Consider the following 57511-nt stretch of genomic DNA (forward strand, 5'->3'; position numbering starts at 1 on the left):
GTTGGCGGCGAGCACTGAGGACGATCTGGGGGGCGAAATGGCAGTGCAAAACCATGCAAACCTTAAATTCCCCAGCACGCTCATTTCCTCCGAGTTGAGTTCCTGGATGCATTTCCCCCCAGTGAGCCTCATTGCACATTCTCTGTGCAAGATAAGGGGGGATGAGGAACAAGTCCAAATGGTTGCACCTTACTGGCCCAACTAGACTTGGTTCACAGAGCTCACACTAATGGCGTCGGCCCCTCCCTGGTGATTGTCCCTGAGGAAGGGCCTTCTTTCTCAGGTGCAGGGCACAATCTGACACCCACGCCCAGACCTCTAGAATGTCCACGTCTGGTCCCTGGATGGGAACGAGGAGAAACTTAGGGGACTATCACCAGCAGTGATAGATACCATCTCTCAGGCTAGACCTGAGAGCTCTGCGTCCTGAAGTGGCGCATTTTCACTGAATGTTGTTCCTCTGGAGGTGAGGACCCATGAAGATGTGGCCTCGGGTCAGTGCTTTCCTTCCTACAGCAGGGCCTCGAGAGGCACTTGTCTGCCTACATTTTGAAAGTGTGCATTGCTGCAATAGCAGCTTACCATGACACTGTGGATGGCAGGTCTTTAGGAAAGCACAACCCGATAGTTAGGCTCCTAAGAGGCGCCCGGAGGTTGAATCCCCAGAGACCACATCTCATCCCCTCTTGGGATCCTTCTCTGGTCCTGCAGGCCCTGCAGAAAGATCTGATTGAGCCCTTGCAATCAGTGGAGATTAGCGCCCTCTTTATGAAGATGGCCCTCCTGATAAAGAGGGTGGGGGACCTACAAGCCCTCTCAGTTAGTGATTTGTGCCTGGAAATCGGGCCGTCCTACTCTCACTGAGACCCGGCCTGGATATGTGCCCAAAGTTCCCACTACTTCCTTTAGGGACCAAGTGGTAAACCTGAAAGCGTTTCTTCCTGATTATGGTAACCCAGCCTTGTCCTTGTTGTATCGCGCTTTGCGCATATATCTGGACCAAACACAGAGTTTCAGATAATCTGAACAGCTCTTTGTCTGCTTTGGAGGACAGCAGAAGGGGAAGGCTGTCTCCTAACAGAGAATGGCCCAATGGATTGTGGAAGTCATTCTTCAGGTGTATCAGGCCCAAGGTGTGCCGTGCCAGATGCGAGTGAGAGCTCACTCCACTCGCAGTGTCGCTTCCACTTCAGGCTTGGCACACGATGCATCGCTTACAGACAAATGCAGAGCTGCGGGCTGGGCTACACCCAACACCTTTGTGAGATTCTATAATCTCTGAATGGAGACAATTTTGTCTTGAGGTTTTTGTTGATACCAGGTAAGTCTCAACAAACTGACTGGGAGTAGTGCTTGTATTAGCGCCTTTCCCCTCTCCGAGGTGATAATGTGCGCTCTTCTAGCACCCTTGCGAAAGTTGAATTCGGCGGAGGTAGGTCTCTGGTTATCTCACTGACTGGCCATTGGGCTCTGGGAAGTTGAGAGTCTGCAATCAATGCAATCGACTGCCAAGTTTGGTGTGATGTTCTGCCATTTCTGTCAAAGCTGAAGACTGGCTCTTTATTTTCTGAGGAACTGGGTCCAGAAGGCTGTGTCTGTATCAACACCTCTCCATGCTATGAAGCATCTGAGGGCCAACAAAATGGAATCAGAGAATCCAGTAGGTTTGTTTTAACTCTGCAAAGACTCTCTCGGGTCCTGCATGCATCAGGCGGGTATCAAAGTCTTGAATTAAGAGCTTTTTAATGGGGTGTTCTGATGCCAATACAATAGGGTGAATTGCATCCTCTGGTAGGATTGTAGCTTTGCGTAATCTACCACCCACTTGAATCAGATTAAGATCAGGATTCCTCATGGGATCAAGGGTACTTAAGCAACTGTTCAAATTCACTGGTTTATTGGCTTTAAGGGCATACACTTCAACAGGACAACTTTCAGCCTGTGCACGTCTGACAGCCGTCTCAGTCTCTATTTGTTCTGTGGCAGACATAGGCCCCATGAAGAGACCGATAAATGGTCATGACAGAGCCATATGCTACAGAGCCATATGCCTGTTTTGAAGCATGGTAGAAGACATGCATGTCGATTATAGAAGAGATGTCATTGATTGCTGTTACGTAACACCTAGGCAGTGTCATCCTCAGCAGGTCTGGAAGCTCTCCTTCCTATGCTTGTCATTCTGAGATGAGATTAGGTGGTATAGGCTCATCACAGCCTTGAACTCTCTTCCATAGTTTCTGCACCATAATTCTGGCCCTTGTGGTGAAAGGGATAATGTATCCGAGTGGGTCATACTGGCTTGCCAGAATGCGAAATACATTTTTCAATGAGGTTTCCCAAATTGTTGACACAGGCCTGTGCTTATAGCCTAATGTGTCCTGGGAACAGTACCACACTAGGTCGGGTAGATACACAATCACATTGGGAACGTTGCCAGCCCACTGTCAAAGACACCAGTCGCCAACAATGGTCTCATTTTGTCAATTCAATTATTTGCCTGATGCTGAGACTAAAGAGACCGCAAGCAATTGTCCACATAGAAAGACTGCTGGATGGACTCAACTACATCTTCATTGCCCTCACTGTTAACTCTGACATGTCTCTGGAGGGCATATGTAGTGCAGCATGGATTAAAGGTGGTCCCAAATGGTAACACTCGCCATTACAGTTTTTTTGGATTGCTTACACACTAAAATTAAAAGTAGTACACTATTAGCAAAACCTTACACTCAAGAAGCAAAACATCAGCCCATATTTGCACAACTATAAGCACATTGTCAACCTCACACTTGTTGCAAAACTCTACACACAGTGATTTGCAAAACACTAAACACACTTAACATACATTACACACAAAAATCTATCATGAAGTCACTTCCTTGCAATACCAAAGCGCTGACTGTCAAATTACCGCACCGTCCAACCAATTGGTTTAACACAGTCATCAGGTGTGCAAACACTTGTTTGCTTAATTGTAGACACACCAATCAGGTGTATAAGCACTATAAAAAGCAGCAGGTGAGTTCATCTGTCTTCAAGCACAATGGAAAGAGTCAGAGAAAGAGTAAGACAAGGAGGAGAATGAGGAGAACAAGGAGGAGGAAGAGGAATCGACAGAGGAAGAGATGGAGGCCATGCTGGAGGTAGAGGAAGAGGAAGACAAGAAGGTGCTCAAAGAGGACCGAATCTGACAAATGAGATCCGCGCAACACTGGTTGACCACGTTGTCAACCACGGCCTGACGCTGAGGGAGGCTGGACTGCGAGTACAGCCAAATCTAAGCCGATACACAGTGGCAAGTGTGATAAGAACATTTCGATTGGAAAATAGGTACTAAATCTACACTGAACTACACAACTTTGCCTGACACTGTTCTTCAGAGAGTTTTTTGAATGGATGGAGAGGAGATCCAGCATGAGTTCATTTACGTAGATGAGGCTGGGTTCAACCTGACGAGAACACGGAGGAGGGGAAGAAACATCATTGGCCACAGGGCTATAGTCAATGTCCCAGGGCAACGTGGGTGTAATATAACACTGTGCAGCCATTACACAGAATGGGGTCATCCACCACCATGCCCATATGGGCCCTTACAACACAGCACTCATACTTACATTCTTGGACCAATTGCACAACGTTAACAGCAGCAAATCAAATCGATCATATGCAGAGTTCATATGCAATACATTGTTGTCTGGGACAATGTGTCTTTCCACCGCACTGCTCTGGTTCAGAACTGGTTTCAGCAACATCCACATTTCACCATCCTATATCTTCCACCATCCTCTCCATTCCTCAACCCTATAAAAGAGTTTTTCTCGGCATGGCGGTGGAAGGTATATGATCTCCGTCTCCAGGCTGAGGTACCCCTCATCCAAGCCATGGAGGAGGCCTGTGACCAGATGGAGGTAGCAGCAATGCAAGGATGGATTCGTCATTCAAGATGTGTCTTTCCAAGGTGTCTTGCTAATGACAACATTGCAACATTGCTTGCGATGAAATTCTCTGGCCAGATCCAGCTAGGCGAAGAGACAATGTCTAGTTTATTTTATTTTTTTACAGTAAACTTACAGTACAATACGTAAAGTGACATTTTGTTACAGTATTATGAATCTCCATGTCAACATTTTGGGCGTGTTGAGAAATAAATTAGTTTCTTCAGTCTGCAACATTGGTCTTGTGTAGTGTTTGGTGAATTTACATTATATTTGTACTTTGTTGATGGTAGCCTACTCTAATCATAGGGAATTGTTTTAGGTTTATCACAGCAGAGTGTAACTCGTGCAAACAGAGTATAGTAATGTGAAACGTGTGTGTTTCATATGGTAACAAACTGTGGTTTTTAAACAGAAGTGTATAGTTTTTACAAGTGTGTTTAATTATGCAAAGGATCTGTAGTGTTTTGCTAATTGGGTGTGTGGTTCTGCTAATTGTGTGTAGTGTTTTGAAAACACGGGCCCTGTTTTGAAAATCGTGCTTAAACAATCCCAAAAGACTGTAATAGATGTCGGGGTTGCTATCTCTTTCCAAGTTTCTCCAGAGAAAGTTTAGCAATGGCTGGTCTTCAGGTAGCAGTCTGATCTGCTGAAACATGGCTCGTATGTCTCCACTTATGGCAAAGGCATAGTCCTGAGTAGGACTACCAACAGTGGTGGACTCTAGAACATTGGATATTGTTGCACCCATTAGATTAAAAAAGGTCAGAGAGAAAAGTAAAGCACCATGGTACAACAATACTACGCATGTTCTAAAGAGAGAAACCCGTAAATTAGAGCGTAAATGGAAACAAACTAATTTAGAGGTCTTTAGAATCGCGTGGAAAGACAGTATGTCATGTTATAAAAAGGCCCTAAAAGCGGCAAGGGCTGAGCATCTCCGCAAACTAATAGAAAACAACCAAAATAATCCAAGATTTTTATTTACCACTGTGGCTAGACTAATAAATAAACAAACGTCACCTGACCAAAATATCCCGTTACAGTTTAGCAGTAATGATTTCATGAACTTCTTCACTGAGAAAATAGAAAGCATCAGAACCACAATTGTAAACATTCAATCTTCAATCGCGCCTTATAAATCAGCCTCAATTATCACCCCGCAAGAACAATTACAGTGCTTTACAACTATAGAACAAAAAGAGTTAAATAAACTTATCACTTCATCTAAAACAACAACATGCTTATTAGATCCTATACCAACTAAACTACTGAAAGAAGTGTTACCTGTAGTGGAAGAGCCTCTACTCAATATCATTAACTCGTCTCTATCTTTAGGTCACGTTCCAAAAACATTTAAACTGGCAGTTATAAAACCACTCATTAAGAAACCACAATTAGACCCACATAATCTAGCAAATTATAGACCCATTTCAAATCTTCCATTTATGTCTAAAATATTAGAAAAAGTTGTGTCCACTCAACTGAGCTCTTTTTTGCAAGAAAATGACATCTATGAAAAGTTTCAGTCTGGATTCAGGCTGCACCATAGCACTGAAACTGTGCTCGTTAAAATCACTAATGATTTACTTTTAGCTTCGGACCAAGGCTGTATCTCAATACTAGTTTTACTTGATCTTAGTGCTGCGTTCGATACTATAGATCACACAATACTCTTAGATCGACTACAAAATTATAATGGCGTTCAAGGACAAGCATTAGGCTGGTTTAGATCATACTTATCTGACCGCTACCATTTTGTCTATTTAAATGGAAGAAAATCGATCATATCTTCAGTAAACTATGGAGTGCCGCAGGGATCTGTGCTAGGCCCTCTATTATTCTCAATATATATGCTGCCACTTGGAAATATTATAAGGAAACATGGAATTAGTTTCCATTGTTATGCTGATGACACTCAATTATATAAAATTGACAGAGTGTGTTAAAGATATAAAAGATTGGATGACGCGTAATTTTCTTCTATTAAATCCAGATAAGACGGAGGTACTACTCATCGGTTCAAAAAAACGCCCACAAAACCTCTCACAATACAACTTTAACATAGTAGGATGTCCTGCTACTTTATCCTCTACAGTAAAAGACCTGGGTGTCATACTAGACTCCGACCTGTCTTTTAAAAATCATATTTCATATGTTACAAAAACGGCATTTTTCCACCTTAGAAACATTGCTAAGCTACGTAATATGCTATCAGTTTCTGATGCAGAAAAGTTAGTTCATGCATTCATGACCTCGAGACTAGATTACCTTATTGCTCTATTAGCTGGTTGTCCTGCATCCTCAATAAACAAGCTACAGTTAGTCCAAAATGCAGCCGCTAGAGTTCTTACCAGATCAAGAAAATATGATCATATAACACCGATCTTATCATCACTACATTGGTTACCTATAAAGTTCCGTATTAATTATAAGGTATTGTTACTGACTTATAAAGCCCTAAACGGCTTAGCTCCAGTCTATTTAACGGATCTTCTATCGCCCTATAATCCATCGCGCTCTTTAAGATCGCTAAATTCGAGGCTTTTGGTTATACCTAGGATATCTAAGTCCACCAAAAGAGGGAGAGCATTCTCACATTTAGCTCCAAAACTCTGGAATAGCCTTTCTGATACTGTTCGTTGCTCAGACTCGCTCTCCCAGTTCAAAACTAGATTAAAGACGCATCTCTTTAACCAGGCATTCATATAAATGTTTTAATCTTACAGTTAAATCCGGCCTCTAGTTCATAACCGCCAGAGGAGAACTGGCCCCCGACTGAGCCTGGGTTCTCCCAAGGTTTTTTTTCTTTCTCCATTGGGTCACCTGATGGAGTTTTAGGTCACCATTGGGTCACCTGGTGGAGTTTTTCGTTTCCTTGCCACTGTTGCCTTTGGCTTGCTCAGTTGGGGATATTCAATTTAATGAATCAATCAATATTACTATTGATTAGCATTACCAAACATGGACGTTTTATTATTATTTTAATTTAATACTGTGAAGCTGCTTTGATACAATCTGTATTGTGAAAAGCGCTATACAAATATTCTTGACTTGACTTGACTTGACTTAAGGTGGGACCAGGCAGTAGATTATCGTTTAGGCTCATTTTCTTGTAAGTGAAAGAGCAATTAAAGACCATTAAAAACCACAATGGTGAGGAAAGTACAATGAACCACTGGAATTGGTTGCTTCTAGGTTGGTTATCTTTACAGCATAGACGGATTCCTCCAGTTTCTGTATTTATTTGTTAAATACACTTTTGCGAGCTCAAGATTATTCATCAGGCGACGCTCTGTATCTCTTAAAAGATCCCTGACAGCATTGGGTGATGCCTGCAATTTAGCCTCATATCGCCTATGAAGTAGTAGGGAAGCAAAGTAATTGGCAATGTCACTTTGTAAAGAAAGACTTAAGCACCTGTGCACATACGCTCTTTCCCTGATGAGAAGACTGCCAGCTTTGGTTTGGGAATGCCATAGGAGGACGCAATGGCCATTTCCATCAGTCTAGGTGCCACATGATTGACAGGATAACAATACTGTGGTTGTGGTCCAGGCCAAGGAGGTGGAGGCAGAGGTAGTGGTTGATAATCATCTGCGCATCATCTGCTGGTGAAGGGTGACCATGAGGTGGATAATCAAGTACATAATCCTCCAAGTAAGTGGGCACCTGCCGGGTACGACTTGGACATGGATCTAGCACATTGTTCTCCCTCGTATTCATTTCTGGATGTAGCCATTGCGGAGCTGATGTCCTGATCTTGCTCGAAAGACCAACTTGTGGGATATTCTGCACGCATTTGGATGGTTGGAACTCAACTGAATCATCCAGAAATTAGTACAACATGATTATCAACCACTACCTCTGGTCTAACCAGACCTCCTTGGCCTGGACCACAACCACAGTATTGTTATTTTTTTATTTGCAACTTTTTTGGCCGCCTATCTTGGCCAGGACTCCCTGGGAGAAGAGTTATTCTAACTCAATGGGACTTTTTCCTGGTTAAATAAAGGTTAAAAAAAAAAAAAAAAAAAAAAAAAACACTGGCCTAATTCCTCGTTAGAACGAACTGAAGCTACTCCAGAGTGAATGTGGCCGATCAAAAAGTTTATTAGGCCATAACATTGCAAGGCATAGACAGGTTTGCGTGGATATTCACATAAATGCAGTTTGGAGTTATTAATGCACAGCAATACCACACAAGGAAAAAACAGACTTACAGCAATAAACAAGGCCAGGAAACTCCATATAACTCTGCTACTGGACGCTGCCGAAATGAAATTGTCTGCACATTCACCAGACAAGTCTGTACAAGTTTGACTTGCGCATGCGTGTGGCAGGGAATTTTGTACAACACCAGTAATGTTATTTTTTTCTAAGGCATGTTTATAAAAGCTCCTTAAATCCCCTAATTGAACTAAGCCCTAATCATGGCTTAATCTAAGCCCTGTCTGTGAAACAAGATATTGTTTATGACAATATTCCTTACAAACTTTCAATCCATATATATCTATCTATATACCTATATATATATTCTGTCAATAAACTGCCTACTACTGCACATGCCTGCACATGTGGTGGACCATAGTAGAGAGTAGTTGAGAGGTGCAGAACACTGATGATCTGGACTTGTTCTTGTAGCTGCCTGCTGGCTGGCACATGGAGCTGGACTGGAGGGAATCCCAAGAAAGACTGCTCTATCCCCTTGGGGAATTCTGAATAGAGTGGAATTCATCCATTCATTTCAGGCGAAGGGCCCCAGGCAACATTATGTTGCTTTGGTTTATCCCAGAATCATTGGTTATTGCCTCCACCTTATGGTAGCTTCCAAGCAACCCCTCCTCCTTGTGCTCTGCTGACAGTGGCTCCGCATCGCTCAAAACAAAGACATGAAAATGACACACACATCAGTAATCTTGGCCACTGTATCCTGGTGTAATTGTGCTCTAGTTTTCCTGACTGTGGAAAGAGAGAGGCAACTGATCCCCCAGGAGGCAATGAATGGAACTCAACAATGCAGGAATGCAAGCCAGTGTGTGTGTGTGTGTGTGTGTGTGTGTGTGTGTGTGCACCAGACAGTGTGTGTTTTTGTTGGTGTGCATATGTCTGTGTTTGAGTGAACAACAGAAGCGAGATTTGGAAGCCGATTTCCAGTTCCTATAGCAACCATGATGTAAGCGGAGAGGGGCAACTGCGCCCCATTTCTCTCTATCTCTCCCCCTCACTCTCCCTTTCTCTCCCTCTCCCCCTCGAAAAACAGACAGCCCTGCACATAGGAAGCCTGGGTGTAGAAGATAGGGAAGTCATCCTCATTCTTACTGGAATATAAGGATTTTTTTCTTGAATTTATTTTCTTTTTATGTTAGAGAAGATTTGCATGCTGTTCAGTAACATGTACGTTTCAATCTTGGGAGAGAAAGGTCTGCTTGACATGTCTGCCAAGAAAATTATTCAGTGCCAGAGGCTGTGTCAATTGGTGTATGGCTGTTCTCAGATGAAGTTCCTGTAGAGAGCGCCTTTGTGAACTTTATTGGTTTTGGATTTTTTGAAAAGGATAAAACTGTAAGTCATTTTAAAACTTTGTCATATGTGAAAAATGCCATGTTTAAATACCGCATTTATAATAAAATATCTAAATTGTTCTTTGTGGTTACATGTTATATATATTTTTTTTAATCTTTTCTTTTTTTACTTTTTATATTTTATTATTATTTTTTGTTAGAATTAACTATTCAATATTATTATTTTGTGCAACTTCTAACACCTGGAACAAACTGAAATAAAATTAGTTTTTAATTTAAATTGTTCACTCATTCCAACTTTGCTGGACTGCAGCTTATGCATCATGCTAACTCTAAAATAAGTCACTGACATCTCATGTTGTCACCATGTGCTTCAAAAATAAGAGATTATTAGTAATTTTATTAAATGTTTCATCTTATGCTCTGTATTCTTTTTTTAAGGGTAAGTCCCAGTCACCTCTAATGAGGTCTGCCCTTTCACTGTGCTTAGAGACCCCAGAAGCAGCGGCATGGAGAACCGGCGCTGCCAGCTCCCTCAACAGCCCAATGCCCAGGCCCAAGAGGCCTCGACTGGACCCCAGTCCTCCATGCCTCAGTCCCCTTTACTGTCAGGAGCCTCCTCCCTCATCTCACTTACCCAGACAGAGGAGTTCTTTGACCTGATAGCCAGTTCCCAGAGCCGCAGGCTGGATGACCAGAGAGCCAGTATAGGGGACCGACTGGGCATCAGGATAGCACAGAACAATGTGGAACACTTGTGTGAGGCATGTAGTTCACGCGAACCTAGTGACGAGTTTTTCAACATGCTCATAAAGTATCAGGTAACGATAGTAATTGAAATTCAATATAAAATGCAAGATGTACAAATGTGGTTTACACTTACATTCCTCAGAATTCCTCTGTTTGCATGTTGTGAACTTTATCACCTCTCCCCTCCTCCAGTCCTCCAGAATCAATGATCAGAGGTGCTCTTTGCCCCCAGCACCAGACCCAGATGAAGATTTCTTCAGCCTAATTCAGAGAGTGCAATCAAAACGCATGGATGAACAACGGGTTTCTTTTCACTCTGATGAAAAGGATGAAACAGACTTAAATCATAAGTCCAAAACCTCTGAGGGCTCAAGCTAGAGGCTGGCATTTCTGATGTGACTTCCACAAAATTCTTCAGCAAACTCTGACTCTCTGGCTGCACATTTTGTGAGATCTTCCACGGATGGGGTAGTTGGGAGTAATATAGATTTATTTTAATCAGTAGGATGTTTAAATTTTTCATATTTTTGCAGTCAATTTACCCTAAGGTCACGGTGAGTCAAAATGTGGCCTCAGGGTGTGATTCAAAGGGAATGGAAACACTCACCTGTTTGTATGTTCCAATAATTGTTCTTTCACAAAAAATGTTTGTGTAAAAAAAAAAGAAGTTTTCAAGTAAAACAACACCATGGAAAATTATTAACACACTGATGCTTTCCAAGGATAATATTACTAACTGCTGTCACACAACACAATATAGATTGGTGTGACAAACAACGCCAGCGCATAATCCTCAAGCAGGTGTGTGTTCATTTAAATCAAGTGGAAAGTGAGTTTCAGCATACACTGAATATGAATTTACTGATTCCCAACAGATGGGAGCAATTGTATTGAAGTTAAATGGCTCATGTATCAGTTCATTTGTTGGTCTAATTCTGCTGATAAGTAATATAACTAATACTAATACTAATAGATTTCCTTTAGAATATTTAAGAAATGCTAAATCCATATTTAATATTAAAAAGTGCATTGTCTGTGAAAAGTGGATAGACTCATTTCAAGGTGCACTGTTTAACATGGATTTTTGTTTCATTGGAATAAAAGTGATGTTTCAGTATGATTTCAGTATGTCTTTAATTTTTTTATGGTTATTTTTACTGCAAAATCATAATTAATTAAGGATCTCCTTCAAACAGTGTAAACATTCCAAAATCTTACCATTCCAAAATCTTGGTGTTTACGAAATTAAGGAATTGTTGATAATCTGCGCCACTAGTGGCACCAAAAGCAAACACATTCTGTTTATTTGAGCAGACATAAGATCGGTCTAATCTGTCAGTTTGAGGTGGGTTTATTTTAATTTGAAGCTTGTTTAAAAACTGTAATTTTTGTACGGAGCCCTGCACATGTAAATAAAAATCATTTGGCCACATTTTATTAATTTAATCCCCTTAAATTGTTATTTTTAAGGTGATAGTTCATCCAAAAATAAATAATCTGTCATCATTTACACACCCTAAACCTGTATGAGTTTCTTTGTTCTGTTAAACACAAAAGAAGATATTTTGAACAATGTTGGTAACCGTTGCTGGCCCCCATTGACTTCCATAGAAAAAAATATATAGGCCTATTATGGAAGTCAATGGGGGCCAGAAACTGTTTGGTTCCCAAAATTCTTAAAAATATCTTGTGTTCAACAGAAGAAAGAAACTGATAAAGGTTTAGAACAACTTGAGGGTAAAGAGCCCCTAAAGGGACATGGTGAAGAAAAATTTATAATTTGGCAATGCTTTCGCGTTTTCTCGTTAAACGAACACAAAGTCTCTCAGTGGAACGCAAACATTTTGCGAGCGAACACAAAGTTTCTCGCGAGAGAATGCAAAAACTTCGACTTATTTTCACTCCCATCTCATTTTTTTTCCACCACCATGTCTTTTTGAAAAATGGATTTTGGCGTGACATTTCTTGCGTGTGCATGAGAGCGTGAGATTGGTGCTGAAAGCGTGAGTGTCACGCCAGATGCGTGAGCGTTGGCAACCCTGTAATTAATATGATTAGCCTTTTGCTTGACTACGTTATCAAACAGCTAATAATGTGTTGCTATGTTATGCAAACCATGTTCCCGTTTGCCATGTCAGAGCCAGACAGCTGCCTTCTAAAAATCTGTATCCTTACAAACGCTTTGAACAACTTAGAACGTCAGTGAAGAACGGCATAGTTCACCATAACATCATAATACATAATTTCTGTCAGGATCACTATCGTCAAATACAATTGACAATTAGCATAGTTTGGATTGGCGGTATGGTTTTGAACATTTAATTTTTACAGAGAGTCTGGCCTCTCTCCATTGACAAGCGTTAACTTCCTTAAAGGTGGGTAGGGGAGAGCCGGGACGGTTGAAACACTTTTCAGATAAACGTCATTTTCTACGATAAGGTTACAGATAGATTTTTTGTGTGTGTGTGATCAACAACGCACATATGTGTTCTCTTAGTATCATGTGTTATTCGGTACAAATATAGAATGATTTAAGTACAAATTGACTTTGATCGGTAGTTGTGCTTTGTTTCAATCGTCCCGCCTGAGCGGGACGGTTGCAACACAGGGGTGGGACGGATGAAACATAACAGTTTATACGGCAACTATTCATCTAATGCTTGTTTTTATGAACAATACCTGACAAGTAACTTATGTACATATTGTTACAAACATATTTTGTAATTTATTTTAATTTAAAGGTTCATTTTAACCATTTTTGTTCTATCACCCATTAAACATAGGCGATAAGCCTATGCGCATTTTGTGTAATCTTTCTAATAGGCTATTTTGACGAAGACAGACAAATCCGTTTACAATTAATTATCTTACATTTCTTCCTTGAGTCATATCGAGTGTTTACTAGTTGAATAGCCTTAACAGCGGTTTTCCTATGACCAGGTTTAACTGGCAGGAGGCGCTGTTTCATCCGTCCCGACAGCGCATCCCGACAGTTAAACCTGTTTTCCCCTTAAACTAAAAAACTTTGATATTGCACACTTAAGGGTGTGTTGCAGGACTAATACACCTGCCGTATTATCATTACAATGGCACATGAAACAATAAATACAACTTGTCAGTCAAAAAAAAGTACCGCACGAAATAATTCACTTACTGCACTCAAAAACAGCTTTCCGGCTTTAAATCCAAAACGGCATGACGTAAAGAAGAAATGTTTTCGCGGGTCTGGTAGGCATTTAGTGTTGTACGTGCTGACGAAATTTGACGTACATGACGTGAGTGGTTTTCAAGGAAACCTCAATGTTTCATCCGTCCCGCGTTTCAATCGTCCCGGCTCTCCCCTACTCTGTTGAAGTTTAAAACTATTGGATCTGCCCAGAGCCACTCTGGATCTGCCATAACCAATCGCTAACGTTTGGTCGTGACGTATGACGACTCAAACTAACGCACAACCTCAACGTCATAGTTCTCAGCCACTCCCTCGTTCACTGATTGGACCGTTAAAAAAATGACTGGAGAAAACCCAAGAATATACCACAATCCCAGACGTAGTACTGAAGGAAAATGAAAATTGAGCGGAAGTACGTAGGAGGGCGGAGCCAGGCTAGCAATAACCCCCCTTAGGGTAAACAGAACAGAACCAACATGAATGTATTGCAGATATCATTGATTCAAGATTTTAAAACATGATTCGAGAATTTTTTCTGATTCAAGGGAAATCAGAATGCCAATATCCTGACTGGATGAGAGGAGGAGCTGGGGATAAAGGAGGGTAATTAGCTCCTGAGAAACGCGATAGCTGCTGATAATACTGAAGAGCTTAAGCTTGTTTGAGATGCGCCTTGCCTCGCCAGAAATGTATGCGAGAATAGCAATACAATAGCGGCTACAGTGAGGGGAGGAGTGAAAAAAGTGCAGCCAAGCCGGACAGTTCTCTCTTCTCGTAGTGGATCACCAACGAGATCAAAGGCGGATATCGCGGGATTAACGCTTGTGCACGGTGTTGCTAATAAACTGGATGTAATTTAAATTCTGTTGCTCTTATAAGAAAATAAATACAATGAACAATACACACAAAGTTCTTGTTATTTGATTACATTCCAAAGACGTGTTTATCAATAATTTTTACTTTAATTACATATGTTTTATAAATATGTTTTAATAAATATGACAAAAATCAAATAACCCATAGGCTATAGAGATCACACTGTCAGAGAGTTTGGGAATACACATAATTTATACACATAAAAAACACGAAATCAAAGTTTTAAATTCAAACATTTTGAAAGAGAACAATACATCACGGTTGTTTAAACCAATGAGCATTAAGCTGTGTCGTCAGCAAGTCGTTTCCCATCGTGCTGTTTTAGAGCAGTCGGTGGAGAGCAAGGGAGTAATCCATCCGCCAGAAACTGAAGCTTCCCCGGGCACCGCCATTGGTTCTCTTACGAGAGATACTCTCGTACTGCGTAGTAAACTACGCTTTGGGGAAAATCCTTTTCCACGAGAATACTGAAGCCAAAAATTATCCTTAATTTTGTATAAATGTAAAACGCGTTGCCGCAGCATACAGACACAGGCGAGGCAGCTCGCGCGCCGATTGGCTGCTGTGCGGGCAACTGCTATCGAGCGCCTATCGAGCGAGACCTAGAGTGACGTCACAGCCGTCAAAGCTCGCCGGTGCGCCCGCGAGCTACGTCACCGGCTTCTTCTTCGTCGATCCCCGACGGACAGCGGCCGCAGCTTGCCGCCGATTCCGTCGCCGACGCGGATGAGGTCGACGCGATGCTGCGAGATGGGGATTCCTGCTCTATCCTGGCGTCAGGCAGTGAGGATTGGGCGAGCTCTGAGGATCTCGCGCCTCCTGTCCGTGCTTCGACGGGAAAGAGAGCTAGCATCGAGGCGGAGCTAGTTCGCGTGCTCACTCAAGCCACGGCGAGCCTTGGCCTTGACTGGGTTTCGCCTGAGCAGCCCGCCCACAACCGACTGGATGGCTACTTCTTGCCCAGGGAACGGTCTTCACCTGCATCCAAGCCCGCGCCCTTCCTTCCTGACCTTCACGAAGAGGTCGATAGGGCTTGGAGCTCCCCGTTTTCCACAAGGACAAGGTCTTCTGTTTCCCTGGCATTCTCCGCTGTCGACGACGCCAAAAACAGAGGTTACCTCTCCCTGCCGCCGGTCGAGGAGCCGATCGCAGCGCACTTATGCCCGCCCTCCGCTGGACGGCGTGCTAAGATGAAAGCTCATCTTTGATGAGCTTTGAGAAAGCTTTGATGAGATCATCTTTCTCACTGAAAGCAGCGCATTTGCCAGGGCGACTTAATGTTGGACCAGACAGACAGTCCAGGAACCACGTTCCGACAGGAGAATGGTCTTTGCACCCACAGACAGTACGGCTGCTGTGGAAGAAGTTCGGCAGAGCGGATGTGGACCTGTTTGCGTCTCAGGAAAACGCTCACTGTCCAGAATTTTTCGCTTGGCCTCATTCCAGGAGCCCGCGTTCACCGCTGTAGTGCCGCAAGAAGCGCCGCGCTCAACGGATCCCGGAACCATCCCCCAGCCGTCAAAGCTCGCCGGTGCGCCCGCGAGCTACGTCACCGACTTCTTCTTCGTCGATCCCCGACGGACAGCGGCCGCAGCTTGCCGCCGCTTCTGTCGCCGACGCGGATGAGGTCGACGCGATGCTGCGAGATGGGGATTCCTGCTCTATCCTGGCGTCATTCAGTGAGGATTGGGCGAGCTCTTAGGATCTCGCGCCTCCTGTCCGTGCTTCGACGGGAAAGAGAGCTAGCATCGAGGCGGAGCTAGTTCGCGTGCTCACTCAAGCCACGGGGAGTCTTGGCCTTGACTGGGTTTCGCCTGAGCAGCCCGCCCACAACTGACTGGACGGCTACTTCTTGCCCGGGGAACGGTCTTCACCTGCATCCAAGCCCGCGCCCTTCCTTCCTGAGCTTCATGAAGAGGTCGCTAGGGCTTGGAGCTCCCCATTTTCTACAAGGACAAGGTCTTCTGTTTCCCTGGCGTTCTCCGCTGTCGACGACGCCAAAAACAGAGGTTACCTCTCCCTGCCGCCGGTCGAGGAGCCGATCGCAGCGCACTTATGCCCGCCCTCCGCTGGACGGCGTGCTAAGATGAAAGCTTATCTTTGATGAGCTTTGAGAAAGCTTTGATGAGATCATCTTTCTCACTGAAAGCAGCGCACGTGCCAGGGCGACTGAATGTTGGACCAGACAGACAGTCCAGGAACCACGTTCCGACAGGAGAATGGTCTTTGCACCCACAGACAGTACGGCTGCTGTGGAAGAAGTTCGGCAGAGCGGATGTGGACCTGTTTGCGTCTCAGGAAAACGCTCACTGTCCAGAATTTTTCGCTTGGCCTCATTCCAGGAGCCCGCGTTCACCGCTGTAGTGCCGCGCCGTAAGAAGCGCCGCACTCAACGGATCCCGGAACCATCCCCCAGCCGCCAAAGCTCGCCGGTGCGCCCGCAAGCTACGTCACCGGCTTCTTCTTCGTCGATCCCCGACGGACAGCTGCCGCAGCTTGCCGCCGCTTCTGTCGCCGACGCGGATGAGGTCGACGCGATGCTGCGAGATGGGGATTCCTGCTCTATCCTGGCGTCATTCAGTGAGGATTGGGCGAGCTCTTAGGATCTCGCGCCTCCTGTCCGTGCTTCGACGGGAAAGAGAGCTAGCATCGAGGCGGAGCTAGTTCGCGTGCTCACTCAAGCCACGGGGAGTCTTGGCCTTGACTGGGTTTCGCCTGAGCAGCCCGCCCACAACTGACTGGACGGCTACTTCTTGCCCGGGGAACGGTCTTCACCTGCATCCAAGCCCGCGCCCTTCCTTCCTGAGCTTCATGAAGAGGTCGCTAGGGCTTGGAGCTCCCCATTTTCTACAAGGACAAGGTCTTCTGTTTCCCTGGCGTTCTCCGCTGTCGACGACGCCAAAAACAGAGGTTACCTCTCCCTGCCGCCGGTCGAGGAGCCGATCGCAGCGCACTTATGCCCGCCCTCCGCTGGACGGCGTGCTAAGATGAAAGCTCATCTTTGATGAGCTTTGAGAAAGCTTTGATGAGATCATCTTTCTCACTGAAAGCAGCGCACGTGCCAGGGCGACTGAATGTTGGACCAGACAGACAGTCCAGGAACCACGTTCCGACAGGAGAATGGTCTTTGCACCCACAGACAGTACGGCTGCTGTGGAAGAAGTTCGGCAGAGCGGATGTGGACCTGTTTGCGTCTCAGGAAAACGCTCACTGTCCAGAATTTTTCGCTTGGCCTCATTCCAGGAGCCCGCGTTCACCGCTGTAGTGCCGCGCCGTAAGAAGCGCCGCACTCAACGGATCCCGGAACCATCCCCCAGCCGCCAAAGCTCGCCGTTGCGCCCGCAAGCTACGTCACCGGCTTCTTCTTCGTCGATCCCCGACGGACAGCTGCCGCAGCTTGCCGCCGCTTCTGTCGCCGACACGGATGAGGTCGACGCGATGCTGCGAGATGGGGATTCCTGCTCTATCCTGGCGTCAGGCAGTGAGGATTGGGCGAGCTCTGAGGATCTCGCGCCTCCTGTCCGTGCTTCGACGGGAAAGAGAGCTAACATCGAGGCGGAGCTAGTTCGCGTGCTCACTCAAGCCACGGCGAGCCTTGGCCTTGACTGGGTTTCGCCTGAGCAGCCCGCCCACAACCGACTGGATGGCTTCTTCTTGCCCAGGGAACGGTCTTCACCTGCATCCAAGCCCGCGCCCTTCCTTCCTGAGCTTCACGAAGAGGTTGCTAGGGCTTGGAGCACCCCGTTTTCTACAAGGACAAGGTCTTCTGTTTCCCTGGCGTTCTCCGCTGTCGACGACGCCAAAAACAGAGGTTACCTCTCCCTGCCGCCGGTCGAGGAGCCGATCGCAGCGCACTTATGCCCGCCCTCCGCTGGACGGCGTACTAGATGGCATGGCCCGCGGCCGAAGATCGCGTTGAAGCCAGAGGCCCCGAAATCATTCTAGCACTCCTAGGAAAACGACGGTGTTTAAGTCCCGCTGCGGCCGGACTTTCACCGAAGTTTGCCGCTCGTCCAGTCCCAAGAGAAGTGACTGGCCCAGTGTATTTAGCAGTCAACAAGCCTGTTCCAGTACCCGCTTGCCTGCACACAAAAGCCGTTTTCACCGAAGCAGCTGTATCGCGAGCCGATCAAAGCGCGCTTCTCACTCAGTCCCTAGCAACCCGTGCACACGCATGGGCGAAGCTTCCCAGGGTCTCAAAAGGGGTGCTAAACATCATAAAAGAAGGCTATTCGTTGCAGTTTCGCCGACGCCCTCGCCGCCACAGGGCGTGCGTCGAGACCTCGGTAGAATCGAAAGTAGCACATCTACTTCGAGCCGAAATTCAGAAACTATTGAGCAAAGGGGCTATAGAACCTTTATCTCAAGCTCAGAGCGAAGGGGGGCTTTACAGCAGATATTTCCTGGTACCCAAAAAAGACGGGGGTCTAAGACCCATACTAGATCTGAGGCAACTGAACAAAGCGCTTATGAAACGCCAGTTCAAGATGCTCACGACCAGAAAAATCCTTGCGCATGTTCGCCAAGAAGACATGGTTTGTGTCAATAGATCTAAAGGACACGAATTTTCAAATACAGATTGCGTCACGTCACAGGCGATTTTTGGGTCAGGCATACCAGTACACAGTCTTACCGTTCTGCTTGTCTCTGGCACCCCGTACATTTACGAAGTGCATGGACGCAGCGCTCGTTCCCCTCAAACTCCGGGGCGTTCGAGTGCTGAACTATTTGGACGACTGGCTCATTCTAGCCCAATCTCATTCAGAGATCATGGCGCACAGAGCTATGTTACTGGATCACCTCGAGAATCTCGGTCTCACAGTGAACTGGGAAAAGAGTTCACTATTCCCTAGACAGATTATTTCTTTTCTGTGTATAGAACTGAACTCGCTGTCAATGACAGCACAGCTGTCGCCGCAGCGCGCACTACATATTCAGCACACTGTCAGCTCTTAGTCAGGTGCTGTAGTCCCTTTCAAGAGCTTTCAAAAGATGCTGGGTCTGATGGCCTCAGCATCATCAGTCCTCCAGCTGGGCTTAGTGCGCATGCACCCACTGCAGCTCTGGCTCAAAGGGAGGGTGCCTCACAATGCATGGGCCACCGGTCGGCTTCGCCTCAAGGTCAATCAAGCATGCGTTGCAGCTTTGAACCCTTGGAGGTCGAAAGACTGGTACCGTTCAGGTGTAAACCTGGGGACTTCCTCGAGACTGAGGGTGGTGTCTACGGACGCATCCAACGCAGGATGGGGAGCGCTGCTCGAGGGCAGACCGCTATTTGGCCTATGGTCAGAGCGGGAGAAGCTCCTTCATATAAACTGCCTCGAGATGTTAGCAGTGAGCAAAGCGCTCACGCGCTTTCGTCCCCTGATAGCGGGTTGCCACGTACTAGTACGTTCAGACAACATATCAGTGGTATCCTACATAAATCGCCAGGGCGGCCTCAGGTCCCTGCTGTTGTACAGGCGCCTCCTGATATGGACACGCAGCAACCTGCTTTCACTGAAAGCAGCGCACGTGCCAGGGCGACTGAATGTTGGACCAGACAGACAGTCCAGGAACCACGTTCCGACAGGAGAATGGTCTTTGCACCCACAGACAGTTCGGCTGCTGTGGAAGAAGTTCGGCAGAGCGGATGTGGACCTGTTTGCGTCTCAGGAAAACGCTCACTGTCCAGAATTTTTCTCGAAAAGCAAGGACGCCCTAGCCCACTCGTGGCCTCGCCGTCCTCTGTATGCTTTTCCCCCTGTCTCCCTCCTAACTCAGGTGGTGGAGCGGATCAGGGACGCAAGATGCTCAGTGCTGCTGGTAGCACCACTCTGGTTGAACCAGCCCTTGTTCCCAGTTGTGATGCAGTTAGCAAGCACCGCCCCATGGCCAGTGCCTCTGAGGAGGGATCTCCTTTCTCAAGCCAATGGTTCGATTTGGCATCCTCACCCGGAACTATGGTCCCTTCACGTGTGGGCCATCAACGGGTATCCGCTGACCTCCCACAGGGAGTGTTAAACACGATCAGGAGATTGATATTAAACACCTGTCGTTCAAGACGGTGTTTCTCCTGGCTCTCGCTTCAGTGAAGCGCATTGGGGACTTACACGCGCTCTCAGTGAGTGCTACGTGCATGGAGTTTGGGCCTAATGACTCTAGGGTTATACTCAAACCTAAGCATGGGTATGTTCCGAAATCCCTAAATACACCGTTTAGGGCACAGGTCATTTCCCTGTCTGCCCTTCCGGTCACTGGGGAAAATGGGGACGAGAGTTTTCTCTGCCCGGTGAGGTAGAGTTTTCTCTACCGACACCTGCTGTTAGCATTCCATTGACTCCCATTCATTTTGGCGTCACTTTGACAGCGAATAACTTTACATCTGAGGCGTTTAAAGACTCCATTTGTCCATTGTTTATTTCTAAAGAAACACGAAAATGTATAAAAGGCTCCATTACCTTGTATCTTACGTTATGGCCCCGTAGAAGCAGTTTTTGTAAAAATAGGCTAACGATTGCGTCATAACCGCGCGACTCTGTCGCACAAGTCGAGAAATTACCGTATGGACAGGCAGAGAATCTCGCAAGCAATAGGGGGGACGTGGAAGCATAAAGTCAAGAGAGAAGCCCATAGAGAGTCATAAAGTTGATCCTGCTGCCAGCTCATGGACAGCAAATAGTCACGCTCTCCGTCTCTGCGAGATTCGGAAGGTAATGATTCAGATTTCTCTCGTCACAGCTACTAGAAGAACTACAGGTTGCTCACGTCACATCTACGTCGTCAAGCTCAGTTTGAGCCTGCGCAGTTCGCCCATCCATCAGGAAGCGAGTGCTTCTAATTGACTTCGATTTTCTCCGTTGAAACCTATGGGGTCGCTGTGTCCAGTTATACTGTCTATGGTGGAGAGCAACTGCGCTGGACTGTAGAATCCGACAGGTGCGGCTTGCGCTCGCGAGAGTTTTTTTTACATACGTCAGCATGACATCAGAGCAAGGCGGACCGCACTTGGACACATTTCTAACCGGCATGCATCTCGCGCTGATCACCGGTGATTTTGCTCATCTCAAACAAGCCTAATATGTATAGCCTACACCCTACAGTGGCGTCGCATTCCTATAGGTAGACGTGGATCAGCTGAGAGTCAGCTGATGCGAGCTTGACTAACGTGACCTGCCAGAACTAACGCTAAGCTTGATACATAATTCACCACTATATTGCTAAATGAACACGATTTTTCAAATCAAGAGAAAAATATAACAGGATAACATGTCTTCTCTTGAGACTGCATTAGACCATACATTTAAGTGATTCGTTTTTGAGAGTCTTTTTCTTCACTGCAGTTTTAATAAGAAAATACTCAACAGTGGTGTTGACTTGTGAATTTGCACATGTTTTGTCTTAAAGCACATCAGAAACACCACATAGACATAGCCTAAACAACATTAAAACTTGACTTTAACATTTACATTTTAAATAATCAGCAAGCTTAAAAAAAGGCTATATTTATCAAATTAGATAACTTATCAAAAATGTGTCTCATCAAACACACTGAGAAAAAAAATAGTTATTGTGATAACCCTTTTTTTGTAGCCTATTGCGGTAGGCTATAGCTACAAAGATGGGCTACTCGATATCGATTAGACCATTACACGCGACTACGCAGCGTTGCTAAGGGTCACTTTGAGCTCAGCATTCATGAGCGTGACTACTGTTGAATAGAAACACATCGCCGGAGGTCATCGGCGTCAAAGCAGCGGAGAACAGCCCGATGCCATGGTGCAACACAGCACAGCTGCTCTGAGGGTTAAACGCAACAGATGAGCAGATAGACAAGACACGGCTGCTGCTCTACTGACTTACAAACGCTGTTCTGGATAACAGGAAAGAATGAACACAAACGACGCGAAGGATTACCTCTCAAAACGACAGATCCCACACCTTTTTGAGGTAAGGATCACCTAGAGGAGAAGCCTGTATATTAATAGGTATAGCATTAATAATATTAATATAGCAAATAACACATCTGGAAACATCTGCGTGTCTGAAATCTGATTATGTCTGTGTTTCCAAGGTGACACTTGTACCTTTCAGTTCTTCTCAGAGTTTTTCAGAGAATTATGATAAATTATATATCTGGTAGTTACCTATTTCTACTGTCAACACTCTTTACATCAATAATCTATTGGGAAACTGGCCTCACCAAAGATGGACATCAGATTTGAACTGATAACATGAATTAATCAAAAACTCGTGTCTATTTAGCATGCACAATTACATGGTAAATTAAATAGCCTACTTGAAAGTGTCACTATGGTGATCCTCAAGTAGGGTGCTGTAATGGCAAAGCAGAGGGTCTCAAGCTTGTCAGAAAGAGGGAAGATTCTGCTCAGACAGCGTCAACAAGTGCTTGTGTGGTTGATATGTAGTTGCATATGAAATACTGTGTCCGTAGAGGATCATTACATGTATCATTACACTTCTGATAAGCTTTCCATCTCCAAATTGATACATAGCCTACAAGGAAGCACAATATAGGCAGCGCAGAAAGAGTGAAGGTTGTAAACATGAGTTTCAGCACATCAACTCTTTTGGCAGTCACCAAGGCAACAAGCTACTTTATATTTACATGTGACTTGGGAAATATGGGCAATGGGGAAGAGAAGGTCTGAAACAGTCCCGTTCTTGCATGCGCCTGAACACGCAGCTCAATGGGGAATGCAAACATGCAGGTTTAAGTTCTTGTGCATAGATATACATCTCTGAATCTCTGAAACCCCTCCATCTGTGACCGAATGCACAAAGATATGGCACATAGTGTAAGGATTTAGAAAGGTGGAAGTAAAGTGGTTAACTTAATATTATTATTGAATTGTAGTTAATTGTATTTCATTGTAACTGGTATTTAAACTTATCAAAGCAAAGTTGCTGACATCATTCTTTTGAAAGTTTATTTTCCAATAAAATATTTTTCCCTGTATTGCTTTTTAACTTGATGGTAATAGTTTTTTTTTTTTTTTTATGTCAGTCTCAGCATTTGCTTATGGGCAAATAAACTTAAATAAACTTATTTTTATTGAACCAGACGAAATATACTGAATTAGACAACATAAAAATTATAAAACAAATGTGAACCTAATATATCATATGAATAACAGTAGAATATGGAGCTCACACACTGTAAAAAACAAAATTGCAAAAAAAGTAAAATGACTGGCAGCAGCACCTGCCAAACAAAACCTGTAAAATTAAAGTAAAATATCTTAATCCAAATAAAGTGCAAAAACAATCATTTTAATTTTAAGGTTTTAGAGAAAAACACTTTTTTTGTTTATTTTACAGATTTTTTCTCTAAAACCTTTTTGAAAATGTACTTCAAACTTCAACAGTGTTGCTCAAGATGGTAAATGAACAGTTTTATTTTGGAAAACAAAATAAAAAGTCTGTACAGATACTGTAAAAAACTCAATTTAATAATTCTGTTTTTGAAGAAATGCAGTACAAATTTAAAATGAAATGCTTTTCACATTTAAAATACTACTGATTAACAGTTTCATCAAAATGTAATAAAAGTTTAATGAATGGTCAACTTAAACTGAAATACAAAACTGATACATCTACAAGATTGTCACTGATTCAATCACAACATATTATCCTACAACTGTTTTACTATTCACATGTACATTTACATTGTCAACAAATTATTCCCAAACAGTTCTTCAGAGCCCCCAACTGAAAAGCTAAAAATGTAATTTCTCCATGTTCTTATTAGGGTTGCTATCATAATGAGGTCATGATTTTATACTTTTATACTGACCTCTGTGGGCTCCTCCATATAACTCTGGTAATATATGTGGACAAATATTACATTGTCTTTTAATTCAGAAACCTAGCTATATGAGTTTAATAATAAGTGAAATCAAAACATTCAACAAAAGGTCCATGCTTCTGCACCAGAAGTGACAGACACAGCAGATAAATAGCAAAACTCCTCCAAATGGCTGGATCCTTGGTGCATCTGAGGTTTAAAAAAAAAAGGGATTGACTGAAGTTACTGCAGATGCCGAGCAGCAGCACATGCCCACTCCAACAGACGTATTCAGACTTGACCGAAAAAAGGCACGCACAGTTGTCATTGGCCAGATTCCTGGGTAACGGTCAGATTAACCAATCATGCTCAAAGCAACACGGAGAGACAGCAAATAGTGTTGCAACTATACAAATATATATATATATATATATATATATATATATATTTGAAAGATTACAAATGCATATTTTTCTTTTTATTTGAAGCCTGTTACATTTAAATAATTGGTCAAATGATTGGTCAAATTGGCGGCAGTGGCTCAGTGGTTCATGTAGGTTGTCTACAAACCGGAAGGTTGGTTCTATCCCCGGTTCCACCTGACCAAGTGTCGAGGTGTCCATGAGCAAGACACCTAACCCCAGCTGCTCCCGACGAGCTGCATGGCGCCATGCATGGCTGACACCGCCGTCGGTGTATGAATGAGTGAATGAATGGGTGAATGTGAGGCTATGTAAAGCGCTTTGGTGGCCATGGGTCTGTTAAAGCGCTATATAAATGCAGTCCATTTACCAAATGGTGTTTTCAGATATGCTTACAAGTCACAACCAGGGTTATGTGCTTCTACAACTCTCCCATTGGCTATTCACCTATCATTTCTCTCTAATACATGTCTTACTTGGCAAAATCACGGCAATCGTATGTGTGTATGTGTGTACAGGTTTGGCTATAGACTTACACTTACATTCACATGACATGACCCTTTTGCATTTTAACAAATCCCTGACCTTTCATTCAAACCGCACTCTTATGCCTAAATGCCAGCTGTGCACACAACTGTGGCATTTTCTGTATCTGGCCCTTCACTGTATTGCAGTGTCACACAACCTGCTGGTTAATCCTCTGTCCACTGTGTAACACTTATTTGCAAACACTGGCATAATTGCATACAAGTTACAACATTTGTCTACTGACTTTTATTTAACAGCATAGATACTTCAAGCTGTTGCCTGCAGTGGTTAGGTTATAGCATTCCTGAAATGGGACAATGTAAACTTAAAATGTTGAACTCACAAGCATGATGCAGTGTTTAATACTGTCACCTCACTTCAAGATCTTTCCACAATACAAAGACATGCACATTTGACAAATTGACAATTCTAAATATTTGAATGTGTGTTTTGCACACATTGCATGCTGGGATACATTCCAGTTCTTTAAGACATTTTTTTCCATGTTCTGCTTTTTCTAGTTTCAAATGTCTCAGGGTTTCTTTCACTCCTTTTCATGCAGTGGGTAGTTCATAGTTCTGGGGCAGTTTAAGCTTGTAGAGATGTGTACTTTTCTCTTTATTTATATCGCCAAAAATTAAGATGAAATGAGAATTTGAGATCTTTATAGCAGACTACTAACTTAACATGTATAAATCAGGTAATATCAGTTATCACTCTATATCTCCCAATAATATGTCTAAGTACACTGATATTGAAATGATGAAATTAAGGTATAATGCGTAATATAAAAAGTTGTATGATCAAAGCTCTGTAATTATGTACAAATAAACATTCCTCAATAGCCTGACGTGTTTTTGTAAAGGAAAAAAAAGGAAAAAACAAGGATGTATAATCAAGTAAACCTGAGTTGCTTTTAGTCCAGTAAGTGTTTGTCTTGAAATATTACATAACATTTATTCCTATACATTTACTTCATAAAACTCAGTAAAGTTTAAATCTATCAGACGACAGAAGGCAGTAGTTAATTGTGCATAACAGTTTTTTTTTCTTCTAATTTTGATCATGTTGAGATTCAAAGTAGATATTTTATACATTTGCATCAAATATGATACAGTATGCTTCAGGGTTTATTTTAAATTAATTATTTATTTATTTTTTAACGTCATTGAGTCAACCAAAATACATTAGGTTACAGCAACAAAATTAAAAGGTTATACATTAAGAAGGTGAAAATTGCAGGTTGCTACTTTTTACCGTGAAGCTTAGTTTGTTTTGAATGCTCTTTATCCTTTATGGATACTGCTTTAGTCCTTAAAAATGCTGTGGTCTATTATTAAACGGATACCTTTAGCAAATTCAGCCTTTTGTTTCGTTTTTGTTTAGACACTGTTCCTTTATTCAACAGTTGAATGTGTCTTTAGCCGTTTGATACCCGTGAGGATTGAGATGTAAATTCACAAGCAGTTTTATTTGCATCAAAAGAAAGCAAACAGCTGATTATTTAGAGCTCAGATTTTCCATTTCCTGTCCCTCTGAATGGTCCGGAGTACGAACTGCTAACACGTGTGGGATGAATAGAACAACAATTTGCAATTATTATTTTCTCACGCCTAGATTATTATTCATTTTTTTCCCTGTCTTTCCATCCAGAAATCGTTTAGCTGCGTTTGGCTAATAAATGAAAAATGTGCTCATATTCTTCTTTGTTTAGGTGAAAAAGCAAGGAAAGACTGTATAAAATTTGACATTATGAAAGAATTTACACAAATAGATACACAAATAGTACTGGAATTGTACACTTTACAAGAAATACAGATTCACATTTGTGAAAATCTCAGGTCAATTAAGCATTTCATATAACAAAATGATATGAACTCTGTGTGTGTATCTCACAGAGCATGTTAACAGGGCTGATGTACCACAGGCCTGAGGACCCTTTGGCATTCTTGGAGAGTTGCCTGCAGAAAACACGAGACCTCGGTGGTCCTGAATGTGTGGCCTGGGACACTTTCATTACACCTGATCGAAAACCTCTACCACCAATCACTCCAGCTCAGGGGAAGAAAGCCCCCTGCAAACTCGGTAATTTAGCTAGAAATAAAACAGTTAGTTGTGTACATGATGGATATAGATGATGGGTATACTTTAAAATGACACTTGCATTTTAGTTTCATTTACTTTTTTAGCTGTTTTTATTTTATTTTACTGAATTATATATTGAACAATGCTTTTTTTGTGAAATTGTTATGCTTATTAATGCATTACTTTTTTCTTTTTGTTGTTGGCCTCTCTCTTTAAATCACAAAAATAACCACATTATCTAGATAAAAAGTCAGCACTGAAGTAACCATTATTCAGGGATTTGAATCTGAAGGACACCTGTGAAAATGAAAACATTGCGAAGAAATTTAGGAAGGTTGAAGATGGTTCAATTGTTAAAATTAACCAAATATCTCAAGAATGAAAGTCTAAAAACACAGTATTGTGTGGATTCTTACCAAATGAGAGTGAATTAAAGGCCAATTCACACTGTACCAACAGACGCCGATCAATGCTGAAAGTCTTTGCAGACGTCATTTCTCAGACAATCTAAGACCAGACAAACGCAGTGTTTGAATCGGCGACAGACTCCGACAAAACCTGACGAAGTGTGTGCTGCCGTCTATCTGCGTTTGTCGGTGTGGTGTTAATTGGCCTTAAGAATGAATCTGAGGTCATATAGAACTGGTGAATGTAATCTGTTTCATTCCACAGACAGTGGTCCTGGTCCTGGCCCCGGGCCTTACCGTCGATATGACAGGCTGCCACCAATCCAAGCCCAGTTCTCCATAGAAAGTGACTCAGATATGACTGAATCCTCAGGGCTCATACAGGAGTATGATGTCTTTGACCCATCTAAACCACGACCGCACATCATATTCATCATAGGTGAGTGATCATCACTGTCAGCTGGTCGTTTCTCATTTTCAGTCTTCTTTTTCTGAATTCATCTCATTCTAAATTCCAGCTCTTTGAGCTGGATAAAATAAAATCCAGTAGACCTTGACATTAATTAATTTGAAATGAACATTTCCATTGTGCTGTTTCTGTGATGTAAAGTGGGATTTGCTATAATATTTTCCAGGTGGACCCGGCAGTGGGAAGGGCACTCAGACAGCTAAAATTGCACATCGCTATGATTTCGAGCATGTGTCCGTAGGGGAAATTTTAAGGAACCAGTTGCTGCATCATGCCCCCAGTGACAGGAAATGGGAGCTGATTGCTCAGATCATTGCCAATGGAGAACTGGCACCTCAGGTTTGGAAATCTGACCACCAAACAATGAATTTTTGCAGCTATGGTGTATTCACATTCTGCTTTGATTGTCAATGTTGATTTTTACATAAACTACCGTTCAAAAGATTGGATGAGTAAGATTTAAAAAATAAAAAATAAAATGTATTCAGCAAAGTGACAGTAAAGGCATTTATAATGTTACAAAAGATTTCTATTTCAAACAAATCTCTTTGAAGATTTTATTAATCAGAGAATCCTAAAAAAAATTCCACAAAAAAAATGTATGCAGCACAGCTGGTTTCAACATTAATATTAGTAATAAATGCTTCTTCAGCACCAAATCAACATTTTAGAATGATTTCTGAAGGATAATGTGACACTGAAGACTGGAATGATTGCTGCTGAAAAATGAGCTTTGCCATCACAGGAATAAATTACATAAAAAAATATATTGAAATAGAAAACAGTTATTTTAAATTGTAATTATATTTCACAATAGTACTGTTTTACTGATTAAATAAATGTCTCAAACTTTTGAGTAGTTTACTTACAATATTGAATGAAGAAGGTCACCTCATGCTTAGTCTTGTTCTGACATGACATCCTTTAGGAGACGACGATTGAAGAGCTGAAACAACAGTTTATCAAGAAGCAGGATGCTAAAGGATTCATTGTTGATGGATTCCCCAGAGAGATCTCACAGACGTTCACCTTTGAGGAGCAGGTCAGATATTCCTCCTGATGGTCTATAGTATACCAGGGGTGTCCAAACGTGCTCTTGGAGGTACACTGTCCTGCAGAGTTTATATCCTGCTTGTCTCAATACACCTGCCTGGAAATATATATATTCAAACGCGCAAGCCTATGGACTGAACACGTGATGCGCATGTGCATGTGTCTGTGTTTTCGCGGGTTTGCATTTTTGAGGTTTGCGCAGAGATAGCGGATAATCGTTTGCACCTTCTAACCTATTTAAGGGAGTTCAGGGAGTTTAGTTAAAACAAACTTTAGCTGGACAATTACTTTATTCTAGAGCTGTGGTAAAGCCTAAACAATCTGTTAAGGTAATTTCTATTATCACTGTAAAGCTGCTTTGAAACAATCCGTACTGTTAAAAGCGCTTTATAAATGAAGGTGACTTGACTTGACTGACTAAACTCTGCAGGACAGTGGCCCTTCAGGATCTATACAGTATATAACCTGCATAATGCATGTCTTATGTTATGGCAATGTGCAGTAAATGACACTCATGGTTCCTCAGATCGGCTCTCCAGACTTGGTGATCTTGCTTGCCTGCTCTAATCAGCAACTCCGGCAGCGTTTAGAGAAAAGAGCGTCCCAGCAGGGCCGTCCCGACGACAATACTCGTGCAATTGAGAAGAGACTAGATACTTTCAAACACAATATCACACTCATAGCCAAGTACTACCAGGAGAGAGGACTTATTGTAAGGGTAAGATGATGTTCTTTTCTTATTTTTATGTTAACTGTTGAATTCAGCTGGTTTTGAAAGCACAAGCTGTTCTGATTACAGGTGCTTTTTTTATAATATAATAATAATCTTCAGTTTAAGGCTTTGAAACACAATTCTGTCTCACTCTGCTTGGTCAGGTCGATGCGGATCGAGAAGAAGACGATATTTTCACAGATATTTGTGCCATTGTAGAGGAAAGATTGTTCCCTAGTGACACGAATGCAGTAGGTTTTGAATAAAAGTTACACTATATTCTACAATTTGTGTTTTAAAATTTTGTTTTTGCTTCATAAAAGTTATTTTCTCCCTGCAGAGCAGTACTGAGGATCTTTAGAGGGACGTCTACACATCCAAACCCACAGTTGCTCCTATTAAATCCTACATGTAATTTCAAAATTTTCCACTATTTTTCATCAATAAACTCGAGGGTCAGGATCAGTGAAAAGGGACACTTACACTTATTTTGTTGCCTCTATTTGTATTTCACTGTGAATTGAGTAATGACTTTAAAGCAGGGACCTTGATTTTATTCATTTATATTTAGAGGTCAAGCCAGAAATAATGTGAGTTGTTAAAAAATGCACCAAACTAAAATACAATATCAATGTCAAATGCAACAACATCAACTGTTTTCAATTACCTCACCTATTCCTACAACAACTATTAAAATGGGTTAAATGATAACTGATTAATACAGTGTTTCTGCTGTTCTGAGGACATGGTTTCATCTAACACCACAGTATGAATGCATTTGACAGAGACAAATAATAGAGATGCTACAGACGTGTCCCCGGGCTGTGTTCTCATTAATAGATGTTCAATCCAGCTGTGCCACATTCTCACAGTGGGACCTCAGTGAATACAGACTTTCTGCCCTTGTTGACAGTCCTTGACCAAGTGCCAAAACGCTGTTACTTTAAATACCGAGGAGAATAGAAACACGCTTATTGAAAGATGATTCACAGTGGAATAACAAGTGGTAAAGTTAAGTATCATTTAATAGCAATACAATCTCTACACTCACTTTGCTTTGTAGATGGACATTTCTGGCTAAAACAAAAACAAAATAACATTTAAGCCACTAGATGGCAGACTTTTATTCTTTAAAAAACATTTGTTCATTATCCTCACTGGATGGAAAGTGATGTCATAGCCATTTACAAAAATACTTTCTTATTCCATTTTAACAAATTAATATTATGAATTTTTAAGTTTTGTAAAATTGATTAATAAAGAAAAAAACGTTTGTTTAAAAAATGCTTGGAAAAACGTGAGCTTTGAGTGCGCTTAATAACATTTACCACAAAAAGAAAATGGTATCTTTAGTGTGCTTAAAATACTGTGTTATAAACAGCATCACTGTGACGGAGTGATGGTATGTGCTGGCTCTCAGAATAGATTCAAGCTTATCACCTGTCTGGCAAATTTCTTGCAGCTCTTAGTGGCACGAGTTGGAGACTCCTCCAAACTCAAATATCTGCTTCAGGTTTGAAATGTACAACTTTGAATTCTGCATCATATGACATTAATGCACTGTGTTCTGAATGTTGTTCTTCATGTTGCATAGCCAGAACAGAATTATATCACTGAACACTAAAACCTTGGTATGTTTCTCTACTCTCAAAATTATTCTCCGCTTTAAAGTTCTTGAACTTTTCCTCTAACATGGGGTTGAGGCTATAATGCTCCTTTAAAATTGTGTTTTTATTTGTTTGTTTTTTTATTTTAGTTTTTTTTTAGTTTTTACTTTCTTCTGTGGAACATAATAGAATATATTGTTAGAGATGTCACACTGCTTTTTTCCCCACAATGGATGTCAATGATCAGACCAAAACGGTTTGATTAGTTAGTTCACCCACAAATGAAAACTCTGTTATCATTTAATAGGTTTAAAACTTGACATTCACCCTGTCTTTGGCATAATTATGAAAGAATAAGCAAAAATATTTTTAGACTAATCTTTTTGGTTGATCTAGTAGTTAAAGGGATTTTACCCCAACATGTAAATTCTGTCATCATTTACTCACCCTCAAGTTGTTCCAAACCCTGTATGAATGTCTTTCTTCTGCTGAACATAAAATAAGATGTTTTAAAGAATGTCAGTAACCAAACAGTTGATTGGCCCCATACTTACATAGTTTGTTTGTTTGTTTGTTATAATTTTTGTCATACTATGAAAATCATCAACCGTTTGGTTACCCATATTCTTCCAAATAAAGTAAATGATGACAGAATTGTCATTTTTGGGTGCACTATCCCTTTATCAATGAACAGAATGATTTGTTGTTCACGAATCAAACTTATCCAGTTCTCAAGGTCAACTCACTCAGTGACTCAATCCAGTCACATGCAATGGTCAACAACCTGAAAGTGAACATTATCAGTGAACAACGACTTACATCTTGGTCTGTTCCTCACATAAAGTTATCATATGTGAATAACAAGAACAAGTGTCATTTTTTAGGTGAACAATTACTTTAAAGTCTGTTCAAGCTAACATAATTTTCCTGTTATAAGAACATTGAATAAATGTGTTAATTTTACTGGGGTAAAGGGGTGGTTGGTCTGGTCTTATCTACTGGAGAAAAGCATTTCAACATGGTATGAGTAACACTAACCCTAACCTAGATCATTTCCTTATATAGTCTGCCACTATTCCAGTTCTGATAAGCCTTATCACACTCTCTGACATGTCAGTATAAAAGCCCAACAGGGGCTCTTACAACACATTTCCCAGCTTTTCCCATCTCCAGTCTCAGTATCGGGATCATGGCACCGAAAAAAGTTGAACCCAAGAAACCAGAGCCTAAAAAACCAGAGCCGAAGAAAGAAGAAGCCCCAGCTCCTGCCCCGGTTCCAGAGATACCCAAAGAGCCCGCGCTGGACCTGAAGAGTCTCCCGCTGGAATTTACCGCTGACCAGATCGAAGAGTTCAAGGATGCCTTTACTCTTTTTGATGAGACGCCAACGGGCGAGATGAAAATAAGGTATTCCCAGTGTGGAGACGTGATGAGGGCCCTGGGTCACAACCCTACCAATGCTGACGTGCTGACCGTGCTGGGGAAGCCCAAGGCTGAAGATATGAACACCAAATACCTGGACTTTGAGACGTTTCTGCCCATGCTGCAGCATATCTCAAGATCCAAAGACCAGGGGACATTTGAGGACTTTGTTGAGGGTCTGAGAGTCTTTGACAAAGAAGGAAATGGAACAGTGATGGGTGCTGAGCTCCGTCATGTTTTGGCAACACTTGGGGAGAAAATGACAGAAGATGAGGTGGACCGTCTGATGGCCGGACAAGAAGACGCCAATGGCTGCATTAACTACACGTCCTTCATCAAGCACATCCTCTCTGGGTGAGCTGAAGCTGCAAAGATTGCTGAATGAAATTGGAACTCTAAATGGCAACTGTCAAAACACTGGAAAGAAAATATGTCTTGTCTGTATGTCTTGGAAAGCATCAAATAAAAACCATCCAAATTTTGTTTCGTCTGAGTTTTTCTTTTCTTTTTTTCTGTAAATCTTGTTGTTGAGTTGTCAAATTCAGAAGGAAGTTACAGCTTTAACTACTGGTTATACGGTATACTCTTAAAAATAAAGGAGCCAGAAAAAAAGCAAAAAGGAGTTTTGGCAAAGATGCCCTTTACAAAGTATTTATTCTTAGTTTTCTAAAAGCAACCTTATGCAACAGTTAGTCCTACCTCGAATTTGATTGGCTGAGCTGTGTTCAAGGAGATATCAAGTCTAACACTGGGATACTGTTTGTATCAAGTAAAAAATAGGCTAAACATTTTTAAATAAAAAAATAGGCTACTATGGAGGTCAATGGGGACCATCAACAGTTGTATTACCAACATTCTTTAAAATATCTTATTTTGTGTTGTAACAGAACCAACATATGGGTGAGTAAATTATGACAGAATATTAATTTTTAGATGAAATATCCCTTTAAGAATAATTTGATTAATTCGTTCCCCGTTTTAGTTAAATCGTGGCCACGTTGCGCTACAAATTCGTTCCCACTTGTTAATTTAGGGAAACTGTTCAAATTCGTTATGTGCTGGTCTCCAAATATGCTACACTTTATTTAAAAAAATAAAAACATTAGATGCTTTTGGTAAATACCCAGAAAAATAACAAAGTGCAATAAATAGTAAAATCATTCATTCGTCGACTCATTCAATAGGCGACTGCTTGTATGAATGAATGAGTCACTGAATCAAAACACTGATTCATTTAGTGAAGTTACCCGTGTTTCTTGGAGATGCAACGCAGTTGTCGGAGGGAAAACAGTCAAAGTAACTGGCACTATTGTGTCTAAAAGGTAAGTTAATGAACATTAACATATTTCTTAACCGTTGTATAAAAACAAGATTACAGTTGCTATCATGCTGCTGCTGTATTAGCACCATGGCTGTTTGTTTGTCGCAGTGTTGGCTATCATCACAACCAATTTTCGGAAGACAGCACGCTTGTGATATTGGTAATTTTTTTGATATCACTGAGTGTGTGGAGACCTTTTTATTGTCCAAAGAATATTTTTCCACTAGAAAGAGCCTTTTATGCAATGCGAAGGTTCGAGTGTAGGCTATAACACTTCGAAGTGAAAAAAACAAATCCAACCTGTGGACTTTATCAGCACATGTATAATAGCTATTTCTGATATTGAGTATAGGCCTGCTCCTGTGCATGTAACGGCTATGGTCTATTTGAAGAGAAGCACTGTGTGATTAATTCTTGCAATATTATTTTCTTTCAGATGATACCAAATTTATAAAATGCAGACCATCAGCACACATCCTTAAACAGACACCCTAGGCTGTTCTGGGCCCTGCATTCAATTTCACTGTAATTAAGTTTAGGACATAGTGACTATAACATTAATTGGCTAAGTAGGGTACATGGTGTACTTGAATCTGTATAGATGAGTGTGTAATACTCTTGGGAGGGGGGCGAGTGGGTCATTACTAACTTTATGAGCGATAAAGAAGGCAGATTTTGCAGCTTTGAACCTCAGAAAAATACCTGAGCCATTTTCCTTGTGGTTGTCACGCATCTTGTTCTTGTAAATCCACCTTTTCCTCGTTATGTTGATGCTGTGAAAATAAACACAAGCCGTTCATATTATAACATTATGTTTGGCGGGATTCCTCCACGGCCTTCCCATGTCTGACATTTTTGTGATGTTCTCTGCATAACTACATTCTTCATGATCTATAACTGCATTTATTGAGTAATTTAGATGCTTAGAAGTTTCGCCAAGATTCAAATGCTCGTGAATCCATGAGATTCGCTTTTCGTGCGATTTATATTTGCTTGCAGTTATAATGGCAGCTTACCAACCCCCTTTTGCTTACAGCTTTGGCAGCTTGAAGCTCACTGGATTTTCCCCATCTATGCTCAATCAGGAGAGCAAAAACAGAACCGCAGGTAAGTCCAAGGAAGGATTTTATTTCATTGTTTATGAGAGGAGAGTTTGTTTATGGTGACAGGCAGGGGCGTAGAATTTAGTAGGGACGCTAGGGACGTGTCCCTACCAATATCCAGTGACATTGATATATATCCCTAGCAATAATTTCGATCAAAACTATATAATGATGTCCCCGTCCCCACCAATATCAAAATCAAACCTATGCCACTGGTGACAGGTAATGCCCTGGCAGGCCCGGTTGACACCACATCTGTACTTCCCCTCTGTTACATCCCAAACAAACCCAGGAAAAGCAGCCACCCATCAATCAGATACTCATTCCTGTCACCACACACATTATGTCTATCAGGCGTGTGTCCTTTTCCATTTTCATATGCCACATCTCTCATGTTAAATATCCTGTGAGTCATTTGGTTTATTTCGCTTCTAGGTGGCCAGTTTTCCAAAGTGTGAGACGAAACCTCAAAGTTTGATTCTTGTTTGTCGAATAGTTTCGATGAAAGTTTGTCATTTTGACAAGCCTCTCAGATTTGAACAGTAGAGTTTGATTCTCTAGGTTGGACTATAGGCCCAAAAGTGAATATGTCACACACAAAGGCTGTTTTCTTTGGCTGGACTGAGCTATAACCAGCTTTGTCTCTTTTCATCCCTAAGAGACAAAGTATTTTTATTTTAGAGATGTGTATGGTTGTTTTTATATGTTCTTTCAAGACATAAAGACCACTGACAGAGATAACAGTTTTAGCTCAGTTTGGATCCAAAGACAACGTCTGACCAACTAATGACTCTTTTTGTGTGTGTATGTGGATATACATAGGTTCACATTGGGATACACATATGGCAGAAGAGTTTAAGTTCACAAGAAACCTATAGACATGAAACTGTAGTCGATTCTGGGGGATGTTTGGCACATGATCAAGGAATGGTGGCCTCGAGCATCTTTATTATCTCAAACAACAGTTTATTATTCATTGATGTCCAGACGTATATTTTATTCTTTCAGAGCGCATGGGTTCACCGAGAAATAACAAAAGGATCCTTTAGCAGAGACCTCTCACAGGCGAGACTTTCTCCTCAGACGGCCCGAAGAGAGACATGAGGTGATAGGCTTACATTCAACTCAGTGCAAATATCATCCTAAATGTCAGAGAACTAAGAGTGCTAAGGAAGACTGATCTCTAAAGCTTACATTGGGAGAAGGACTTCAAAAGATATAAGTTATAAGGTATTTCAAAAGAGTCTTCTTTTCTAGTCATCGGTCTTTATTTTATTTCACTCGCACATTAAATGCTCATAATATAGATAATAAGAATGAGGCACGAGTCTATACATAGTTCAAAGTTAGTACTCTTTGAGCTTATTTTTCTTAAACAAATTATACTTTTATTCAGCTAAGATGCATTCAAGTTGATGAAACTTATTGTCATTGAAAAGATGACAGTAAAGATATTTGATGCAAAAAATATATATTTCAAATAAATGCTGTATTTTGAACTTTCTATTCATCAAAGAATACTGAAAAAATGTATCAGTTTCCACAAAAATATTAAGCTTCACAATTGGTTTAGACATTGATAATAAGAATGTTTCTTAGGCACCAAATTAGCATATTAGTATGATTCCTGAAGGATCATGTCACACTGAAGACTGAAGTAATAATGCTTTACTATTTATAATTTTTAAATATATAAAAATTAACAGTTATTTTACTAATTTGATTCAATAAATGCAGACTTGGCAATCATAATATTAACTAAATATCTAATAAAAACATACAATATAATAAATAAATAACAACCTAATATATAGAGAGAAAGCTTAGATGGAATCAAAGCCTCCCTTGTCTTACAAATGTTTTTGTTATTATATCTTACATTTATATACATTCATATTTATGACATTTAGCATATTTTACATAAATATGTCAAAAGAAAATGTCAAAAGAAATTTATAAGACTTCTGTTTTTAAGCGACATACTTAGATAAAATAAATGCCTTTTGGGCCCCTTTTACTGAGAAAATGAGGAGAGTATGTTCCCAGCCTACCTTAATCAGTACTATTGAGGCATCTCAGTGCACAAGCCCTCAGATCTGCACTGAATCTTCTTCACTGATGGGGGATGGGTCAGTGAGAGATGACATCATCGGCTGGAGTTGTGAGCTGTGCTTGTGTGTTGCAGAGATTTTGCCTTGTAAGAAGGACAAAATGTTTCTAATGACCATGTGAGGAATGACTTGCAGCACCATTCTACTATTAATATTATGATACAAACAAGAACAAACATCAATTTACACTTTGAAGACGCACATATTCGGTGTTAATATTGATGTGGTGGCATGTGATATCACTAGGGGGCATTACTGCCCCAACACTTACTGTATGTATATATATATGTATGCTCTCGGCAGATGCTTTCTTATAAAAGCAATATACAGCAGAATATGTGATAATAGCCGAAACCGGTAGCTAGAGAAATACTACACTAAAAATCTGAAATGGCAATGTTGTAGTACCAGACAATTACTTGTTAGAGCATCACTAGGGGGCATGACTATCTAAATATTTATTTCTCTCTACATAACATCTGGGATTCTGCAGACAATATCCATTGTGTAACTTGTCAGTAATTATACATTCACATGTTCTACATTAGTTCAGGCATCTGGTCACCAGAATTACAATTATTGAACCAAGATGCTCAGTCAGGCTGGGCTGCAACCTGGGCTACAGTGCATTTGCACCAAGATTTACAGTTTCTTAGTAGACCAACCTGGTCATGACCTACATAAATTAACTGTCATGTATTATGGAACTTGCTAGGACTCATTGTATCATGATTGAGAAGCTCTATTCAAACCCTGAAGAAATTATGGCCAGCCAATTGATAAAAGCAATGAATCACGCATTTGAAGACTGCACATAGCGATGGTTGAAGTCAGTCAGATTTGGAGTCTAGTGTTGCTCCTGTGGGGAGATGAGCGGTTCGGCAGGCTGACTTTATGCACAATGACATGGCCACAGGAACCTGCCACAGTCCATTAAAATCTTCCCCAGTCAGGTGTCTCCTCTGCTTCTCTACACACGGTCCTCCAGCTCACCGCCAATGCACTCTGCTCCCAGAACAATCGATATGTTATGTTACCATCCAGGATGAAACGGGTTTCTCCAGCCTGCTGTGCCATTTCAGCAGGTTTGGGTGGGGGTCAAAGTCAGTTCTTAAACAGATATGATGGTGCAGCTGCTTCCTTGAGCTTCCTGCACTTGAGGAAAAAGGGAATGATAGATAAACAAGCTTTGCTTTATGGTAAAGTTTGTTTAATCTCGTTTTGCGTTGCATATGTGCCGGTTTTGAGCACCTCAGAGGCTCCGATGCAGGTTCAGTGGCAATTTTAGCTTTTTTTTTGTTTTCAAGAGTAAATCATCACTTTTTATTTGATATGGGAACCAACCTACAGTAAATGCCACCTAAATATGGTTATTTGGATATAGTTTTGTGAATTAATGTTCACAGAAGATCAAGAACAGATCACAGTGTTTATTTTACCCCCTAAGCCAAACCATATGTGGACTTCCAGTTTAGTAGGTGTTGTATCCTCAATGACATAACATCCCACACAAGCAGCGCCAGATGATAACTTACTATGATGTTGTAGAAGCAGTCCAGAGAGAGGTTGGTGAAAAGCCTTGCAATTTGATATCTAGGGACTTTTAAACTAAAACTGCGTATTAGTTTAAAGGTATAGTTAACCCCAAAAATGAATATGGTCATGTTTAACTCCACAAACTTTCCAAACCCATGAGGCTTTTGTTCATCTTTGAAACACAAATTAAGATTTTTGAATGAAATCTGAGAGATTGAACCTCCATTGAAAGTCTGCTCCAGTGACGTGTTTCAAAAAGTCTTTTGAATAGGCATGATCACTTTATATGATGAACAGATTTCATTTAGGATTTTAAACATGGATCAATGCACATACAAGCAAAAGCTCAAACATGCTGATTGATGAAAGAACCAGTGAGGTATTTTTGCCTGTCACGCAAGCATTTTTCAGATTCCATTTACCATTATTTGATGTGTTCTATGTATGTGCGTTTATCAATGTTTATATGTGAAGAAGTTCCTAAATTAAATTTCTTCATCATATAAAGGGATCATGCCTCTTTCGGAAATGTCAAAGCTTTAGTAGAATGGACTTTCAATGGTGGTACAGAAATATCTCCGGTATTATTAAAAATAATAACAGGTACTTTTGTTTTGAAGAAGATAACAATTCTTATAGGTTTGTAATGACATGAGAGTGAGTAAATGATGACAGAATTTTTGGTTGAACTAACCTAACGTTTGAATTAGCGCTCATTCCAGAAAGCTGAGCAATATTTTCCAGCTGACAGCTAGCCAGAAAGTTTAGCTTGCTAAGAGCTTTTAAGAATCTAATTAATGTAGATGTCAGTCATCTTATCAGATGTGTTAGTTTTGTAATTTAATATTTGTATGTTCCTTCTAACAAGTTGTTATTCTATCCTAAAATCTGTTCTTTGTTCTTCCTGTTAATCATTACATATAATTTTCTCAAGTTTTAACACGGACAAGGAAGTACAGCTTCTAAGGAATCAGTCTTCGGTCTGTATTGTTGTTTATTTAGTTTCATATTTCTGTCAGTCAGAATTATTTTATTTTTTTTGACAGGCAGGAAACCAATAACATAGTAGGTGTGATAACATATCAAATTTTGAAGGATGTTGATGGCATTAGAAAACTAAGACGAGTGGAAAAACAAACTATTTGCAGATATTATATTGGATACAATTCACAATTGATTAAAAAAAATACATAAATAGATTGGATATTGCTTAATTTTAACGGGATACTTATAACATGCAACGCTGTTAAATGGATAGTTCAACTAAAAATGAAAATGTTGTCATCACTTACTCGCCCTCAAGTTGTTCCAACTTTTTCTTTCTGAGTTTCTTTCTTCTGTTGAACACAAAAGAAGATATTTTAAAGAATGTTGGGGTAACCAGACAGTTGACGGTAGCCATTGACTTCCATAGTAGGAAAAAAAAAATACTATTGAAAGGCAATGGCTACCGTCAACTGTCTGATTACCAGCATTCTTTAAGTTTAAAATATCTTCTTTTGTGTTCAACAGAAGAAAGAAACTCATACAGGTTTGGAATAAGATGATAGTTCACCCATTTTTGGGTGAACTATCCCTTTAAGGTGTTGAGCCAAGAATTGAATGTTTACTAAAGTTGGAGCTAGAAAAAAATCTCACTTTCAGCCACTTGTTGGGATTTAGTCTGTGTTGGCAGTACAATACTTTGAAGGCCTTGTTTTGGTCAGTGGCTTTAGGGTTTGGGATGCATTTGTTTTGAACATTAAAGGTGGGCAGGGCCAGAAAGCATTGAGATGTCCCATGCCAAGCCTCATGTCTGAGCAGAAGGTAATGGGGGTATGGAAAGAGAAGGGGCCAACATGGAGGAGTGGGGCACAGGGGTCAATATTCTGGAGAAACGCAGGAGGGGGTGTTTGAAGTGGGTGGTCTCATGAGAACGCCTGGCAAATTAGGATGCAATCTAGGAGTAACTATGGATACAACAACACATGCTGGAATACGGAGAAACATTGACAACAACAATCCAGTGGCTTGGATAAATGGTGTGGATAAATGAAAATTTTAATCCACAAATTGATAAGTATAGAAGCTTAATAAGAGGATGCTGGATAATGAGTATAAAAATCCACGACCATCTGATGTAACAGAATACAATTTTTGATTTTAGAAAGATACCTTTACACAATACATTCCTGTGATTATTGCCTGTTGAAACTTAAAAAAAAAAAAAATCTGTTAAGTATTTGTATGTTTTGATATAGTGTGACATTTAAAAAATATATATATTATATGAAGATTCAATTAATTAAGGAGTCGAATTTAGTAGTAAATTATATTTGATTTAATTTGTTCTCTGCTAAGACATTAATTATATCAAAGAGTGTACTTTGTGGATGGTTTAAAATATGACAGGGTCTTGTACTAGAAAAAGTTTGAACATTGTTGCTGTTGCCCACACCAAGCCATATTTGAAAGTAGTTACTGCACAAAAGAAAGACGCCTATCAATTTGAAAAGGTCAACTTGAATGGATGTAGGATGTCTGAAGTCAGTGGAAGAGTGGAGGAGGGGATTTGGAGCATCTTGGGAGGTTAAAGGGATGAGGTGGAGGGTTGGGGCTGTCACCACAAGATTGAGTAATTTTTGAGACATTGATTTCACATCTTAGGATAGTTTACTCAAAACTGAAAATTCTGGCACAATTTACTCATCGTTTACATGTATTATTTTCTTGGAACACGAAAGGGATATTTTGAAGATCTAGTTTCTTCTGTTTTTGTAAATGAAAGTCAATGGGGTCCAAAACATCATTGTAATGGCAAAAAAATTATATATATATATACAGTATATTGTAACTTTTTTACTGAAATATCTTTTGTTTTACTCCGAAGAAAGTAAATACATTTTTGGGACAACACTCAGGGTGAGTAAATGATTAATTGCTTACAATTGAGTCAACTATCTGTTTAACAACTGGGGTAAATACCTTGAGCAATAAATGTAAAGAACAATGTAGAAGCAGAAACAATGGAGAATGGCAGTCACCTGATTTTATAGCTGTAGTAGATGATCACATAATGAATCAAAAGCTACCAATACTAGCAATAAAATGACAGTAGCTGGGTTTCCGTCAAGCTAATCTTTTCAAATTTACAAAGAAGAAAGGAAAGAAAATTTAATTAGGTGCGTTTCCATCAAGTTTTTTGAGGGGATGACAGTGGTATTGGTAACTTGGTAACCAACAGTAAATAAAACACCATCAGCGGAAAAAGTTGATTTGTCACATGGGTTTAATATTCGCTACATCAGAATTTATTTGGCAAATACGTTTCCATCTCCCATTATTCGCATGAACTCTTTTTCGCACAAGTCAAAAACCACCTCAAACAAGCGTAAAAACTTTTTGGGAATAAAGTGATTTTTTTCTCTTTCAGAAATTGTACTTTTCCATCACTTGTTTCTGATGCAATACTTTAATATTTGTGTAAAAACAGGGTGCTGGAAACATAGCTAGCAACATTTAAACAAGCACGATGTATCACAATTTGGCATACACAAATTACATAATGCCGGGATGCAAAGCATTCAAGAGGAGTAGAAGGGCCTGAAATGCAATTTGCGGTAAAATGAATCTATTTATTGATGTCAACCTCAACCCATTGACTAAGCGTCATGAACAATACCTTCAGGAGGAGCGAGGGAGATCATTGATTGACCTCTATCAGGGTGGACAAGCAATCTCTATATCATCTCACTCACATCTGTCAGGTATTGGGTCTCATTCACTAATAATTGTGTGGATTATTTCGTATTTGTACGAACAGGAGAACTTCTCATGAAAAATCTCGGCCTAATACACAACACATGCTTGCGCACATGTGACATGAATTTATCCGTAATCTCATTCTAATGTACTTAATTTGTAGTATTCTAAATAAGCGGCTACCTGCACAAGGATAGTCATTTGCATAAAACACGTCCGAACCATCTTCATATAAGGGCTTTCTGCAGAACCTTTCCTTTACAGCCTTTCATCACTCTAGTCAAACATATGCCAGATCTCTCGACAGATCCTCGAGAAATGCCAAGTGTGTCTTCTCAAAACCAGTACAAACACAATAAACACCTTTTATACAGACCCAGATTACAGACCTTTCATTAGCCAGCTGTTCAGATGCGTAAATCTGTTAATATGGAATCGGATTTCATTTTCCCCTAGAATAATCTTGATTTGAATTGAAATGGATTTGAGTAATTTCGATATGATATTTGTTTGTGAGAACACGCATTGTATGGAGCATGTTTACAGATCTGGTTGTTGACGCACAGTCATTGTCCATTGAAATGGGTTAAAGTTGGGGTTTTTTATGACCGTCTGAGAGCAGGTTGTTCTCTCTCATACTGCATTTGGCAGGACACTAGTTGTGTGTCGCTGTAAAAGAGCAGCCTGTCCCTTGAGCTCATTCATCAATTGATCAGTTGGCCGACAGAGCTCTTTCATCAGTTTGAAAGATGGCTATATGAATCCTCTTTATTTCTCTATTCACTCCCCCCACTGACTTGAAATGCAATACACAAATTAAGGAACATTCCTTTATAACAACCTCCACCTTCATCAGCAAAATTACAGTAGTTAGGTGGGAAGACCAATATTATGTTCATTCTGTCCTTTTTACTTCTACACAATTTATCATTACATAATGCATACATTTACTCACTTCTAATCAGTCTTCCCACTCAATTTCTTGAAATAATAAAATGCATCCAAAAATTTGTTGATAAAGTCAGCAAATCACTCTGCGGAAAATTCCTAACTGGGTGAATTTCCTAACTGGTCCAGACTGCGTGTGTTCTGGTCTAACTTTTCACCATCAAAATAATTTAACCAGTATGGTGGTCGACTTGCTCGTTAAACTTTTTAACCACTCCAGAGTCTTATTCTTGAGACCAAAATCCAAAGCACAACATATGCTGGTCTTTTCAACAGAGATGCTCTGCCAATTCCTCTTATCGCATACAGTACAGAATTCTAATTGCAGTTTTTTTAAGCCCTTCATGGTCCTGCACTGCAGAATCTAGCAGATCTTATTCATCCTACTCTCCTGCTCAGACACTTAATTCCTCCGGAGCCAATTTATTCACGGTTCAAGATTGTCCTCCATGGGTGGTAGGTCTTTCAGTGACCCCTAGACACAGGAATTCTCTCCCGCATTATCTCTGTGAAATTTCATGTCTTCCCACCTTCAAAATTCAATTGAAAATGCACTGTTCACATATTGTTGAGATGTTTATGCACTTCCTTTTTTGTAACTAATTAAATTGGTTTGTCCCTTTTTTATTTTGTTTGTTTCTTTGTATCTTTGTTTGCTATGTTGTTTGTCTTTTTTTTAAATATTCTTTAATTTTTCTGTCAAAGGATTTGTAAAATGCATAATAATGATAACAACAATAATAATAATATAACTATAATCACAATTATGATTTACTATATTTATTATTGTTGGTATAATTATTAATAAAAATATTTGTGAAATTCACAAAATAATATTTTACTATTTTATTCTGTGTATCTTTGGCTGCCATTTTATATGTCTCTTTTTATATATTCCTTTCAGTTGTTTTCTGTCATTTGAAATGCCTGATAATAATAATTGTGAAATGCACAAAATAATTATATTTTAGATTTTTAGTCTCTTTTTAAATGTTCTTTTACCGTTGTTTTCTGTCAAAGGTTTGTGAAATGCACTATATTATTATTATTAGTAGTAGTATTAGTATAGTAGTATTTATTATTAGTAGTAGTAGTAGTAGTATTTGTGACATGCATGTACTACTACTACTACTATTATTATTAATAATAATACAATTAATATGAATTCTAAAAAACACTTGTCCTCTGTAGGGCCGGGCGATTATGGAGCCTATCCCAGTGTCTCAGGACACATGCAAGGATGGCCAGTTATTAATAATAATAATTACAGCATCAGTGAAGAAATATACATAAATTGGCAATAAAAATAGAAATCATTTTTCATTTGTATGCAACAAATAAAGCAAAAACTAGTAGTGTATATCTGGAGGTTAGAGGTAGTCATGTAAACAGAACAAGAGGAGATTAAAGCTATGAGGACTAAGTAAAGGGAGCAGGAGAGAAGGAACAGAGGGGTTTTAAAGGTGAAGTTAATAGCAGGGCTACGAGTGTAACAGTATCTCTACCCTCAGCAGGCACAAATGTTTCTTCACATTGCTCTATTTGGTCTGTAGAGCTGAGATCCGCCTGTCTGCAAAGGGGAAACTGTTTATTTGAATTAAATGTCATTCCTGGGGTTCCATATGGAACTGGTATATCCTTCATTTTTATGTGGTCTGTTTGATTTGAGAAATCAGGAGCTGTCCTGCACTGCGCTCAGGCTGGAGGCTTAGGTTAAGGTCTTTACAGTTTCCTATAGGTACACTTTCCAGACCACAGGGGGGAACTAACTTTGTGTAAATTGGCCAAGGTCCATCATGCCGTCTTCTTAGGGTTGGAGAAACAGACAAAGTCTGTGCTGCTCTCTAAAAGGACCACTTGTTTGTTGCGTTTGAGTATGACCCTCATTAATACCGGCCACTTAAGTTCTCATGGATTCTGTTTGAGCTACCTGGCCCCCGACTTTAAAGCAACATGGTTTCATATTTTAAAAGTCTAGTTTCCATTCAGCAAATAAATACATTACTAAAGCACCAATGTTACGGAGAGATACAAGTTTTCCTACTATACAGCTCCAGTTTAATTTCACCTCTTGGTTCATTGTCTGAGAGGAAAAGCTTCAGATCTGGTATAAAGATCAGACCCACACTTCCAGAAATAGATCACTGACTAGCAAAGAATCACTCCAAACAAGCTGTTACTTGAAATATTAAGTAAAAAAAAAACACTTAAACTTTGATTATGTTCCTCTTAGCATTTAAAAGTGTTTGTTTGTGTAACTGCATTTTATTGGTGTATTCTTGGCTATGTCATACTTCTCATTACTTCATGCTCACTCTGCAGTTCTGAGTTAAACAGAACAGTATGACTCAGTAAATGGAGACCAACATTGCTAAACTCAATTTTCATGCCAATATAAAATAGCTTTTTGAGATGATTAGATGTACAATTAGGTTTTATACTGATGCCATTGCAATGGTAAGTAGGCATACAAATGTAGCTATAGGGATGGAAAACATCACAGATTTAATGATTATGTTTCCGATTCAATTCCTCTTAATGATTACGGTTTCTTAAAGTCAGCATGAGACAAGATGTGATAGCCTTTTCTTCCCTATTGTGAGTATTCCTATATTCTCTGAGTAAAACGGCTTTAGGAATGAGAAAAAAATGGAGGACAGAACTTGATTGTGTCCTTTAGGAACTGATTGGATTGTAAGAAGTTGGCCATTGCTAACTAAACGGAGGCAGATCTGAATGCCAGTTTGCAGTCAGATATGGAGGATATTTAGTCCCACCCCATTGAGAAATACATCTGAAGAGAACTACAAGCTCGTTTCCACCACTGAATAAAAAAGGTAATTGCGACCTTTTTATCTCACAATTCTGCCCTTTTCTTCTCAGAATTGCATGATATAAGCTTGCAATTCTGAGTTATAAAGTTGGAATTGTGTTATCATATAGTCGCAAATTCGCAATTGCATTATAGTTTGTCTCGCAATTCTAACTTTTCTTTTTTTAGTTGTGATTTTATATCTCGCAATTCTGACTTTATGACATGCAATTGCGAGTTTTAATCTCACAATTCTGAGAAAAGAAATCCAGATTGCGAGATATAAACTCCCAATTGCAAGAAAAAAAGTCAGAATTGCAAGAAAAAAAGTCAGAATTGCAAGAAAAAAGTAAGAATCGCAAGATATAAACTCGCAATTCTGACATCTTTTTTCTAGGAATTACGAATTTATATCTCGAAATTCTGAGGAAAAAGTCACCCGAGATGTAAACTCGCAATTGTGCAAAAAAGTCAGAATCTTGCAATTGCAAGTTTATATCTCACAATTCTTATATTATAACTCACAATTGTGAGAAAATAAGTTAGAATCGTGAGATAGTTGCAATTATCTTCTTCTTTTTTTTATTATTATTCTGTGGCATAAACAAGCTTCCATACCTGTTCTCGGGTTTTAAAAAAACCTGCACAACTACTGTAAATGCAAAATTACACAACTGACTCTTAATTCTACTTGTTTCTGTTACAGTTTACTGCACAAACCAGTAAATTGCCTCAAAATCTGGCAACTTTTTAATGTAGCCTAAACATCTCTTTATACAATATTGCCAAAGGCTGTTGTTTTGCATTAACGTAAGTTTGTTTTTAAATCTGGTTTAAAACTGTTTTCATTGGCCTGTGCACTACCAATTGCATGTGTTGCCATCATGGGAAGCATTTCCTTGTCCTTGTCCTTGTCCTTGACCCAGTTCTTACAAGTATGCACCTCTTGCCTAAAAGAGTTCCTTTTCGTCATCATCTTCGTCCACATTGTTTGATCATTCTCTGATATTCTGTCAGTCCAGGAGAGCGATGAAAAGACTGAGATTGATGAATGAGAGGTTATGTTGAATGCTGCTTATGATGGAAAGATGTCAGCATCTTTGACAGGCTAATGTATCGTAATAATGCACTTTAAAGGGATCAGTCCTTGCAGGAGGATAAGAGTAAAAAGTTCATAGCCATAAAAACAAAGATGACCATTATTTGTAGTTTCATGGTTCGTGAAGAACAGTACCCCAGGGTACTACTTGTGTGGAAGATATAATCCCGTGCATCAAGCATATGTGTGCACCTGCACTCCTCTACACCGTAGATCAAAACCAGGACAAATCTGGAACTAACAATTTTGTATGAATTATGTAAACTACAGGAATGCAAGTTATTTATCTGATTGAAACTTTGTGCAATGTTGTATGTTGAACTAGTCCTGTTAGCACATCTTCTGTGGCAGTAGCTCTCAACTGTTTATTTTGTCTTTACAATTTATATATAAATATAAGAAAATAAGTCAAAATAAATAAATTTGGGATCAGTGAGATGCAAAAAAAAAAGTATCACAAAATTCTATAAGCAGCACAACTGTTTACAGCATTGACAATAAAAAATGTCAGCATAATGAAATGATTTCTGAAGGATCCGGTGTCAATGAAGAATGGCATATTAAATTGTAATAATATTTCACAATATATAACTCTTTTTTTTAAAAATCAAATACAGTAAATGCTGCCTGGATGAGCATAAGGGACTAAAAAAAGCTTGTATTTAAAATTGTTTTCTTTGTCTAAACGGTATTAAACATTCCGTTTCTATCTCTTTTTCTACAAGATACTTAGCTCACTTTTTCTTCAAGTGTTGTCTTGACTTTTTTTTCAGACAAAATCTGTACTATACTCGGTGCCAGAGCTGGCACTATACATCACAGGGATGCTCTCTTTATGGAAGGATAACCTGTCACCCGCTCTGCAGGGTGACCTGAGGGAGTTGGGCTCTGAATGTTCCCACCACGTTGTACCCAAGCAGTATAACTGTCACACAGAGGAACACATCCTGACTCATGCGTTCCCTTACGTCTTCCAGAGCAAAGGACACAGGTCTCTGAAGTGGGGACATCTAATGCCCTCGGAAAGACTGTCTTATGTAAAGAACTGAAATATTCATTTGTCCACATGAGGGGGCTTTTCACTCCAAACACCTGAAGAAGCCGCTAGTTGTGCGCAAACACAATCTAGGTCGGCCGGTTCATGTGCTGCAGTTATTTGAAATTTGAGCCCCCACCAACAATAAATAATAATTCAAAGACAAAATGTCCATTAGAGGGCTAGAGGCATGCCACTTTCTCCAGTTTAATTATCGTAAAAACTAAAGGATTTTTATGACTACAAAATTAACTTAACCCTCAATTAAATTAAATGAAGACCACACATTTATTTTAGTCTTCATTATTTTGTTTTTCTTAAAATTAATTTAATTAAACAGGAAAATTACGTCAAATGATCACACATTAACACATTACAATTTTTGCCAGACATAAAATACTGAATCTAAAATCGAATTAAATATACAGAAACTAGAAAACACAAACTAAACTATTCATTTAACTTCAATTCTAATTTATTTGTATAGCGCTTTACACAATACATATAGTTTTATAACAGCTTTACAGAAAATGTTTCTAGATTACAATTTTGAGTAATCTGTTATCAGAAATTACTTTGTCACAGTAATGATTATATGGCAGAAATGTACAGTTCTAAGATGATACATCATGCAGTTAGCTTACATGTATTTATTTAGGCAGAAACAATGAGCTTGTTAAAGCTATCATTACAAGTTGTGATCATAATGTATAGAACATTTGACAGATTTCATCTGAGTATCAAAACAGTGGAATTAATTAATTCCATGTTTTCTAATAAAATTACCAAGGGACAGCATTTATATTAAAAATAGCTGAGAGCCTAAAACAGACCCTTGTGGCACTCCATAATTAAGTGACTTGGATTTAACCTGGATAATTCCCTCTTTAAATGGTAACCTTCAGATAGGTACGATCTTATCTACCTTAATGCCTGTTCTTGAATACCAGTGTAATTTTGTAATCAATCTAAGAGTATGGCATTTTATAGTGTCAAACACGCCACTAAGATCAAGTAAGAATAGTATTGAGATGTAGCCTTGGTCAGAAGCTAGAAGTCTAGAAGCTAGAAGTCTGTGCTACGATGGGGCCTGAATCCTGTATGATTTTGTTCATGTCAAGTCATCTTCATTTTATATAGCGCTTTTAACAATGTAGATTGTTTCAAAGCTGCTTTACAGAGATAAACGTATAATTTAAGGTAACAGATTGTTTTGGCTTTATAGGGGTTCTTGAATAATGTTATTTTCCAGCTAAAGTTAGTTTTGATTGATTCACTTCCGTCGAAAGGATCATTTGTTATTAAATTAGGGGCCACTAAGACGACATCGTTCTCTCTACACAGACTTTAAACGCGAACCTGTGAGAAACGCTGATGGCGCTCACGTGCGCATCAATAATTAATTATATAGTTATGTGCGTTTGAATATATGTGTGCATGTTTGTAATTCTCTACAAACCAAGGCTATACAAACTACTTGTCCTGCCTATAAATTTGATACAGAATTTTATTTTATCACTACGGGGTAGATGCACAAATTTTCAACAATGCTTTATCTGTAGAATGATAAAGGGATCCTCCATAGGGAGAGACTAGTTTGCACTTCAGCACTGCGTTGTCATCGGGTCCAGGTGAAGGTCCTTCGTCAGATCTGGATACGGCCTGGATCCAGCAGGCTGCGGGAAAACCTCGGGACAAACAAAGACACTAAAATTAGCATAGATGCCATTCTTCTTATGATGTAACGAGTACATCAGGATTTAAGGGAAGTGTTCCCAGTTCCGGTTGACCTAATCTATGCAGCCTAACATGGAGTTATAGAAGTCTATAATGCATTATGTGAATGCTAGGTCAAAGAGATGTGTCTTTAATCTAGCTTTGAACTGACAGAGTGTGTCTGCTTCCCGGACAATGGTAGGAAGACTGGTCCAAAGTTTTGGTGCTAAATAGGAAAAGGATCTACCGCCAGCAGTCGATTTTGATATTCTAGGTTTTATTAACTGGCCGGAATTTTGAGATCGCAATAGACGTGAAGGACTATAATGCGTTAAGAGCTCGCTCAAGTACTGCGGAGCTAAACCATTTATTGCTTTGTAAGTAATCAGCAATATTTTAAAATTTATACGATGTTTAACAGGCAGCCAATGCAGTTTTGACAGAACGGGGCTAATATGGTCATACTTCCTGGTTCTGGTAAGAACTCGAGCTGCTGCGTTTTGAACTAGCTGTAGTTTGTTTAAGCGTGCAGGGCAACCACCCAGTAGAGCATTACAGTAATCTAGCCTTGAGGTCATGAACGCATGAACTAATTGTTCCGCATTTGTCAATGAGAGCATATGACGTAATTTAGATATTTTAAGATGGAAAAATGCGGTTTTACAGATACTAGACACGTGACTTTCAAATGAAAGATTGGTATAAAAGAGCACACCCAGGTTCCTAACCGACGACGAATACTTAACAGAGCAGCCATCAAGTGTTAGACAGTAGGCTATTCTAGGTTATTACATGTGGAAGTTTTTTGTCCAATAATTAGAATCTCTGTTTTTTTTTCAGAATTTAGTAGTAGGAAATTACTAGTCATCCAATGTTTTATATCAGCTATGCATTCCGTTAATTTTGTGAATTGGTAGGTTTCGTTAGGTTTTGAAGAAATATACAGCTGAGTATCGTCGGCATAACAGTGGAAGCTAATTCCATGTTTCCTAATGATATCTCCTAATGGTAGCATGTACAGAGTGAACAGCAGCGGTCCTAGTACTGAGCCTTGTGGTACGCCATACTGAACTTGTGATTGATAAGACATCTCTTTATTTACTGCTACAAACTGATAACGGTCAGATGAGTATGATTTAAACCATGCTAGTGCAATTCCACTAATGCCAACATAATGTTCGAGGAGTCTATTTAAAAGGATGTTGTGGTCAATCCTAGCAGATATCATTTCTTTCAAGAAAGGAACACAGTTGTGAGGATACTGCTTTTTCTAATATCTTTGACAGAAAAGGCAGATTCGTGATCGGCCTGTAATTGACTAGTTTTGTAGGATCAAGTTGCGTTTTTTTAACAAGCGGTTTAATCATAGCTAGCTTAAAGGTTTTTGGTACGTATCCTAGAGACAGAGATTAATTAATGATATTAAGAAGAGGATCTATGACATCTGGAAGCATCTCTTTCAGCAGCTTAGTCGGTATAGGGTCTAACATACAAGTTGTCGATTTAGATGATTTGACGAGTTTGCTCAATTCTTCCTCTCCTATAGCAATGAATGAATCAAAATTTCCCTCAGGGAGACTAAAATGCACTTCCTGATGCGATACTGTATTAGACGGTTGCATAGTTATAATTTTGTCCCTGATTTTATTATCGATCTTATAAGTGAAGAAGTTCATAAAGTCATTACTGCTGTGTTTCTTGGAAGCTTCTGGGCTTGAAGCTTTCTTTTTCGTTAGTTTAGCCACTGTTTCAAATAAATACCTAGGATTATGTTTATTTTCTTCTAATAGGGTTGAAAAATAAGCAGAACTAGCAGCTTTTAAAGCCTCTCTGTAAGCAATCGAGCTCTCCTTCCATGAAATCCGAAATACCTCTAGTTTTGTTTTCTTCCAGTTGCGCTCCATTTTTTTTTTCATGGATATCATCTTCTTCTTCTTCTCCCACCCCCCCCCCCCTTTTTTTTCTTTTTTTTCTTTTTTTTCTTTTTTTGCAAGGAGCACAATTTTGCGGACACAACTTTTTCTAGTATTTTAGACATAAATGGAAGATTTACAATTAATTAAAACTAACCATCATGGAATAAAAAAATATATATAAAATCCAAATGTATAATAATAAACCTGACTGTTGCATGGTGAAATGCAGAAAATACCTGTATTACACTTTGCAAGAGTAATGATGTAATCCAAAGTACCTTTGAGTGTCTTGTCAGAAGTTATGATTATGTCTGAAACTAACTGACCTTAGAGGGCAACACACCGACTATAGTACTGTGTGAGTATAATGGGAGTTGTGCATTAGAGGCAGCAGGGAGAGGAAACAGGCCCTTAGAGGAGGAATTTCCAGGAACTGGTCACAATCTTACTGGTCTCCTTTTATCAACCTTCCTCCCTCAGGGCTGATTGACTGGCCTTGTTGTGACATAAAGCAGAATATAACACATTCACATGCTGTGTGCCCATGACTTTACCATGAAGCTTCCCTGGTGAATTTTAAGGGCATGTGTTACTGCTTTATCAGAGTGTACATTATCTCGTTCTGGGAATCGGTATTGATAGTGTCACATGAGGTGTCCAAACTATGAAACAGTACAGATGTGAGTTTTTTCTGTCACTTCGAGGACTTAAGGTCTGTCAGCGTTCAGTGTCAGCGGTCAACTTGTTAATTGGCAACTACATTAAGTATTATTTTTCAAAATGTATTTGTCATAATCAAACCCTGATGTGTGTGTGTATATAAGAAGCTGGAAACTTAAAAGCATACTGTAAGTTTTCCTTCTTTTAAACTGTGAACAAATTATCTTAAAGGATTAGTTATAAAAAATTCCTGATAATTTACTCACCCCCATGTCTTCCAAGATGTCCATGTCTTTCTTTCTTCAGTCGAAAAGAAATAGAAACGATTGGTCATTTTCTAAAAATAAAATAAAAATAATAATAATAATATATACTTTTTAACCACAAATGCCCATCATGTACCATCTCTGAGATGCGCCACGCATTGCGTCTTCACGTTGGAAAGGTCACACGTCATGCCATCTGAGTAAGTTCTTTGTGTACTCTAGTAAAGCTAGGGAAGGGCGAAAAACTCCATCTCATTTTCTCCTCCAACTTTAAAATCGTCCAACATCTTTGTTTTAATTTATTATTATTATTATTTTTTTTCGTGACCTTTCCAACGTGATGACGTAATGCGTGGCGCATCTCAGAGATGGTACAAGATGGGCATTTGTGGTTAAAATGTATATAATTGTTTTGTTTTTTAGAAAATGACTGATCGTTTCGCTAGATAAGACCCTTATTTCTCGGCTGGGATCGTGTAGAGACTGTAGAGCTGCATTGAGACTGACATTTGAACCTTATTTGAACATTTGAATGGTTGGTTGCCATTGAAGTCTATTATATGGAGAAAAATCCTGGAATGTTTTCCTCAAAAACCTTCATTTCTTTTCGACTGAAGAAAGAAAGACATGGACATCTTGGATGACATGGGTGTGAGTAAATTATCAGGATTTTTTTATTTGGAAGTGAACAAATCCTTTAAACATAAATCAGAAATAAAAATAATATGGGATATGTGGTATTTTGGGGATATTTGTAAATCTTTTTACTGTAGTAATTTTTCATTGTAGGTTTATTAAAGTCTTGATCACTGTTTTGGTCAATAGAAATTGTAAATGGTAAATTGTATAAAAATACCAAATTGAAAACATGCACTTATTTAAAAGTGTGACAACACACTCACCTTTAATCTCATATTACAACAGTATGGTGATATTGTAATAACAGTTCACAAACATTATAATTTAAGAAGTTTTTGTTTACACTAGATGTTGAAAAAGTATTTTTTTGTATGTCCACCATACAAATTTAAAGCTAAAGTAAACACACATTAATGTGATTGGATGTTTGACTTAAAACATCCCAATGTGACGACTTGCCCCAGTCTATCCTAAAAGGTGTTACTTCTCCTCAATCAATATAAACAGACTGAGTATATGTTCTGGAAATGAGATGATGTCACTTACCGTTTTCTTTTTCTTTTTTCCTCTCCTTGCCCACACAGAGAATAAATAAAAATCAAACTTGCCAACTTTGCAAAACGAAATGGGTAGAGCAGATGCTTGTCTCAATGGCTCAGTGGTGAGATATTGATTCAGAAGTTGAGAGAAATTATTTGATTCATTAAAAGCTTTCGTTGCTTAGAAACACAGATCAATTACAGCAGTAATAATCCAAAGCAAAGCAACTGTCCTGAGGGAAATGTCAAAAAATGTTATATTCTTTTTTCTTTTCTTACTGTCAGAATGTGATTAAATAATCTTAGCAGGACCAGCATTTAGATTTTATGTGTCCCATTTAATCTTAAAGTTGAGTCAGAATCGACAGAGAATCATTTCAGCTTAACGTACAATGACAAAAAAGTATATATATTGATCATTGCTGATTTCATGCAAGCTTGATTTTTAACAGCATTACTGTGAGGTTGTGGATGCCCACTTTTGTTTTAACTGAGCTCTTACCTTGGGCTCTGTTAAATATGTATCTACATCAGATGCTTGTGTTACAGGTGGCTGACTTTGTCCTTCTCTGCTAGGACACTGCATGAAACTAAAAGTGAATAAAATTAAGTAGCTGTGTGATGGGCTATTAATATGAAAAACAAATAATTTATCAGAATAACATTCTGAGGGGACACAAAGAAGGCTTTACTTGTGCTCCACAAATAAGGATGAATATATGTGACACCACTTATATTCAGCAGCTGATTCATCGTTATGGTTGCCACAAAAATATTGTTTTACAATGCATATACAAATCACTGGAGCAGTGTTAATTTCCCTGCTGCTTTAAACTTTCCACTATCATTCTGTCCTGCGTTAATCTATAACTGTCTGGTTTGGTTCTGCCACCAAATCAGACGTCAGGAGACTACAACGGACAGTCCAGACTGTGGAGAGGACCTGTACTCTTCCAGAGGGAGGAAGGGCAGGTAAAATCATCACTGGTTAGTACCTGGATGGGAGACCTCCTGGGAAAACCAGTTTGCTGGTAGAGATGTTAGTGTGGCCAGTAGGGGGTGCTCACCCGGTGGACTGTGTGGATCCTAACGCCCCAGTGTAGTGATGGGGACACTATACTGTCAAAGAGCACCGTGCTTCGGATGAGACGTTAAACCGAGGTCCTGACTCTCTGTGGTCACAAAAAAATCCCAGGATGTCTTTCGAAACGAGTAGGGGTGTAACCCCGGCATCCTGGCCAAATTTGCCCAGTGGCCTCTGTCCATCATGGCCTCCTATATATCACTCTGTCTCCTCTCCTCCAGTAAGCTGGTGTGTGGTGGGCGTTCTGGCGCAATATGGCTGCCGTCGCATCATCCAGGTGGATGCTGCACTTTGGTGGTGGTTAAGGAGATTACCCCTTCCATGTAAAGCGCTTTGATTGGCGAGAAAAGCGATGCATTAATGTAATGCATTGTTATTATTACTACTATTATTATTAAATGCATTTCAAGTGCAAATGTAATCAAATGTGCCTAATGTTAAACTACTTTAAATTACTTTTTTTTGTCACATCAATCTACACTCTATACCCCTTAATGAAAAAAATAAAATAAAAAATCTGATCTGTGACAACTTTGCAAATGTATTTTAAAAAGAAAAACTGAAATAAGTACATTGCATAATTATTCAAACCCTTAACCCTTTGGGGTATGATGTGACAAGCTTTGCACATCTGCATTTGGTGATTTTCTGCCATTCTACTCCTCAGATCCTCTGAAGCTCTGTCAGGTTTGATTGGGACTGTCGATGGACAGACATTTCCAGGTTTCTCCAGAGATGTTCGATTGGGATCAAGTTCGGGCTCTGGCTGGGCCACATAAGGACATTCACAGAGTTGTCCACTAGCCACTCTTGTCTTACCTGTTTGCTTAGGGTTGTTGTCCTGTTAGAAGGTGACCCCTCTGCTCAGTCCGAGGATCTGAATGCTCCGGACTATGTTTTCATTAAGGCTAACTATATTTTGCTGTTTTGAGCTTTCCTTTTACCCTGATGGGTACCCCAGTCCCTGTTGCTGAAAAACACCCCCACCGCATAATGCTGCTACCACTACACTTTACCGTTGGGATGGTGTTGTGCAGGTGATGAGCGGTGCCTGGTTTAATCCATACAAATCCATGCTTGGAACTGAGGTTCATCAGACTAAAGAATATTGTATCTCACCGTCTGAGAGAGTCCTTTAGATGCCTTTTTTTTTGCAAATTCCAAGTGGGTTTTCATGTGTCTTCACTGTGGAGAGGCTTGAGTCTGGCCATAAAGCCCAGGGCTGTGTTTCCCAAAAGCATTGTAAGCCTAAATTGATCGAAGAGACCTTTGGTGGCAATTGTTCTGCGATCAATTTAGGCGTACTATGCTGTAGGAAAACGCAGCCCAGATCAGTGGAGTTTTGCAAAGATGTTTGTCCTTTTGCAAATTTCTCCCATCTTCATATATGATCATGGAGCTCAACCTAAGTGACCATAAGCTTCTTGGTCACCACTTTAACCAAGGCCCTTCTCAATCGATTGCTCAGTTTGGCCAGGAGGACAGTTCTAGGAAGAATCCTGGGCTGTGTTTCCCAAAAGCATCGTAAGCCTCAGTAGATCATAGAACTATTGTCACCAATGGTCTCTACGATCAACTTAGCTCACAATGCTTTTGAGAAACACAGCCCTGGTTGTTCCAAACTTATTCCATTAAGGATTGTTGAGGCTACATACTTCTGTGATCCTTCAATGCAGCAGATTTTTTTGTAGTCTTCCCCAGATCTGTGTTTTGACACAATCCTGTCACTGCACTCTACAGGTAGTTCTTTTGGCCTCTTGGCTTGGTTTTTGCTCTGATATGCATTGTCAGCTGTTAGACCTTTTATTGAGAGGTGTGTGACTTTCAAATCTTACCCATTCAATTGAATTCGCCACAGATTAACTCCACTCGAAGTGTAGTAACATCTACGAGCAAAATTGGAATGCTCCTGAGCTAAGTTTTAAGTGTCCCAGAAAGAGGTATAAATACTTATGCAATGTAACTATTTCAGTTTTTTTATATATATATAATTATTTGTCACAAAGGTAGTTAAGTTGTCACAAACGTGTTTTTTTCTTTGTGTGTGTGGTTTTTTTTTTGCTTTGGCTTTATGGTTTATGGTGTTTAGATTTTGTAAGTATGAATGCAGCCTTGGTGAGCATCAGAGACTTATTTTAAAAGCATTACAGAATTTTTTAATGACCTCAAAGAGTAGTGTAAATGCCACAGACATCACTAATGGAGAAACTTTTATAGCCATAAAATGATTGTCACAA

General features: G+C 39.9%; 3 protein-coding genes and 1 long non-coding RNA gene across 7 annotated transcripts; all 4 read left to right on the forward strand.

Annotated features, from left to right (window-relative positions):
- Positions 1-9034: 9034 nt before the first annotated feature.
- Positions 9035-11329, forward strand: gpsm1a (G protein signaling modulator 1a). 3 transcript variants are annotated; one of them, XM_079607865.1, is made up of 3 exons: positions 9035-9111; positions 9951-10281; positions 10403-11329. In XM_079607865.1, exons 1-3 carry the CDS (start codon positions 9107-9109, stop codon positions 10586-10588), a joined length of 522 nt encoding a protein of 173 aa, XP_079463991.1. In that variant the 5' UTR covers positions 9035-9106; the 3' UTR covers positions 10589-11329. The 3 variants fall into 3 exon arrangements, with proteins under 3 accessions (XP_079463991.1, XP_079463993.1, XP_079463992.1); XM_079607867.1 differs by having other exon boundaries at positions 10443-11266; XM_079607866.1 differs by lacking the exon at positions 9035-9111 and adding an exon at positions 9177-9500 and having other exon boundaries at positions 9902-10281.
- A 10615-nt stretch (positions 11330-21944) lies between these two features.
- ak5l (adenylate kinase 5, like) lies at positions 21945-31348 on the forward strand. Of its 2 annotated transcripts, none has more exons than XM_079607162.1 (8): positions 21945-22184; positions 26891-27077; positions 27750-27923; positions 28120-28292; positions 28882-28995; positions 29533-29724; positions 29883-29969; positions 30059-31348. In XM_079607162.1, exons 1-8 carry the CDS (start codon positions 22125-22127, stop codon positions 30077-30079), a joined length of 1008 nt encoding a protein of 335 aa, XP_079463288.1. In that variant the 5' UTR covers positions 21945-22124; the 3' UTR covers positions 30080-31348. The 2 variants fall into 2 exon arrangements, with proteins under 2 accessions (XP_079463288.1, XP_079463289.1); XM_079607163.1 differs by having other exon boundaries at positions 21984-22184; positions 30064-30203.
- A 925-nt stretch (positions 31349-32273) lies between these two features.
- cmlc1 (cardiac myosin light chain-1) lies at positions 32274-33145 on the forward strand. The gene has a single exon (XM_079606017.1). It carries the CDS (start codon positions 32515-32517, stop codon positions 33103-33105), a length of 591 nt encoding a protein of 196 aa, XP_079462143.1. The 5' UTR covers positions 32274-32514; the 3' UTR covers positions 33106-33145.
- An 826-nt stretch (positions 33146-33971) lies between these two features.
- Positions 33972-36401, forward strand: LOC306995166. The gene is made up of 3 exons (XR_013796817.1): positions 33972-34069; positions 35105-35175; positions 36180-36401. It is a non-coding gene; the product is annotated as an uncharacterized lncRNA (long non-coding RNA).
- Positions 36402-57511: the final 21110 nt, after the last annotated feature.

This window comes from Phoxinus phoxinus (assembly GCF_949152265.1).
Source record: "Phoxinus phoxinus genome assembly, chromosome: 3".
In the NCBI taxonomy this organism is placed as follows: Eukaryota; Metazoa; Chordata; class Actinopteri; order Cypriniformes; family Leuciscidae; genus Phoxinus; species Phoxinus phoxinus.

Coding starts and splice junctions, on each gene's coding strand:
- gpsm1a (XM_079607865.1), top strand. Junction 10,282..10,402: donor ACATGCTCATAAAGTATCAG/GTAACGATAGTA, acceptor CCCCTCCTCCAG/TCCTCCAGAATCAATGATCA.
- ak5l (XM_079607162.1), top strand. CDS start 22,125: ATGAACACAAACGACGCGAAGGATTACCTCTCAAAACGACAGATCCCA. Junction 22,185..26,890: donor AGATCCCACACCTTTTTGAG/GTAAGGATCACC, acceptor TGTATCTCACAG/AGCATGTTAACAGGGCTGAT. Junction 27,924..28,119: donor GCACATCATATTCATCATAG/GTGAGTGATCAT, acceptor AATATTTTCCAG/GTGGACCCGGCAGTGGGAAG.
- cmlc1 (XM_079606017.1), top strand. CDS start 32,515: ATGGCACCGAAAAAAGTTGAACCCAAGAAACCAGAGCCTAAAAAACCA.